We start from the raw sequence: 71084 nt of genomic DNA, 5'->3' as shown, positions 1-71084 counted from the left end.
CCCTGGCACTTATGAGCAAGGCTCCTAAGCTGACATCATCTTAGATGATCTGGGTGGGTGTGGAGCTCACATCAGCGGCTCAGGAGGCAGAGTCGATCTTTCTATGGATTCATATCCTTCCCCCGCCCCTCTAGTCCTGGGGCTTGAACTCAGGGCCTGAGCACTGTTCCTGAGATTCTTTTTTTTTTTTTTTCACTCAAGGCTAGCATTTTACCACTTGAGCCACAGCACCATTTCTGGCTTTTCTGAGTAGTTTATTGGAGGTAAGACTCTCACAGACTTTCCTGTCTGGGCTGGCTTCCAACTGTGACCCTCAGATCTCAGCCTCCTGAGTAGCTAGGATTACAGGTGTGAGCCATTCGTGCCCAGCAAAATATGTACTTCTAACATTATGTGCTAAGACTTGAACATTAATGGTGGGACATTAGGAATGGGAACCTGGCATTGTGGGAGTATTTAGGTAACTTTTCAAGTACCCTTAGAACTTAATTGTCTTGATACCTGCTCCTATGTGCCATTATCAGCCTGTGTCTAGCAGGAGAATGGGGCTGCGGATTGCCCCCTCTCAGAGTCTCAAGTACAGATTTCTTCTACTTTCTTATCTTGCCCTTCCTCTCCTTCAACATAAACTTCACAAGACTTAAAGGGAGAAATTATCCTGGGACAAGTCTTCTAGAATTTTGCTAATAACAAAGATAATACAGCAGAAACAAATATACCATGAGAATGAATTGCAATCTGATGTAACTCCAGTGACTCCTCTATCTTTATTCAACTACCCTTGGATATATAGATGATGGATGTTCGTGTGTGTGTGTGTGTGTGTGTGTGTGTGTGTGTGTGTGTGTGTGTGTCTTGCTATAAATATATTTATGTAATAAAGATTTTCCTGGGGCTGGGAATGTGGCTTAGTAATAGGGTGCTTGCCTACATGCATGAAGTCCTGGGTTTGATTCCAGTACCACATAAACAGAAAAGGCAGGAAGTGGTATTGTAGCTCACGTGGTAGAGCACTAGCCTTGAACACAAAGTATCCAGGCCCAGAGTTCAAGCTTCAGGACTGGCAAAAAAAAAATTCCTGAAGGGCAAAGTTTGTCCCCATTTATGACTATTTGGTTAAGTGGCCTGTGTTTCCAACATACACAAAGCTAAACGCATTTGCTAAAACCTGTTTTCTAGAAATATGGATGGGCACACACAAGGTTAAGAACAAGGTACTGGGTTGGGAAGGTAGCTCAGTGGTGGAGCGCTTGCCTTGCATGCCTGAGGCCCTGGGTTCGATTCCTCAGCACCACATAAGTAAAAAGAAAAAAGCCGGAAGTGGCGCTGTGGCTCAAGTGGTAGAGTGCTAGCCTTGAGCTGAAGAGCTGAGGGACAGCGCCCAAGCCCAGAGTTCAGGCCCCACGACAGGACCCCAAAAAAAAAAACCAAGAACAAGGTACTTCTTAAATATTTCAAATATTTGAAGAGAAACATCCATAAATGAAAATACTCTTCAGTGGGACAGTCCAAAAAGCAAGAGTGATTATGTTTCTAGTAGCTGATTATGGCTAAGTATAGCCTAACGTCTTGCAGCAAATCAGGTTTCCTATAAACACACACACACACACACACACACACACACACACACATACACACTTTATTCCTAAATATATCTAATATAAATCATTTCAATATTTAATGCTGATTTTGAGTTAGCATTTCCAAAATCCAAAATAATGTTCTCAATGCTTCACATTACAAAATATAGCTGGGTGTCAATGGTTCATGCTTACAATCCTTACTACTTAGGAGGATCATAGTTCAAAGTCAGCGTGGACAAGAAAGTCTGTGAGTGCAAGGGTAACATTGTCCAAATATATATATACTCTACCTAAATTATATAACTGTAACCCCTCTGTACATCACCTTTATAATAACCATTTTTTAATCTTTAAAATAAAAAAAAGAAAGAGAAGGCCAGGCATATCCTAGCTACTTACTCAAAAGGCTGAGATCTGAGGATCACAGTTCAAAGTCAGACTGGGCAGGAAAGTCCATGAGACTCTTCAAAAAACCACCAGAAAACCAGAAGTGGTGCTATGGCTCAAGTAGTAGAGTGCTAGTCTTTTTTTTTTTTTTTTTTGGTCGGTTGTGGGCCTGAATTCTGGGCCTGGGCGCTGTCTCTCAGCTCTTCAGCTTAAGGCTAGCACTCTACCACTTGAGCCACAGTGCCACTTCAGGCTTTTTCTGCTTATATGGTGCTGAGGAATTGAACTCAGGGCCTCATGCATGCAAGGCAAGCACTCTACCACTGAGCCACCTTCCCAGCCCCTAGAGTGCTAGTCTTGAGCTGAAGAGCTGAGGAACAGCTCTCAGGCCCAGAGTTCAAGCCCCACAGCCAACATGAAAGGAAGAAAGAAAGGAAGAAAGGAATAAAGAAAGAAGGAAGGAAGGAAGGAAGGAAGGAAGGAAGGAAGGAAGGAAGGAAGGAAGGAAAAAAGAAAGAAAGAAAGAAAGAAAGAAGAAAAAAAGAAAGAAAAAAAGAAAGGTCTGTGAGGCTCTAATCTCCAATTAACCAACAAAAAGCTGGAGATAGAGCTGTGGCTCAATTGGTAGTGCACCAGTCTTGAGCAAAAAGGCTAACAGTGCCAACTCTCTGAGTTTAAGCCCCAGTATCTAAAGAAAAAAAAGAAAGAAAGAAAACTCACCAAATATACACTGACAACAGTGAAATTAGTAACTAAAACGTGGCATATATACTGAAATGGAATACTATAACACACAATGTAATAAGATTCACTAATGATAATGCACAACCAAAGCACTATGAAAGAAAGCCATTGCTGAGCCCCAGTGGCTCACACCTGTAATCCTAGCTACTCAGGGGGCTAGGATCTGGAGGTTCATGGTTTAAATCCAGCCCAGGTAATAAAAGTCTGAAAGACTCCATTTCCAATTAACCAGCAAAATACTGAACTAGAGCTGTGGCTCGGTAGTAGAGCACTAGCCATGAACAAGAAAGCCAAATGAGAGCATAAGGTCCTGAGTTCAAGACTCACTATTAGAACAACAACAACAACAAAAAGAGTAACAGCTGGTTGGTCATAGAGCTTGAACTCTGGGCCTGGGCACTGTCCCTCAGCTCTTCAGCTCAAGGCTAGCACTCTACCACTTGAGCCACTGCACCACTTCTGGTTTTCTCAGTGGTTTAATGGAGATAAGAGTCTCATGGACTTTCCTGCCCTGGCTAGCTTTGAACTGTGATCCTCAGACCTCAGCCTCCTGAGTAGCTAAGATTACAGGCATGAGCCACCAGCTCAAGTATCAGCTTTTAACCAGCTTAAACAGGCTCTTCTCCATGTATCCCACTCTGAGCTTCCCAAAGAACAGCAATTTTATGTGTATTTACATGAAAGGAAGGGAATGGTACTAGTCATTCTAACATACGCTCAGGCCATGCAACAACCTTGGGATCCCTAACTAAAGAGTTGAATTAAATGGCCAAGGGATGGCTGAGTTGTCTTCAGACAGTAACAACAGTGGTATGCCTTGTGCCTGGAGCCACCTCTGGGAAGGGACCTGGTTGTCTTAAACCCGCCCATCCCCATGATGTAGTGGGACTGCTCACCTCCAAAGAAATCCTATCAGACTCCTCACATATCAGACTTTACTTGACAAGGAACCATCCATGCAGACAAAGACCTTAAATCTAGCCACTTTCCTACTAGAAGAAGGGACAAAGCCAGGAAATGGTGACTCATGCCTATAATCCTAGCTATTCAGGAGGCTGAGATCTGAGGATTAGGGTTTGAAGCCAGCCCAGGCAGGAAAGTCCATAAGACTTTTATCTCCAATAAATTACACCCTTCCCCCCAAAAGAAAAGCTGGAAGTGGAGCTGTGGCTCCAGTAGTAGAGCACTAGCAAAAAAAAAAGCTAAAGGACAGTGCCCAGGCCCTAAGTTCAAACCCCAGGACCAGCACAAAATGAAAATAAAGAAGGGATGAAAATGGAACATGATTGTGAGAAGATGATACTCCAGACCTCTCTGCCTGGAAAGATTTAAACCTTTTGGGGACCCCTGACTTTGCCTTTTTCACTGCATATCCAGCCTTTTTCACAAGGCTGGATATGCAGTGGTCACCCCAGAAGACCTCAGTCTTCAGGGAAGTTAGAAAATGCTAACAATGTCTTTCAAGAGACACCCTGGGAAGCTTCTATAGGAGATTCACCTTCCCTGGACTAAACTGCTTCCTTCCTAGAGTCTCACTAAAGACCAGAAATACTCCTCAAACTCTCAGCCTGCATCTCCACGAAATGTAGGGATGCCCGTTTCTTACCACCGACCCGTTGCTGGTCAAAGAAACATCCATCCAATTACAAAACTCAGCTGCCTTGGGTGAATTCCGACACAGCATCCCTACAACAACTGGAGCGGCCAGGGATGCACAGCTGGAGCCAATGCCGAGGGGCGGGGCGTGGGGCTGCCAGGGGGCGTGGCGTGGGGCGGGGCCCTCGGGGGCGGGGCAACCGGGGTCCTGCGGGGGGCACAAGGGTTTCTGGGAAACGCCAGCCTCCTGACGCCCCGCCCACCCAAGGAGGGCGGAGCTTGGGTGCCGTCGCCGTTGGGCAGTGGCCGTTGTGATGGAACCATGGCTTGGCCACATTCTGTGGCCATCTGTCGTGGTCGCTGAGGGCACTGAGAGCCACAGGGTGAGTGTGGGCGGGCTCCAGGCTCCAGCAGCTTCCCACCCTTCCGGCTCATCCAGAGGCTCACGTCCTAGCCACTCAGGAGGCTGCGATCTGAGGATCACAGTTCAAAGCCAGCCCTGGCAGGAAAGTGTGGGATTCTTACCTCCGATGAATCACCCAAAATGCGGCCGTGGAGCTGTGACTCAAAGGGTAGAACACTCGTCTTGAGCACAAAAGCTCAGGGACAATGCCTGGGCCCTGGGTTCCAGCCCCAGAACTGACCCAAAACAACAAGGAAAACGACTTGATGGGACACCTAACTGTGTGAGATACTGGCTTTGCATGGCCCACCTGGGGGACGTTCCCAGGCCTACAGTAAGAACATATTAAGTGCACTTCTTCGGATGCCTTTTGCAACTGAAACTCATCAAAAGCTACATGAGAATAGCTTTACCTCCAGGGCCTTTTCTTCACTCGTTCTAATTAGAAGAAATCGTTTTGTGACCAGGAGAAGGCTTCCTAGCAAAAGACGCTTTGGCTACTCAAAACAGATTCCCATCAGTGAGAGCTTTTCCAACTTGCTCAGTCCCTTCTAAGCCTTCATTTTTAGAATGGGTTTCTGTGTGGAACTGTGATCTTCTGCAAGCTGACCAAGAACTTACAGGCCACACTTGTTGCCACAGAAGGATATAGGACAAAAAAAAATGAATATGCCAACAGGACAGTGCCAGATTCTACTTCTCTGCTTTGGAGCATAACTCAGATTCAAGAAGACACAATCCTGCACAGGGGCAAGTGCCTTAATGCTATTTTATGGGCATGGCTTCCAGAGTTCCCACAAGAGACTGGCCCAGTGACGAGAGGCTCCTCACTATGCTACAGGAAACACAAAAGTCTGGCTTCTTTGTCAGCTGTTTATAGTTCTCCTTGTCCAGCTGCAATGTCTTTATCAGTCTTATTTTCATCATAAGCAGTGTGACCTGCTATTACAGTTAATGTTCTGTCTTTATCTGGTTGCCAAGAAAGCATACCTGGAAAAGTAGGCGACCATGGCTCACACCTGTAAGCCTGTCAAGAGGCAGAGATCTGAGGATTGTGGTTTAAAGCCAACCCAAGCAGGGAAGTCCATGATAATCTTATCTCTAATTAATCGTGCAAGGGCATGTGCACATGTGCACGAACACTAACAACAAAAAATCTTGGAACTGTGGCTCAAATGGTAGTGCTAGTTGAGCAAAATTTTGAAGCTCAAGAACAACACCCAGGCCCTGAGTTCAAGCCTCAGTACTGGTACACAGACACACACACACAGGTCAAATTAACTACTGGGTATCTGGCTCATACCTATAATCCTAGCTACTCAGGAGGCTGAGATCTGAGGATTTTGGTTTGAAACTAAGGAAAGTCCATGAGACTCTAAATCCAGTTAACCACTAAAATGCCACAAGTAGGGCTGTAGCTCAAGTGGTGGAGTATAAGCCTTGAGCAATAAAGCTCAGAAACAGTGCCTAGGCCCTGAGTTCAAACACCAGGACCAGCATATAAACATTTTTAAGTCATCTGCAGAATTGATAAAAGTAGTCACACACTCAGATACCTTTAGGACTCATTTATTCATTTCCCAACAAGAGAGGAGATGTGTTAGTTTGTGTCTGTATGTAAAATACATTCTATATATTTTCATATATGTGTAGAATGTAGCTATTTTATATACATAGATCTGCATATGGGAATGTGAGTGTGCATACACACACTACAAAGACAAGGATAGAGCACATTTGCACAGCATTTATTAGGCTTCTATATCTATAGGATTTACAGCAATTTCTAACATCTTCTCCTTGCTTCCTTTCTTCTCAAAGCTTCCCCATAGAGTGAATGCTACAGGTATACGCCTAATGTAGGAATTGCCCTGCTGGGAAGGCCTGATATTATCTTCCTGGGTAAGGGAACTCTGGCATGGATCCCATGGCCCAGTGCTTTGCTAGGCCATTGTCCTAGCCTCCCATAGAGCTGCTGTTCCTATCTACTGAGGGATGGGGATGAAGGCAGTTATACTCTGTACCATGGAGAACTGGTTGAATCTTACTACAGAGCTTAATATCTTACCAGGTGATATGCATTTCTCTGGAGGAATTATAGTTAATAATGACTCTTGCCTAAGAAATACCCTGAGTTTTTACAGATCTCTGGAAAACTCTGTCCAAAAGTAAAGGAGAAAAATGTTGGGTGACTCTTCTTACAGATGTAAGCCTCTGCTACTTGGCTTCTGCTTTTGTCTAGAACAGAAAATCTGTTCCCAAAACCTTATTTATCTGGGTCCTACATATCAGTGATACCAGGATTTGTCTGAGTTCTTCGAGGTTTCCAGCATTTGCCCTACCATGGTACACTTCTCCAAATCTACCTATTTTCCCCCAAGATGGAAGAATATGAGGCTTGGATGTTCAAAATTGGCCATTGTGATAAATGGAAAGTTTAAATGCCTAGGGAGTCCTCAGTAACGTCAGGAACACACATGGAGGTGACCCCACTCTACTAGCCCAACTAAGAGGGCCAAGCAGACAGGAGGGCAAAACAAAGACATTGAAGTAGTGGAAGCCTCCCAATCAAACTTCTGTCAAGACACAATATTCCCAAGCTTTCTACCCCAGTGACACAGAAATAGACCTTCAACAATCTCTCTTGGTCATTAAGCAACTATGGTACTTTCTTCTTTGGACTCTAATGAAACTAAATTCATAAACTTTCTGTTGTATTGATGGTACTGAGATGTGAATGCAGGGCCCTGCACTTGCTAGGCGGGCAGTATTTGAGTCACACCCCCAGGTCTTTTTGCTTTACTATTTCAAGACAATCTTGCTTTTATTCTCAGATTGGCCTGAATGGTAATCCTCCTATTTTCACTCCCCATGTAGCTAGGATGACAGGTGCATACCACTATATGCAGCTTTATGGGTTGAAATGGGATATCACAACTTTATGTCCAGGCTGGCTTCAAGTCATGATCTTCCTGGTTTCTAGGTGTCTAGGCAGGAATCATCATATCCTGCTCCAAGGTAATCCCTTATTTTAAAAAAATATATAGTCTGATTGTTACTATTAAGGTGTTGTACAAAGGGGTTACCATTTCATAAGACAGGTAAGGAGGGCAAGTGTTTTAGACAATGTCATCCCCTTCTTTTGCTTTCTTCCAGTACCTGTCCACAAGGTGCATAATTCATGTTCCACATAGTATATACTGAATACCATGACTACATTTGTTCACCCTTCCTCCCTCCATTCCTGTACCCCCCTTGACCATTTTTAAAAGAGACACACACACACCAAAAGTAAAAACAAGAATGCAACACCGCAATGCCACACAAAGAAAACCTTCATGTTTTCATTTCATGGAATTCATTTCAATAAATAGTATTTTAAAAGTTCCGAGGAGTTACGCTTTTGGGTTCCCCTCCCCTAAGAGTATCCTGACTGTTTGGGAATGCCTAGAGTCCTGTATAATTTATCATGCCCAGTTGTCTTTTAGATCTAGCTTCCACATATGAAAGAAAACATGAGTCATTTGTCTCTCTGAGCTTGGCTTACCTTACTTAACAGTATTTGTTCTAGGTCCCTCCATTTCCCTGCAAATGACATAAATCTTATTTTTTTCTAATGGATGAGTAAAATTCCATTGTGTAACACATTTTTTTGATCCACTCATCTATTGTGAGGCATCTGAGATATTTCCATGGCTTAGCTATTGTGAACAGTGCAGCAATGAACATGGGTGTGTAAGTGTCTTTACGGTATCCTGGCTTGTGATGTTTTGGGTAGAGGCCCAGGAGTGGTATGGCTGGGTGGTAGGGAAGATCTATGTTTCGTTTTTGGAGGAACCATTAGATTGTCATCCAGAGTGGTTGCACTAGTTTTCATTCCCACCAACAGTGCAGTAGGGTTCCTTTTCCCCACATCCTGGTCAGCATTTTTTGTTACTCAAATTCTTGTTGGAGGCCAATTGAGGTGAGATGGAATCTCAGAATGGTTTTGACTTGCATTTGCCTTTATGGCCAGGGATGTTGAGCATTTCCTCATATGTTTGCCATTGTTATTTCTTCTGAGAAGTCTCTCTTCAGCTCCTTTGCCCATTTAGCAATTGGTTTATTAGTTTGGGGGGGAGGAGAATTTATTGAGCTCCTTGTATATATTGGAAATTTGGCCATTCTCAGATGTATTCCTGGTAAAGATCGTCTCCCAGTCTGTTAGCTGGCTTCTAGTGTAGTCACTTATGTCCTTTGCTGTACAGAAACTTTATTTTGCTCTAACTCCATTTGTCAAGTTTCTCTGCTGTGCCCCTGAGACTCTTTTCAAAAAGTTCCTATGCAAAGTGATTCTTAATAGCTACAAAATACTTAACTGTGCTAATTATGGCTTTCAATTTTTAAGATTTCTCCCTACTTCTTGGCTCCAAATATGCTTAAGAATGCTAACTACAATAATAGACAGCTTGTCATTTCTTAGAATTTGGCATATTAAAAAAAATTATCATGGGGCTGGAAGGTGGCTCAGTGGTAGAGCACTTGCCTTGCATGCTTGAGGCCCTGGGTTAGATTCCTCCGCACCACATAAGCAAAAAGAAAAAATCCGGAAGTGGCACTGTGGCTCAAGTGGTAGAGCACTAGCCTTGAGCTGAAGAGCTGAGGGACAGCGCCCAGGCCCAGGGTAAATGTCCTTCCTACATAAATGACAGACCAGCCTCTAAGTCCCCATAACTGTTTCTTGTCTCTGGGAATATGGTACAGTGGTTCACAGTTTTGATTTTGCTCTGACTTTTCTAGTTACATTAGATTACATCCATACTTCCAACCCCTGCGTATAGAGGAGTAACCCTAGCCAAAATCTGGAACCCGGGCACTGTTGCTTCTCAGCAAATAAGCTATTCTGGGAGAACAAAGTAAAACAGGTTTCTGGTGAACTGCCAGATGAACTATGCATCCATGTGTTCTGAATGTTGTTTGAATTTAGGGAAAAGATCTGCCCTGTGATTACGAAAGCCATCTCCAAACTAACTCTCTCATTTGCTCTAGACATAGCTTGATTCTATGCACTCAAACCAGGGTAGAAGGGTAGAGAGGTTTGTGCTGTAAGGGCCTTCTATACCATGTCAGGGAGTTTAGACTTTATCTCTCTTCTGTGTTCTCCTTAACTTCTTCCCTCTCTGCCCTCCAGCCCAAAGCCCCCCACAAAATCCCAACCTAATCATTCTTCAGATCTCAGCTGGTTGCTGTTACTTCCCCCGGGGATGCCAGCTTTACCCGTTCTCCTCCCATGGGAACACAGCCTTCTGCTTAAAACTCTGGAGTCATTATGGCATGCTTAAGTTCTTTGTCCCATGGCAAATCCTATCACTAGGCCTAGCATGAGGCCTGGCATATAGTAGGTGTTATAGTATTTCCTGCAAGCAAGAACACAACCTGATCAGATTGCATTTGGAAAGATTAGCTTGACTTCAGAGTGTCCACTAGCAGTACACCTTTCCCATAATACTTGCCCTAGAAAAACTTCACACTCTATATAAATGCCAGTCAAATTGGCTCTTTTTCTCTCTTGTAAACTCCATTAAGGCAAAGGCCATACATATCTTGTCTTTGGTAGAAACAAAATTGGAAGCCAGGCTCACTATAGAAATTCCTGTCTTTGTCAATCAAGTCACAAAAAAGATGATAGTTCACAAGTATGGTTCCCCCATGATAAAACAGATACTGAAAATTTATTTAAAATAGTAAAAGTTCAGGGGCTGGGAAGGTAGCTCAGTGGTAGAGTGTGTGCCTTGCATGCCTGAGGCCCTGGGTTCGATTCCTCAGCACCACATAAGCAAAAAGAAAAAGCTGGAAGTGGCGCTGTGGCTCAAATGGTAGAGCGCTAGCCTTGAGCTGAAGAGCTGAGGGACAGCGCCCAGGCCGAGTTCAGGCCCCACAACTGGACCAAAAAATAATAATAAAGTTCAGTGAAATCCTTTTACTTAAAATTAATTAGCGTAGGCTTTGTGCAAGGGGGCAGACTAGGTCGGCCATTGGAAGAGAGCCAAGATAAAAATCTTCAGCCTGCAGCTTTCTCATTGGTCACACATTTTTCCTACTGAAGCTTCTTCCACCTGTCTGTCATGCTTTCTTCTACCAATCCTAAGGCCACAAGCTTTGTTCGCCCACCCCAACCCATCCCTGCTTCTGTCTAGAGCATCCAGCTGAAACCAGTTTGTCCTGTGCATAGTTGGCAAGCTATATGGCCATTCCCTTCACTGTCATGCATAGCTAAGGCGTAATAAGTATGGAATTTACTATTCATTCCCAGATGATTTTTTATTGCTGTGAAATGGGTCAAATTCCAATGTGAAATGGTTTTTTGCTTTGTTTTTGTTTTTGTTTTTGTTTTTTTGGTCAGTCATGGGGTCTGAACTCTGGGCCTGGGCACTGTTCCTCAGTTCTTCAGCTCAAGGCTAGTGCTCTACCACTTGAGCCACAGGGCCACTTCCAGCTTTTTCTGCTTATATGGTGCTGAGGAATCGAACTCAGAACCTCATGCATGCAAGGCAACCTGTGGCTCAAAGTGGTAGAACACTAGCCTTGGATAACTCAGGGACAGTATTCAGGCTCCGATTTCAAGCCCCATGACCAATAAAAATAATTAAAATAATCCAATTCCAGAACTAGGGAATTATATACTTCTTCACTCTGGTCTTTTACAAAGCGAAAAGAAGAGAAAACTCCTTTGGCAATAGAAACTGTATTGTTAAGCTAAAGTAAAAGTTTATACTTGGGGCTGGGAATGTGCTTTGCATACAGGGAACCCTGAGTTTGATTCCTCAGTACCACATAAACAGGAAAAGCCAAAGTGGCGCTGTGGCTCAAGTGGTAGAATGCTAGCCTTGAGCTGAAAAGAGCTCAGGAACAGCACCCAGGCCCAGAGTTCAGGCCCCATGACTGACAGACAAAAAAAAAAAAAAAAAAACAGGGGCTGAAGCATCACAGAGGACTTCACTGAAGTAGTGAGGCTTAGCCAGGTACTTACAATGAGACCATTTCTAGATAACCAGAGTAATCTTCATTTAAAAAACATTATCTTGAGCTACTACTATTTGCCAGGCACTGTGCTAGGTGCAAAGGCTATAAAAGTAAACAAGATAGGAACCCTGAATTCTTGACATTTATAGCTGATGGTTAAAACAGACTCATAAACACAAAAGGAGATGCAATATTCACAAGAATTAATGTTTTCTTAATTTCAATAAAACAATGATATTTTATTCAAATTCAGAATGCTAATCTCAACATCTATTTTGGAATGGTTCTGTATATTTTATTGTTCTTCCACACAGTCAAACCATTTCTCATAGTCTTTAAGATCTGGCAATAAAGAGAAACCTCTGTGCTTCCCCCCTTTCATGATAAGAGTCAAAAGTTTCAAAATGCAGGGCTGGGAAGGTGGCTCAGTGGTAGAGCTCTTGCCTTGCATGCCTGAGGCCCTGGGTTCAATTCCCCAGCACCACATAAACAAATGAAAAAAAAAACTGGAAGTGGTGCTGTGGCTCAAGTGGTAGAGCGCTAGCCTTGAGCTGAAGGCCAGCGCCCAGGCCCAGAGTTCAGGCCCCATGACCAGACCCCCCCAAAAGTTTCAAAATGGCTTTGTCCTGCCTTTAGTCACTTTATTCTGCATCCTCCTCGTCCTCCTCAGATTTCCAAAAGAAAAGTATCTTTTGCCATTACATCGTTTTCTTTTGTGTTTGAAAAATAGAGGCACAAAAGTTTCCCATTTTTTGAGGATTGTTCATGTTTAAAATCCAAATTTAAATAAGGATTCCAATTTGAAGCAAAGATTGAATTAACGATTCAATTTGGAGGCACAAGATTGACCACTTTCAAACTGTTTTTCTGTGTGAGGGGATCAAGTATTATTGCTTCAACTATGTTAAAAATATAATGAATCTCAGCTGGGGACCAGTGGCTCACACCTGTAATCCTGGTTACTTGGGAGGCTGAGATCTAAGGATCTCGATTCAAAGCCAGCCCAAGTAGGAAAGTTGGTGAGACTCTTTATCTCCAATTAACCAGCAAAAGCTAGAGTCAAGTGGTAAAGCACCGTGGCACCTTCAGCAAAAAAAATCCAAGAGCAAGAAGCCCTGAGTTCAAGCCCCAGGACTGGCATGAATCTATCTATTACCAATATATCTGACTGTCTATATATCTGTACATCTATACAGATAGTGAATATATTTATATATGTAGATTGAGATAGATATAGGTTCTCAAATATATATTGATATATTCAAATACAATGCTACCATTGAAACCTCTGTAGTCACCACCTTGTGGGTCAAAACTATGTTTTATTTTCAATGAAAAATGAATTCCTGATATTTTTCTTCTGAACCGCAAGGAATCTTGTGATGTGGTAAACAGCTCTGATATATATTGTGGATGATAAACATTGTATTAGAATGGAATTACGCAAAATGAATACAAGGACGCTGAGACATGTTTTGTCAGTGGTGGGGGACAAGGAGAAGAGGGGCACATGGATTGGAAGGAGGAAAAGCAAACAGTCATTATATGTACATTATATAAAAATGAACATCACTGAAGGTAGGGATATGATGGGGAGAATTGGGGGGGGAAATGATGGAAGGGGTGGCATTGATCAAGATATATTGTACTCATGACTAGTAGAATTGAAACCCCTTTATACAACTACTGAATTTAAAAAAGAAAAAGAAATGGAGTTATGCTGTGCATTAGATCATATAAAATATTTATTGAAATGAACCTCCAGGAAGTGGAAATGAGTATTTTTGTTTTCTTTTTGTCTTATTTGTTCATTTATCTGTCTTTTGGGGAGCAATTAGGGGGGACACAAATGGAGGGACAAAGGGGTAAACAAATGCAGCAGTGGTACTCACTAGACACTAAGCTGAAAATGAACTATACAACTTGTCGGTGGGGACTGGAGGGAAAATTAGGAGAGAGTGAGGGAAGGGGTAACACTGTCCAAAAAGAAATTACTCTTTACCTCACTAATAAAACTGTAACCCCACTGGACGCTGGTGGCTCACCTCTGTAATCCTAACTACTCAGGAGGCTGAGATCTGAGGATCGCGATTCAAAGCCAGCCTGATCAGAAAGTCTGAGAGACTCTTATCTCCAATAAACCACCAGAAAACTGGAAGTGGCACTGTGGCTCAAATGGTAGAGTGTTAGCCTTGAACTGAAGAGCTGAAGGCCAGGACCCAGGCCCAGAGTTCAAGCCCCATAGGTTAAAAAAAAAAAAAAAACCTGTACCCTCTGCATATCACCTTTATAATAAAAAATTTTAAATCAAAAAAATGATATGGAAACATGTATAATGTAATATTTCTTTGCTAGTCCTAGGGCTTGAACTCAGGGCCTGAGCACTGTCCCTGAACTTCTTTTGCTCAAGTTTAGCACACTACCATTTGAGCCATAGCATCACTTCTGGCTTCTTTTGTTTATGTGGTACTTTTTGAACCCAGGGCTTCATACATGCTAGGCAAGCACTCTACCACTAAGCTACATTCCCAGCCCCTGGCATATTTATTATCTTAAATATTTCTAACTATACAGTTCTTTAATATTAAGGACATCAATACTGTGTCTCTAGAACTTTTTCATCTTGAAAAACCGAAATCCTCTATCTAATAAACAACTGTCCACTTCCCTACTCCCTAGCACCTGACAACCAGCATTCTATTCTCTATTTTGACCAATCCAAATACCTCATAAATGTCTTTTTGTGACTGGCTTACTTTACTTAACAAAATGTCCTCAAAGCTCATCCATATTCTAGCATGGGTCAGTATTTCCTTATTGAGGCTGAATGATATTGACTCCATTATACCTACTTACATTATTGTTTACTCATTCTCTTATCATAAGTATCTGCTATGAACACAGGTGAGCAATCTTCTCTTCAGGATCCTGCTGAATGGCTGGAATGAACTGCTATTTGGCTTTAGAGTTGGTAGGTAACATGGAGGATTCAAATTCAAGCACCTAAGAGATTTCAATCAAACCTAATTCCATGAGGAACACATTCTAGGTCTAAGACTCTGTTGTTCCTTTTCTTAGATATTTTGTAAAGCCAGTAGAGATTTGTCCCAACTCTCCCCACAGTATTTGTATAAGATATATCTTAGGGGCTGGGAAGGTGGCCCAGAGGTAGAGTGCTTGCCTTGCATGTATGAGACCCTGGGTTCGATTCCTCAGCACCACATAAGCAGAAAAAAGCCATTAGTGGTGCTACAGGTCAAGCGGTAGAGCACCAGCTTTGAGCTGAAGTGCTGGGGGACAGTGCTCATGCCCAGAGTTCAGGCCCCACAACCGACAAAAAAAAAAAAATTGAGAGAGATATGCCTTAGCATTAAATTAGTTCAGCCCTTCAAAATCACCAAATTTTAGTATTGTGAGGAGTCTCCACACTGCATTCCATAGTGGCTGCATCAAGGATGAAACTTGGCAATTCTTACTAAAGTATTACCTATTATATTTAATCTGAACCAAAGATCGCTCCAGGTATAATAAAAGGAAAACAAAATCTTAATTGCCAAGGGAAAATGGTTTTTCTTGTGGCCATCTCTCTGCATTTTTGTGGAATATTTTAAATAAAGATGTATTTAACAGTCAAAACGTGATTAATAATGTGTTATATTTGCATATGTACTTCATTGTTGCCTAAAATCAAGTATTAATATTTTATGTCAGATAAAATTTTTCTCACTGGGAACTGGTGGCTCATGCATATAATCCTAGGTACTCAGGAGGCTGAGAGCCGAGGATCACCATTGAAAGCCAGGAAAGTCTGTGAAATTTTTATTTCCAATTAACCACCAAAAAGCCAGAAGTAGAACTGTGGCTCAAGTGGTAGAGTGCTAACCTTAAGCACAAAAGCTCAGGGATAGCCTCAAAGTTGGGGGAAAAAGAATTCTCTACTTAAAAATGTGTTAAGCTGGGCTGGGAAGGTGGCTTAGTGGTAGAGTGCTTGCCTGGGCAAAAGGTCTGTGTCAGTGGCCAAGCCCTGAGTTCAAGCCACGGGACTAGCAAAAGAAAAAGAATGACGTGTTACAGATGGAGGTGTATGCCCCAAGTGGTAGTATGCCTGCCTAGCAAGCATGAAGCCCTGAGTTCAAGTCCCAATATTTCATAAAGAAAAATGCATCCAAACTAACCAAGACTAATGCCTCTGATAATAATCTGGCAAAGTAACGTTGTTCTCAAGTATTAGATTGGAGCCACTTTCTTTTGGGGGGGTTTGTTTGTTTTTTAGGGGGATAAGATTTCACTATACAGCTCAGGCTTGTCTGGAAGTCATGATCCTCCTGCATCAGCATTCAAAATGGTGAGATTACAGATATCAAAACACCTAGGCCCTATGGTTTATTCACAAGCACATGAACACACACGCACACACACATACACACTCATCCCACCCCAGTTTGGGGATCCATATCAGATTGGACTCCATATTAATAAAATTTAATTTAATTTTAAGTTTTAACAAATTCACTCATCTGATCTTCCCAGTATGTCTGTTCTCAGGGTTTACTTGTTTCCTCTCAGGGGTTTCAGTAACCTCCAGTGCAGAACTCAGGTCCTCTGGCTTGGCTGGGCAAAGTGCTATGAAGCACACCTCCAGTCCACAGACTGTGGTTTTTCCTGCACTAACATGCTACAGTTGAAGCTGGGTGCTGCTGGCTCACCCCCTGTAATCCTAGCTACTCAGGAGGCTGTAATCTGAGAATCATAGTTCAAAGTCAGCCCAGGGAGTAAAGTCCATGAGACTCTTTATCTCTCATTAACTACCAAAAAAGCCAGAATTGGAGCTGTAACTCAAGTGGTAAGCACCAGCTTTGAGCAAAAAAGCTAAGAGACAGCACCTAAGCTTGGAACTCAAGCCCCAATACACACACACATACACACACACACACTGCTAGCGATGTGTGTGAATTAGGGTAAAAGGTGACATAGTTGTAAAATCAGTTCATCCACAAGATGGCACTACTGCTTTGCAGGTTAAAGTTTAAACAGGTTTCCTATTGTTCCAAAACACTGCTCAAGCATTACGTTGCAAATCCTGCCACATTACTAAAAATCACAACAAAAATTCCCTCTAGGATATATGAGTCAGAGTTACATTTTGATGTAACCTAAGAATTTTGGTGTTTCTTAAAGGGGACATTATAAACAGGTGTGTACATGTCACACCCATCCAACCTAACTGCTGGATGAAGGTCAAGTGACTTCAGATGAAGCTAATTTGGGAGATGTGTCTAAAAAAATAAATAAAAATACTGGAATCTGGGCATCAGTGGCTCACACCTATAATCCTAAAATCTGAGGATTACAGTTACCAACCAGCCCAGGCAGATAAATCAAAGAGGCTCTTATTTTCAATTAATCACCAAAAAGCCAGAAGTAGTATGGCTTTAAATTGTGAACTACCAGCCTTGAACAAAAAAGCTAAGGCACAACACTAAGGTCTTGAATTCAAGCCTCAGAACCAGTATCAAAAACAAACAAAACTGGAGTCAGAGTTTTGTATTCCATGCTAATGAATTTGAACTTTATCCTGAGGAACATAATTCACTGAAGAATTTTAAGCAAGCAGATGACTTGATCAGGCATAGCATATAGTTATTCAACTTTTATGTGTGCGTGTTGCCAATACTGGGGTTTGAACTTGGGACCTCAGTGCTGTCCCTCAGTTTTTCTGCCACATCTTCAACTTCCAGCTCTTTTCTAGTTAATTGCAGGTAAAAAGTCTCACAGATTGTTCTGCACCAAGGTGGCTTTGAACTTTTGTCCTCAAATCGTGGCCTCATGCTTAGCTATTCATTGCCGGTGTGAGCCACTGGTGCCTGGTGGTTATGATTGTGGGTTTTGTTTTTTCTCAGTCCTGGGGCATGAACTCAGGGCCTGGGTGTCCCTGAGGCTCCTTTTGCTCAAGGCTAGCACTCTAATACTTTGAGCCACAGTTCCACTTCCAGTTTTCTAGTGGTTAATTGGAGATAAGTCTCACAGACTTTACTGACCAGGCCGGCTTTGAACTGCAATCCTCAGATCTCATCTGTCCTGAGTAGCTAGAATGACAAGCATGAGCCACCAGTGTCCAGCTGTTCGTTTTTTTTTTAAACTCTGTACATCACACTTGCTAAACAGAGTACCCTAACACTTGAGCCACACCTCCAGCCCAATGTTTTGCATTTCTAGCAAATTTCCAAAAGATACTGGTGCAGATAGATTGTTACTTTCCTAAATAAAAGCAAAATATAGTCTTCTAATCCTGAAATGGGAAGGGAGCCCAAATCCTTCACCTGTAATACAGTGCCTGGCACAAGACACCTTCCTACCTAAAACTTTCCTTCTTCAGGTTATCTTCCTTACACACTCGCACTATTCAAAGAATTATTTTTTTTTCACACAAAGACTGTAGGGGTTAGCTGGACACCCGTGGCTCACACCTGGAATCCTAGCTACTGGAGGCTGAGATCTGAGGATCACGGTTCGAAGCAGCCTGAGCAGGAAAGTCTGTGAGGCTTTTCTCTCTAACCACCAAAATTCCAGAAGTAGAGGTGCGGCTCAAGTCTTGAGAAGAAAATAAAACAAAACTCAGTGACAGGGCCAGGCTGGGAGTTCAAACCCGGGACCAACACAAAACATAGCAACAACAACAATAACAACAACAATACACATAGCAACAACCACAACAATAACAACACACATAACAACAACACACACATAACAACACACACACACACACACACACACACACACACACACACACACACACACACACACACACACACACACACACACACACACACACACCCTTAGGGGCTTTCAATGTTGTGCCCATAGGCCCAGCGTAAGATGCACATTCTACATGATACTCTGGGGTCGTAGACCCACCTGTGACCCCAGCCAGCTCTGGGAGATAGGGGGGTTTGCAGGACCTCCGCTCTCAAGAAGCTAAGGATATCCTAAGAACTTTGCAGAACAAGAAGCAATCCCCGGACTTCGGAGCCAAAGACGCCCGCGAAGGACGCCGCGCTGCGGGCAAAGCCACGAGCTTCCCGGGGAACGAAAGGTCGCGGAGTCCCAGCCCTGAGCCCGAGGGGCGGAGCCTCGGGAAAGGCGCTGTTTTCATTGGACAATCCAGCTCGGAAGAGTCCAAAGCGGACGGGGGAGTTACGCTAAACTGTCACGGATCTAGACAAGGGCTGAAGACTAGGGACTCCGAACAAGAATGCCTGAAAGAGGTCACTTGGATAACCCCCTGTGCATTTAACCCATGAAATCCCGCGTGCCTCTACCCGGCGCCTCAGAGGAGTTGGACCGGTCCAACCTCCGCGGGGAGCAGTCGAGGGCGCTGCGCCGAGACACCCGCTCCAGCCAGGGGGCGTGGGAAAGATGGTTCGCAAGGGAGGCCGGGAAATCCGGGTCGTTGGCCACCATCTTCCTCTCTATTCGCGGCGGTGACAGCGGGTCACTGCGAGCCTGAGCCATGAAGCTGCTAACCAGAGCCGGCTCCTTCTCGGTGAGCACAGCCGGCAGGCTTGGGGGGAGGTTGGGAAGCAGACTGTCAGCGAGATGGTAAAGACTGAGGGTGCCTGGCCCGGGCCGGGGCTCCGGGGCTGCGGGTCGTGGCGTGCCCTTCCGCCGCACCCCGCGGGCCGAGGGGCCGAGGCGGGGCTCGGGTGGGAACTTCGGCTGGGCCTGAGGGCACCAGAGACCCGGATGGGAAGACCCGAAGGGCGGGAGGGGGCTGGAGAGCGGAGGAGAGGTTTCGGGCCGGGGAGACCTCTGAAGGTCACGGGGAGGGCGGCCGGGAGGCCGGGGCGGCGGGAGGCCGGGGCGGCCGGGGCGGCGGAGGCCGGGGCGGCGGAGGCCGGGGCGGCGGGAGGCCGGGGCGGCGGAGGCCGGGGCGGCGGGAGGCCGGGGCGGCGGAGGCCGGGGCGGCCGGGAGGCCGGGGCGGCGGGAGGCCGGGGCGGCCGGGGCGGCGGAGGCCGGGGCGGCGGGAGGCCGGGGCGGCGGAGGCCGGGGCGGCGGAGGCCGGGGCGGCGGAGGCCGGGGCGGCGGCCTCGGCCCTCGCTGCCCTCCCTTCGTCGCTGACCACGCTCTGTCCTCCCGGGTAAACGCTCCTGGCCCTGGCGGCTCACCACTGCCGTGCTTAGCTACTCCGGAGGCCAAGATCTGAGGATAGCAGTTCAAAGCCAGCCCCGGGCTAGGAAAGCCTTGAGACCTTCATCTCCAGTTAGCCACCAAAAAGCTTGAAGTGGAGCTGTGGTTCAAGTGGGAGAGCGCCAGCCTTGAGCTCCCGTGCTCAGGACGGGCGCGCGCGTACACACACACACACACACACACACACACACACACACACACACACGCACACACACACACACACACACACGCGCGCGCGCGCATATTACAGAGCCTTATCACAGTGCTTGGAACCTAATTGTGTCGATATGACGTGTGCTATTATAGGAATACTTTTGGTCTGTCTCAGAGGTACTTAACTATGTCTACCCCCCTTGAAAACCAAATAAAATAAAAGCTGCCCCTTAGGAAAAAAACAACAGTGGTTTATCACTGTGAAGCTGTGGTTATCAGGAGACGAACACCGCTTAACCTTCAGCAAAGGATAATTGGTCTCCAATGAACAGTTACCTAAAGGCAGTTTTATGAGCAACAACTAATTAGGGGAAAGGGCAAGGCACAAAAACTGCTCCCACCACACGCTCCTATAATTCTAGCTACTCAGGAGGCTGAGAATCACAGTCCCAAGCCAGCCTGAGCACAAAAGTCCATGAAACTCTTGCTGCCACAAACCACCAAAAAGCTGAGCTTGGAGGTGTGGCTCAGGTGGTAGAGTGCCAAACAGTGAAGGAAAGCCTTAGATACTGAGTTTGAATCCTAATTGTGCACAAAAAAGCCAGCTTCCCAGGCAGCCCAACAACACTGGCAAAAGTCTACCTCCACCCCTCTTGCCTCCATTCCATTCTATTAAAAAACAAAGAGCTCAAAGCTAACAATTGTTGAGGGCCAAAGGAAGAAAATTGCAGTAAGTTTTAAAGCAATTATTTATGTTTCTAATTTTACACGAGAATCAGTTTATTTCAATTTCTGTGCTCATGTGCTATTTGAGAAATCAGAGGCCCAAAGCAAACACATTATCTGATATTTAATAGAAACTTTGTAGCATACCATTGACTGCATTTTATATTCAGAATCTTCTGTGGGTAAATCTATTGTTGACCTCAGGGTGACAGAGAGCCATTTAGTCAAAGAAGGTAAGACCCTTGGTTATGTGGTCTTGCTGTGGAAATATTCTGAGGAAGTTGGTATACTTGTCCTTTTTTAAAGGTTGTCAACCTAATTAAGGCGATGAAGTCATTTCAATTGGAAAAGGCAAGACTGGTTGGGCAGTTTAGGGAAACAGAGGTACTGACATCACCAGAAGGATGTTGACATAGCAATCAGACATATTTTCAGAAATTCCAGAATCATTTGAAACTTGAATAAGAAATAGTTCAAAGGTAAAGGAAAAAGTGGAACTGTGGCTAAGTGGCAGGGCACTAGCCTTAAGTGAGAAAGCTAAGGGACAATGCCCAGGCTGAGTTCAAACACCAACCAAAAAAAAAAAAAGAGTTATTTGCTGGGAGTGGCTCACACCTATAGTTCTAGGGTACTCAGGAGGCTCAAGTCTGAGTATCGCAGTTCAAAGCCAGAAGGAAAGTCTGTGCAACTTTTTTTTTTTTTTTTTGGGGGGGGAGGCAGTCGTGGGGCCTGAACTCTGGGCCTGGGTGCTGTCCTTCAGCTTTCAGCTCAAGGCTAGCGCTCTACCACTTGAGCCACAGCGCCACTTCCAGCTTTTTTCTTTTTGCTTATGTGGTGCTGAGGAATCGAACCCAGGGCCTCAGGCATGCAAGGCAAGCGCTCTACCACTGAGCCACCTTTCCAGCCCAGTCTGTGCAATTTTTATCTCCAGTTAACCACTAAACCGCCAGAAGTGGAGCTGTTCCTCAAGTGGTAGAACACTAGCCTTGAGCACAAAAGCTCAGGCCCTGAACTCAAGCCCTAGGACTAGAAGCAAAAAATAAAACAAAAAATAAAGGAAATACAGATTCTTCAATAAAATGTGAACATGGACCATGTAGTTCAGTGGCAAAGTGCTTGCCTAGCAAGCACAACACCCTGGGTTTAATCTCCAGTACCAAAAGAGAAAAGACCCCTCCCTCTCCCCAAAAATGGTGAACCTAGAGAATAAATCACAAATAAGTAGATGTTTTAGAGTGGCTTATGCTGGGCATAGTGGCATAATCTGTAAATCCAATATATCGGCAGCTGAGTCAGGATGATTGCAGGTTTGAGTTCAGCCTGGGCTACATAGACTCAAAAAAAACCAAGGCTGGAGACTTAAGTACAGTACTTGTCTAGCAAGCACAAGACATAGAACTCAAACCTCAGTACTGAACCTCCAGCCCCAAAATGGCTTGTATTAAAACCAAGCCATTAAACCAGTGAGTTAATAAATCCATGTGTTATCAGCTCCTTGGGGGTAGTTACCCTCAAGAAGGTGGTTCTTGCTCTTTTTTACTGATGAACACAGTGTCATTGGCAAACTAAGAAACAGTGCCTTTATGTAAAGCACTATTATTGTCTAAAACATGTAACATCTCTTTTTTGTGTGTTTAGAGATTTTATTCCCTCAAAGTTGCCCCCAAAGTTAAAGCCGCAGCTGGCCCTACAGGAACACCTCTACAGCCTCAAGACCTTGAGGTAAGTCCAATTGTTTTGCTCTGGACCCCTTTAGACTTTATTCTCCATGAAAATAGAGATACCTATACTATCTCTGCTTTATCTTGACTGCAGTTCACCAAATTACCAAATGGTTTGGTGATCGCTTCTTTGGAAAACTATGCTCCTGTCTCAAGAATTGGTTTGTTCATTAAAGCCAGCAGTAGAAATGAGGACTTCAGCAACCTCGGAACCTCTCATTTGCTTCGTCTTGCATCTAATTTGGTAAGTATCCTTATTATTTCAGTGTTTGGAAATGCTGCCCTAGGGTGGCCCTATGAGAAAGGAAAACTAAAGCTTTATGTTGGCTTCCTAGAGCTGCCTGTTGAAATTGCCACAAACTGGAGAGGCTTAAACAAAAGAAATGTGTCCTGGGGCTGGGAAGGTGGCTCAGTGGTAGAGCGCTTGCCTTGCATGCATGAGGCCCTGGGTTCGATTCCCCAGCACCACATAAGCAAAAAGAAAAAAAGCCGGAAGTGGCGCTGTGGCTCAAGTGGTAGAGCGCTAGCCTTGAGCTGAAAGCTGAAGGACAGCGCCCAGGCCCAGAGTTCAGGAGTGTCTATATGAGGACATATGTCCTGTTAGATTTAAGGTCAACCCTAATCTAGTGTAAACTTCATCTTAAATGATCTGCACTGACCCTGTTTCTAGATAAAGCTGTCTTCCCAGACACTGTACAAGTCATTACTTGACTCATGTAAGTGTAATCCCTCTATATATTACCTTTATACTAACAATAAAGTAAAATTTTTTTTAAAAAGATGCCTTCCCAGATTCTGAATGGACAGGAATTTTGGAGGAACACTTCAACTCAATAACATCCTCTAATATAAAATGGGATACCCCTGCGTTAAAACTCTTGTTATTTGCTAGAGAACCAGTAAATTAATGTCCTTCTAAATGCTAGTGTTAGAACATAAGAAATCAGAAAAAATAAAATAAAAAATTTAAAGAAAGTCAAAAATTGAAAATAATTTCCTTTCCCATATACAATTCTTTCAGAATAAATTAAATGTTCTAGTAAGCTTACATACTTTATGTAAAACTCTAAGCCAAAGCTGAGCTCTGGTGGCTCACACCTTTAATCCTAGCTACTCAGAAGGCTGAGATCAGAGGATTGCCTTTTGTTGACACCCTGGGCAGAGAAGTTAGTGAGACTCTTACCTCCAATTAATCACAGAAAAAGCTGGAAGTGACACTGTGGCTCAAGTGGTAGAGTGTTAGCCTTGAGTAAAAGGAGCCTCAGGGTCAGTGCCCAAGCCCCACAACCAACAAAAAACAACAAACAAACAAACCTAAACCAGGTCTATAGTCCTGGTAGCCAGGAGGCTGAGGCAGGAGGACCTAAAGTGCCAGGTGAGCCAGAGCTACCTAGCAAATTGTAGGCCACCCTGGGCTATATAGCAAGACCCTATCACAAAGAAACAAGGGGGGGGAGGGCATGCGTGCGTGCGTGTGTGTTCGTTCCAATCCTGGGGCTTACTCTCAAGGCCTGGGCATTGTCCCTGAGTTACTGTGCTCAAGGCTAGCACTCTACCACTTAAGCCACATCTCCACTTCTGGCTTTTTTGGTAATTAATTAGAATCTGTAAGAGTCTCTGACTTTCCTGCCAGGGCTAGTTCAAACCACTATCCTCAGATCTCAGCCTTCTGAGTTGCTAGAATTACAGGCATGAGCCACCAGCACCTGGCCCACTTGTGCTTTTTGATGAACTTTGTCTGGTCATTGTTAGCTAAAATTGCTAATAACAGACAATAGATTTTAATATAATAATAAAGAATGATATATGGCAAACATAACATTGAAGATCTACTGAGAATATATTCTTTCTTTTTCAAGACTACAAAAGGAGCTTCATCTTTCAAGATAACACGTGGAATTGAAGCAGTTGGTGGTAAATTAAGGTTAGTTAAATAAGAAATAAGTAATAAAAACACCTGAAGGTGCTCAGTTTTTTTTTTTTTTTAATTTTTTTTATTGTAGAGATACTATACAGAGGGTTACAGTTACATGAGTGAGGTAATGAGTACACTTCCACTTCCTCTTGAACATTGTTACCCCCTCCATTGTTTTCCCCCTACCATCCCCTCCCTCCCTCCCTTCCCCAAGGTTCTTTTTTTTTTTTTTTTTTTTTTGATCGTGATTAAGTGATTACTTAATTTCCGGAAATTCACAGTATTGTGGAATAATGATGCTCATTTAAAGTCACAAGTTCATTCTAACTTTCCTGGAGCAAATTGTCTATCACAGTCTGTAATATATAACAGTGCTCATATGTTATATACCATATATGTGATCAGCAGCATGGGGATATTTAGTAGTGGTTCAACCAGATGAGTGGGAGTTCTTTGTTTCTTAAGTCCTGTTAGTTTTGTCATATCACCTAACATTTTGGATTCATCATCCACTTATCAGGGAGACCATGTACTGTTTGTCTTTTCGTTCTTGGCTTACCTCGCTCAACATGATTCCTTCTAGCTCCATCCATTTCCCTGCAAATGCCATTATTTTGTCATTTCTAATGGCTGCATAATATTCCATTGTGTATAGATACCACAATTTTTGGATCCATTCATCTGTGGTGGGGCATCTAGGTTGTTTCCATATCCTAGCTATTGCGAACAGTGCTGCAATAAACATGGAGGTGCACGTGTCCTTGTATATTGGTTCCTGTTGTTCAGGGTAGATGCCTAGAAGTGGTATGACTGGGTCGTAAGGGAGGTCAATCTTTAGCTTTCTAAGGACCCTCCAGACTGCTTTCCAAAGTGGTTGTATGAGTGTACATTCCCACCAGCAGTGTAATAGCGTTCCTCGTTCTCCACATCCCCTCCAGCATTTGTCGTTGGCTGATTTGTGGATGTGGGACATTCTGACTGGGGTAAGGTGGTATCTCAGGGTTGTCTTTATTTGCATTTCCTTCACCACCAGGGATGATGAACATTTCCTCATGTGTTTCTTTGCCATTTTTATTTCTTCATTTGAGAAGTCCCTCTTTAGTTCCCTTGCCCATTTAGTAATTGGTGTGTTGGGTTTGGGAGGGATTAGTTTCTTGAGTTCCCTGTATATACAGGATGTTAACCCCTTGTCTGATATATTGCTGGTAAATATTTTTTCCCAATTAGTTGGTTGTCTTTCTAGCTTGGTTGCGATAGCTTTATCTGTGCAGAAGCTTTTTATTTTAAGGTAGTCCCATTTGTCGAGTCTCTCTCCAATTTGTTGTGACCCTGGGACTCTGTTCAGGAAGTTCCTTCCTGTGCCTATTAGTTCAAGTGTCTCTCCTACTCTGTCCTGCAGTAGTTTCAGAGATTCAGGTTTAATGTTAAGGTCTTTAATCCATTTTGAGTTGATGTTGGTGCATGGTGATAGGCTGGGGTCCACTTTTAGTTTTCTGCATGTGGCTGCCCAGTTTTCCCAGCACCAGCGGTTGAAGAGGCTGTGTTTCTTCCATTGTATGTCTTTGGCTCCTTTGTCGAATATCAGCTGGCTGTAGGCCTCTGGATTTATTTCTGGATCTTCTATTCTGTTCCATTGGTCTTCCGGTCTGTTTTTGTGCCAGTACCATGCTGTCTTTGTTATTATAGCTCTGTAGTAGAGTTTGAAGTTCGGCATGGATAGCCCTCCCATATTGTCTTTATCCCCTAGAATTGTTTTGGCTATTCTAGGTCTTTTGTTGTTCCATATGAATTTTTGGACTGTTTTCTGTATTTCAGTGATGTACGTCATTGGGATTTTAATAGGAATTGCGTTGAATTTGTATATTAGTTTTGGAAGTATTACCATCTTTACTATATTAAGTCGGCCTATCCAGGAGCATGGGAGGTCTTTCCATTTCCTAGTGTCTTCTGCAATTTCTTTCTTTAACTTTTTATAGTTCTCATTAAATAGTTCTTTTACATCTTTGGTTAGGTTAATTCCTAAATATTTTATTTTTCGGGAGGTTATTGTGAATGGGGTTGCTCCCTTTATTTCCCTCTCTTCCTGTACATTATCAGTGTATAGGAAGGCAACTGATTTTTGTGGGTTTATTTTGTATCCTGCTATTTTGCCAAAGTGATTTATGATTTCTAAGAGTTTGGGGATGGAGTTTTTGGGATCGTGGAGGTATAGTATCATGTCGTCTGCAAAAAGGGATAGTTTAACTTCTTCTTTTCCTATGCGGATCCCTTTAATGTCTTTTTCTTGCCTTATTGCCCTGGCTAAGGGTTCTAGGACTATATTGAAGAGGAGTGGAGACAGTGGGCATCCTTGCCTTGTTCCTGATTTTAGGAGAATTGGTTGTAGCTTTTCCCCATTAAGTATAATATTGGCTATTGGTCTGTCATAAATGGCTTTTATTGTTTTTAGAAATGTTCCTTCTATTCCTATTTTCTCCAGAGCTTTTAGCATGAATGAATGTTGAATTTTGTCAAAGGCCTTTTCTGCATCTGTAGCGATAATCATGTGATTCTTGACCTTGGCTCTGTTGATATGTTGGATTACATTTATTGACTTACGTATGTTAAACCATCCCTGTGTCTCTGGGATGAAGCCTACCTGGTCATAGTGAATTATTTTTTTTATGTGTTTCTGGATTCTGTTAGCTAGAATCTTGTTAAGGATCTTTGCATCTGTGTTCATCAAGGAGATTGGCCTGTAATTCTCCTTTTTGGTTGGGTCTTTGCCTGGTTTGGGGATGAGTGTGATATTGGCTTCGTAGAATGAGTTTGGGATAGCTCCTTCCTTCTCTGTTTCTCTGAAGAGCTTGAGGAGTATGGGTATTAGTTCTTGTTTAAAGGTCTTATAGAATTCTGCTGTGAATCCATCTGGTCCTGGGCTTTTTTTTGTTGGAAGACTTTTGATAGCTTCCTGTATCTCATTATAGGATATTGGCTTATTTAATTGGTTAACTTCTTCTTTGCTCAGTTTGGGCAACTTGTATTTCTCTAAAAATGCATCCATTTCTGCCCGATTTTCTTCCTTTAGAGAGTATAGCTTTTGAAAGTAGTCTGTTAGAATTGTTTGGATATCTTGGGTACGTGTGGTGATGTTTCCCGTGGCATCCCTAATCCTATTAATATGGGTTTCCTCTCTTCTTTTTTTAATTAATCTAGCCAATGGGCCATCAATTTTGTTTATTTTTTCAAAGAACCAGCTTTTTGTTTGGTTTATTTTGGTTATGGTTTTCTGATTTTCTAATTGGTTAATCTCTGCTTTTAATTTGGTTATCTGGCTTCTTCTAGTAGCTTTAGGTTCCATTTTTTCCTGTTTTTCTAGCTGTTTTAATTGCAACATGAGATTATTTACTTGGTCTGTCTCCATTCTCTTGATGTGGGCACTGAGGGCAATAAATTTGCCCCTCAGGACTGCTTTTGCTGTGTCCCACAAGTTTCTTTGTGAGGTGTTTTCATTTTCATTGAGTTGTAGGAAATGCTTTATTTCTTCTCTGATCTCTTCTGTTATCCAGGCATTGTTAAGGAGTGTGCTGTTCAATTTCCATGTATTGGAGAAATTTCTGCGGTATGCTTTGTTATTGAGAGCTAGCTTGATTCCACTGTGGTCAGATAGGATACAGGGGATTATGTCGATCCCTTTGTATTTGCTTAAGTTCCTTGCATGAACTATGATATGGTCTATTTTGGAGAAAGTTCCATGAGCTCCTGAGAAGAATGTGTACTGTGTTGTTTTAGGGTGAAATATTCGGTAGATGTCAGTTAATTCCGCTTGTAGTATGGCCTCTCTTAATTCGGTAGCTTCTTTGCCAATCCTCTGGTTGGTAGACCTGTCCTTTGGTGAGAGTGGTGTGTTAAAGTCTCCTAGTATTATCGTATTGGGATCTATTTTATTCTGTAAGTTTGAGAGCATTTGTTTGACATATCTGGGTGCACCAATATTTGGGGCATATAAGTTGATGATGGTTATATCCTCCTCTTGGATTGTTCCCTTTATTAATATGTAGTGTCCGTCCTTGTCTTTCTGTACTGATTTTAATGAAAAGTTTATTTTGTCAGATATCAGGATAGCTACACCTGCTTTCTTACTGGGGGCGTTTGATTGGTAGATCCTTTTCCACCCCTTCACTCTGAGTTTGTTTGTATGTTTGGCTGAGAGGTGGGTCTCCTGAAGGCAACAGATGGATGGGTCTTGTTTTCTTATCCAGTCCTCAGTTCGTTTTCTTTTAATTGGCGAATTCAGCCCATTTATATTAAGAGAAAGTATAGAGAGATGCATTGTTGTCCCTGCCATTCCGTTTTCCTAAGTTTTTCTTTTTTCCTTTCCTCCTGTGCTTGCTCAGTTAGACTTTGAGTAATGCCTGTTTGGGGCAGGCCCCAGTTCCTGGCTGCTTTCTTCAGGTTGTGTCCCCCCTCTTAGAATTCTTTGTAATGCTGGCTTAATGTTTATGTATTCATTTAGTTTTTCTTTGCTATTAAAAGTTTTCAGTTCTCCATCAAATGTGAATGCTAGCTTTGCCGGGTAGATCAGTCTGGGTTGGCAGTTATTGGCTCTCAGGGCTCGTATGGTGCTTTCCCAGGCTTTTCTTGCATTCATTGTTTGTGTGGAGAGATCTGCAGTAATTCTTATTTTTTTCCCATTGTAGTATAGCTCCTTCTTCATTTTTGCTGCATGCAGGATTGTTTCCTTATTATTCAGATCTATCATTTTTACTATAATGTGTCTAGAAGTGTTTCTCCTGGGGTCTTGCTTGTTGGGTGTTCGATAAGCTTTTGTGATGTAGTTAGGATGGTCGTTTTTGAGGTGGGGAAAATTTTCATTGATTATCTTGTTAAATAGGTGTTGCATTCCCTTGCTCTGGAATTCCTCACCTTCGTCCACTCCAATTATGCGAAGGTTAAATTTTTTAGCATTATCTGCTTGCTCTTGAATATCCCTTTGGTTTAATTTGAGTAATTTTTCCATATCTGTCACTTTTTGGTCCAGTTGGTGTATTCTGTCTTCTGTATCTGACACTCGACCTTCCATTTCATTCACTCTGTTGACAGTGGCTTCTATTGTGGTTTGCATGGAGGAAATGGATCCCTTTATGGATTCAATGTTGGTTCTCAGAGTACTGATCTCACCTCTCAATGAGGTATGCATTACCTCTAATTTGGCGTTTATCTCACTTCTTATTGAGGTTTGTGCAGCTTCTATTTTTGCATGCATCTCTTGTTTGATACCCTGTATCTCTTTGGATAGTTCATCCTTGTGCTCTTTCAATTTCTGATAAATTTCTCGCTTTATTTCTTGAGTCATTGCCTCCAGCAACCCTTGGAAGTAGCCTTTGTCTTCCATTCCTGCTTTGCTCCCACTGGGGCTCTCCCCTGTGTGGCTGCTGGCTTTTGAGGTGAGCTTGCTGTCCTGGGTGGTAGTAAACCTTGTGATTTTTCTCTGTGATTTTCGCATGGAGGTTCAGGAGACTGCTCTTCAATTTTGTTTTGGTGTGTCTGTCTTTGCTTGGTTGCTGATTCTGTATTGGTAGAGAGAGTCTGTGCCTGATCTGGGTTCTGTTGGGAGCCTATTTCCAGCTGCTATTCTGACTTACTTAGGATTCTCAGCTCTCTGCTGTAGATTGCTGACAGTTCCCGCCTTTGGAAGGGTTGAGCAGCCTAGACTGCTTGTGTTTGCTCCTACGGGTGCTCTTGTGAAGAACAGATGCTCTGGATGCACTCTCACAAATGCTGGAGTCTGCTATGGGCTCCTGATGTGTTTTTGTTTATTTGTTTTGGGCTGGTTGTGGGCTTGAACTCTAGGTTTGGGTGCTGTCCCTCAGCTTTTCAGCTCAAGGCTGGCACCCTACCGTTTGAGCCACAGCACCACTTCTGACCCTTTTTGCTTTTGTGATGCTGAGGAATCAGATGCAGGGCCTCATACATCCAAGACTATCACTCTATTGCTGAGCCGCCTTAACAGTCTGAGCTCCTGCTTACTATCAGGTGCTGGCAGCCTGTGTTGCCCAATTCCCAGTCTAGGGTATATGGGTGGAGTTTTGGTGGGGTTTGGGCTTCTCTTGTCCTGGGCCTCCAGGTCTTTTGTTGTCACAGGCGTGCTTCCCGGGGGAGTGTTGTTTCCTGGTTTTCTCCCCTCTGTTGAGGCGTATGCTCAGCTTTTTACTTCAATTGGGAGGAGTTGGTTGTGTTGTTCAGGCGCCGGATCCCCGGGCTTGGTTCCGGCCCCAGCCTGGAGCGCGCTTGTTAGGCCTGTGCTGATGTGTATACCCCCTAGGTTATACAGCCTGGGGGACACAGTTCAAATTTCTTCTACTGTTGGTAGTCTTGACCCAGGGGCGCTGTTCCTGGCTTGGGCATTTAAGCTCCCTTCCAGGGGTGCTCTTGCTCTAGCCTGGCCAGCTGAGTGTGCTCCACGGGCTGGTGGAGCTCTCAAACAGTTCCCAGTTTTAGTGGGTCCTGTGGTCCGGGTGCTGGGGTAGGGAGTCTAGGTCAGGGTCTGGGGATTCCCTCCAGCTCTGGTCTCCCTTGAGGGATACACTTCCCCTGTGGGGTACTCACCCTGGAGCTGGTTGTTTCTGTGTGGTGTAGGTCGTCAGTTGTTGCAATCCGGGCTGGGTTGGGCGGTGGTGGCTCTGTGTGATTCTTTTCTGTCTCTGCCTCTGTCGAAGCTGTTGGGTCAAGAGTGTCCACGCTCAGGCAGCTTCTTCTCGGTACCTCTGGGGCCCAAGTGACCCCGCCGGGTTGTTGCGATCGTGATCGGGCGGGCGGGTGGTCTGCAGACAGGACCCTTTGTCGCGCCGAGCCGCTTTGGCGGGATGGAACCTCTCTGCTCGGGTGGAGAGTGCTGGATCGTTGCGATCGCGATCAGGCGGGCCGGGTGGTCTGCCGCTGGTCCTTTTGTCACTCTGCTGATGCCGAGCGGCTTTTGCGGGATGGAGCCTCTCTGCTCGGGTGGAGAGTGAGGGGTGGGGGTGGGATCCTCGTGGAGACTCCCGGCTGGTAGGTTTCTCTGTTCCTGGCGATCTGCTGTTCTGCAAAACCAGTACCTGATGTTCTGAAAGTGGCCCCCTGTGTCTCTCGAAGGTGCTCAGTTTTAAGGAAACGTTTCTATTATCAAGGTGGTAATTAAGTTCGGGCACCAGTGGCTCACGCCTGTAATCCTAGATACTCAGGAGGCTGAGATCTGAGGATCACGGTTCAAAGCCAGCCTGGACAGGAAAGTCCGTGAGACTCTTATCTCCATTAAACCACTAGAAAACTGGAAGTGGGCACTGGGAAGGTGGCTCAGTGGTAGAGTGCTTGCCTTGCATGCATGGTGCCCTCAGTTCAATTCCTCAGCACCACATAAGCAGAAAAAACCGGAAGTAGGGCTGAGGCTCAAGTGGTAGAGCGCTGGTCTATAGCTGAAGAGCTGGGGGGTCAGTGCCCGGACCCAGAGTTCAGGCCCCACAACCGACAAAAAAAAGAAAAGAAGAAGAAGAAAAAGAAAACCTGAAGTGGCGCTGTGGTTCAAGTGGTAGAGCGCTCACCTTGAGCTGAAGAGCGCAGGGACAGTGCCCAGGCCCAGAGTTCAATCCCCACAACCAAGGGGGAAAAAAATTCGGAGTAGATACTAGCAATTTATGTAACATGCAAAGAATTTCTATTTGGAAAAATGATTGTGTGAGAAAACAATGAAAGAAAAAGAACGAAGAAAAAGAAAAGGCTATTTCTAGAAATGAAAGCCCGAAACAAGTCTTTGTCATTATAGTAACAGTGAAATATAACTTCACACCCATTAGATTCTTTCTTTTAATTTGATAGAAATCAGAGAAGTAGAGAATCTTGTGTTGTGGAAATGTAAATTGGCACAACTGCTTAGAAAATAATCAGGAAATGTCTCGGACTGTTCAGATCCAACCATTATACCATTATTCATCTATATGTACAAAGTTATTGTTTATCTTTGTAAAGACTAGAAACTATTTAAGTATCCATTTCAGGGAAATGGATAACATGAAATAGTCATATGATAGGACTTCTCCATAGCTGGAAGTGAGCTAGATCTGTGAGTTTGCATGGAAGAATTTGAACACAGACATTTCTGGAGTAGAGGAGAATGAGCCTGGGAGAGATACAGAGATCTTCAACTTTCTTTGCCTCTTTTTTTTATTATTACTGCAAAGTATGGATCGCATAAATATTTACTGTTTTTTTTTTAAACTGGACATGTGACTCAGAGGCTGAGATCTGAGGATCAGAGTTCAAAGCCAGCACAAGCAGATAAATCTGAGACTCCAATTAACCAGCAGAAGGCTGTGTTCAAGCACTAGCACTGGCTAAAAAAAAAACCTTTTTTTAAATTGTCTGGCTAATTCCCATTTGTGCCTGAACCCCTGACAACTACCAATCTTGTTTTCTGTCTATAATTTTGATTATTTTAAGGTTCCTTGAATAAGTGAAATCATGCAATTTTGTAAATTATTTAGTATAAGGTTTACAGGGCTCATCCAAGTTGTAACATGGTCAGAATTGTATTCCTAGTTAAGGTTGATATGTTAGCCATTTTTAATGCAACATATTTTTTTTTAGTGGTACTGAGTTTTGAACTCAGGGCTTTGTGCTTGCCACAACAATGCTCTTCTGCTTAAGCTATGCCTCCAGCCTTTTTGCTATGGTTATTTTTGAGATGGAGGAATCTTACTTTTGCCCAGACTGGCTTGGACCACAATCCTCTTTGTGTGTGGGAGGGGGGAGGGGGGGAGAGAGTTACCAGGGTTTGACCTCAGGGGCCTAATGGTTGCTAAGCTGGCATTCTACCACTTAAGTTACACCTCCAGCCTTTTTTTTTTTTTTTTTACCAGTCCTAGGCCTAGGCACTGTCCCTGAGCTTCTTTTGCTCAAGGCAAGCACTCTACCACCTGAGCCACAATGCCACTTCTGGCTTTTTTGGGTAGTTTATTGGAGTCTCACAGAGTTTCCTGCCCAGGCTGGCTTCAAACCGTGATCCTCAGATCTTAGCCTCCTCAGTAGCTAGGATTACAGGCATGAGCCACCAGTACCTACCCTTATTTGTACTTCTTTATAATATTTCAAACTTGGCAAAGGAGTTGGTTAATAGAATAAAGAAGATCCAAGGAAAATTTTATTCTGATTCAGATAATTGACTATAATTTATTTCCAATTCAGTGTGACCGCAACCAGAGAAAATCTGGCATACCGTGTGGAGTGCTTGCGGGATGATATGTAAGTACCTTATGTGTTCATTACACCTGCTTTTAAAGTCAGAAGTCTGACTTTAAAGATTTTTAAAGTCTGACTTTGGTTTGGGTTATTATTCACAAACCTTGTCCTCATAGCACTGCTAACCACAAATACTAAAAGGTAATACAGAGAAGATTCTAGTGAAGTAGTATCTTGTATATCGGTTTTAAAAAAAAATTTTTTTTTTTTTGGGTCCGGTCGTGGGGCCTGAACTCTGGGCCTGGGCGCTGTCCCTCAGCTCTTCAGCTCAAGGCTAGCACTCTACCACTTGAGCCACAGCACCACTTCCGGCTTTTTTCTTTTTGCTTATGTGGTGCTGAGGAATCGAACCCAGGGCCTCGGGCATGCAAGGCAAGCGCTCTATCACTGAGCCACCTTCCCAGCCCTCGGTTTTAAAATTTTAACCTAGGACTCTTGCCTGGATGTCTTCTACAGTGAGATTCTAATGGAGTTCCTGCTCAATGTCACCACTGCACCTGAGTTCCGTCGTTGGGAAGTAGCAGCTCTTCAGTCTCAGTTAAAGATCGACAAAGCTGCAGCTTTTCAGAATCCACAGGCTCGTAAGTTTTTGTTTTTGTTTTTGAAATGTTCACTTGTTTCTAGATGCTAGCTTTTGTGAAGATCAGTTTGTGGAGGGGTAAAAAAACATTGCTATTGAAACTTTTTTCCTACTTAGGTTTGAAATGATCTTTTCCAAATATTTGGTAAGCTGTATAAGTACATTCTGTGTTCTTTTATTTATTTGCTTTTTAATAGTAAATAAATTGATTATAGAATACTAATTTTCATTCGGGCTGGGAAGGTAGCTCAGTGGTAGAGCGCTTGCCTTGCATGCCTGAGGCCCTGGGTTCAATTCCTCAGCACCACATAAGCAAAAAGAAAAAAGCCAGAAGTGGCGCTGTGGCTCAAGTGGTAGAGCACTAGCCTTGAGCTGAAGAGCTGAGGGACAGCGCCCAGACCCAGAGTTCAAGCCCCACGACCGGACCCAAAAAAAAAAAAGTGTGATTGTATTTATATTAAAATAATTACCTGTTTTTAAACATTTTTACTTGTTGGGAAAATGTACTAAAGACACTTTTTTTTCTTTTTTACCTTTGAATGGTTGTATAACAAGGGTTATAGTTTAGTGTGTCCATTTATGTATTCTGTGGGTTTTTTTTAATTGTTTCATTTATACCAAATCCAGCAGCAGTTTGCTTTTGCTACTCCGGTCATTATTTATTATTCTACTATTGTTCAGTTAACTTCTGTACTTGGTATTTCAGAGACTAGCAACTTGATTTTTTTTTAAATGAGAACTTATTTGTATTCATACTGAATGTTTAATTATGTAATTTTGACAGGTACATCTGTCCTAACTAAGGTAAAGCACTGCTAGTTTTTAGAAGTAAATGACTTCTGGTTGGGGCAGAATATTCAGTATATCAGCTGCAGAGCTCACCTGAACACACAGGCCTGTCACAATCCTGTGAATGTCTAGAACACAGCAAGTGTTTGGTTCACATTGCTAATAGTAACTCATGGTGATGCTTACTGTCACAGAAGCACCTACGTAGTTGTCATCCTGGAGTTTCTAACCCTCCTATTTTCTTTTCTTTTTTTTATGTTGATTCTTTTTTTTTATTATTGTGAAAATACTGTACAGAGGGGTTACAATTACATGGGCAAGATAATGAGTACATTTCTTATCAAGCATTGTAGCCTCCTCCTTTGTTATCCCTTCCCATCCTCCCCACCTGCCCAATCCTCCTCTCTCCCCCCCACCCCCAACCCTCCTATTTTCTGACAGTTACCAGGTGGTCTCCTGGAGGCTGGAGGGTCCACCTCCAGTTGTGCAACTATAATTGTCTTCCACATTCCTTGGCAATGATGGTTTTGACATGAAAACCCAGAGAAAATCCTTGTTCTTTATTTTATTTTATTTTTGTCGTTCGTGGGGCTTGAACTCTGGGCTTGGGCGCTATCCCTCAGCTCTTCAGCTCAAGGCAAGTGCTCTACCACTTGAGCCACAGCGCCACTTCTGGTTTTCGAGTGGTTGATTGGAGATCAGAGTCTCACAGACTTTCCTGCCCAGGCTGGCTTTGAACAGTGATCCTCAGATCTCAGCCTCCTGAGTAGCTAAGATTACAGACATGAGCTACTAGCGCCCAGCCCTTGTTCTTCATTTAAAGTGATACAGAAAGTGTACAGAGACAGGTGCCAGTAATTCACATCTGTAATCCTAGCTACTCAGAAGGCTTAAATCTGAGGATCAAAGTTCAAAACCAAGCCTGAGTAGACTCTTATCTCCAATTAAACACCCCATTGGGGTGAGAGATGGAGCTGTGGCTCAAGTGGTAGAGCACTAGTCTTGAGCACAAAAGCTCAGGAAAAGCACATAGGCCCCTGTTTATTCTTTAATAGCCCCATTGCCTTGAAGGTCAGTTGGCATTGTAAATACTTGTCGGTATTTCCAGCACCTAGTATAGTGCCTGGAATCAGGAGGATTGCCTAGATAATGAGAAGATGTAGGAGAAAGGAAGCAGGGATACAAGCATGGTGCCAGGGTACCAATGAAGAGTAAGTCTAGGTTGACAGTAGCCTTTAATGTATAGCTAACCTATAGCTCCCAGTACTCTGGCAGTGCCTGCATTACCTAGAGAAGGAACCTGGAAGGAATTAGAATTCAGGTTGAACAATTTGCCCAAAGACATACAGCAAGGTGGAAGTGGCACTGTGGCTCAAAGTGGTAGAGCACTAGTCTTGAGCAAAAAAGAGCTCAGAAATAGCGGCCAGGCCCTGAGTTCAAGCCCCATGACTGACCAAAAAGAAAAATAAGAAGTTCATATTAGGACTTAGTGGTACAGTGCTTCGTGCATGAAGCCCTGCGTTTGATTCCTCAGTACCACATAAACAGAAAAGGCTGGAAGTAGTGCAGTGGCTCTAGTGATAGAGAGCTAGTCTTGAGCAAAAAGAAGCTTAGGGAGTTCAAGCCTCAGGACTGGCAGGAAAAAAAAAAAGATATGTGGCAAGGTGGTAGCAAAATCATAACTAGATTCAGAACTCCTGAAACCAAGCTTTTACACTTTCCTGGTGATACTAGTATGTTCAAGTTAGAAAGTATTCAGGTAAGCTGAGCACCAGTGGCTCATGCCTGTAATCCTAGCTACTCAGGAAGCTAAGATTTGAAGATCACAGTTTGAAGCTATCCTGGGCAGGAAAGCCTATGAGATTTTTTTATCTCCAGTTAGCTGCAGAAAAGTGGTAGAGCACTAGCCTTAAGAAAATTGCTCAGGGACAGTGCCGAGGCCCTGAGTTCAAGTCCCAGGACTACTACCCCCCCAAAAAAGTGTTCTAATAGATTAGCACATCAAAGCTGCTACCATAGGTGCTTGTAATTCTCCCTGGTACATTCAAATGGCAGAATTTTAACAGTTGCTGGGGATAGACTGTTAATAAATGTTAAGTCCTCCTACTATTTAAGTCCCAAATTTATGTAGAAATACTCTGCTTTTCTGTCTCATAGGTGTCATTGAGAATTTGCATGCTATTGCTTACAAGAATGCCTTGGGTAACTCCTTGTACTGTCCTGACTATCGGATTGGAAAAGTGACATCAGAGGAGGTAATGAATAAAACATGGAGTATTTGAAAATGGGCTTGTTTTCACAGTAAATTGGACATTCAACTAGCATTTCAAGGTGTTTGCTGATTTCTCATTTTACTTCCTAATTTGAACAAATTTCAGCTTGCTTGCTTTTTTTTTCCCACATGAATATGGTTTTTAACTAAAATTCTGTCAAATTTTTTTGTATAATCTTTTTAAAAGTTTTTAAGCCTTTGTATCTTTTTATACCCTTTTCTATGTGTATGCATCTTTTTTAAGCAATTAAGTGATTAAATATCACAATAATTTACTTGACTAGATACATTTAGTCTCTCCATGTAAATATAATAATACATAGGTAGGGCTGGGAAGGTGGCTCAGTGGTAGAGAGCTTGTCTTGCATGCCTCAGGCCCTGGGTTCGATTCCACAGCACCACATAAGCAAAAAGAAAAAAGCCGGAAGTGACGCTGTGGCTCAAGTGGTAGAGTGCTAGCCTTGAGCTGAAGAGCTGAGGGACAGCGCCCAGGCCCAGAGTTCAGGCCCCAGGACCAGACCCAAAAAATAATTATACATAGGTAAAGCTGGGTGCTAGAGGTATATGCCTGTAATCATACTACTCAGGAGGCTAAAATCTGAGGATCTTGTTCAAAGCCAACCCAGGCAGGGAAGTTTGTGAGATTCTTATCTCCAATTATCCAACGAAAATTTGAAAGTAAGCTGTGGCTCAAATAGTGTAGCATGAGTAAAATACTCAGGAACAGTGCCTAGACCCTGAGTTCAAACCCGAGTACCAAAACCAAGAAAAAGAAATAAAATTACAAACACAGATGATTTGGTTATTTCGAAGTTAGTGTTTTTATTAAATGTGCCCCTAACCTAAAGGGAATACTAAAGAACTTGGTAGACTACTTAGAAAAATGGCAGCTTTGGCAGAACAACATCAATAGAAAGAATATGGCTTCATAGATATGCACCATTGCAGAGCATAGCTTCTGATAAGTTGATTAAAGCCTGAGTCAGAGTTTCTCATCAGTTACTTCCTTTTCCAGGTAGCCTTTCTCTAAACCTCTCCTGTGAATTTGTTTAACATTAGAGTACTATAAATCTACTCATGTACTAGATGCATATTTGTACTCCATGTTTAGAATGAGTGAAACGATTTTCAGCTCCTTAGAAGCAATGCCACTCTTGTTGAGAATGTTTTACTTTTGTATATCAAGCCTAAAGTAAAAGCATAATCCATAATTCCCAAATCTCACTGATCCTCAGATATGGAACTCTGAAACAAGATAGAGGCACGAGAAACAGTAATAGTCTTTGGCTTGATTTTTAAGTTCCCTAGGTAATTATTTAATAATTCATGTTGAAAATTCTAGCAACAAAATCTTCAAAAAGACAGGCTTCAAAAATGAAAGACAGGGGCTGGGAAGGTGGCTCAGTGGTAGAGCGCTTGCCTTGCATGCTCGAGGCCCTGGGTTCGATTCCTCAGCACCACATAAGCAAAAAGAAAAAAGCCGGAAGTGGCGCTGTGGCTCATAGTGGTAGAGCGCTAGCCTTGAGCTGAAGAGCTGAGGGACAGCGCCCAGGCCCAGAGTTCAGGCCCCACGACCAGACCCAAAAAAAAAAAAAAAAAATGAAAGACAGGCTGGGCACCGGTGGCTCACACCTGTAATCCTAGCTACTGAGGAAGCTGAGATCTGAGGATCCCAGGTCAAAGTCAACCCAGGCAAGAAAGTCTATGAGACTTATCTCCAATTAACCACCAGAAAACCAGAAATGGCGCTGTGGCTCAAGTGGTAGAGTGCTAGCCTTGAGCTGAAGAGCTGAGAGACAGAGCCCAGGCCTAGAGGTCAAGCCCCACAACCAACAACAACAACAAAATGAAAAACACGCCAGGTGCCAGTAGCTCACACCTGTAAATTGTAGCTACTCAGGAGGCTGAGATCTGAGGGTCACAGTTCAAAGCCAGCCCGAGCAGGAAACTGTGAGACTTTTACCTCCAATTAGCCACCAGGAAAATCGGAAGTGGTGCTGTGCGGTTCAAGTGGTAGGGCGCTAGCCTTAAGCTGAAGCACTCAGGGACAGTGCCCCAGGCCCAGAGTTCAAGTTCAAGCCCCGTGACCAACTAAAAACGTGAGACAGGTGTTATGATACAGTTATGTTAGATCCCCATGGAATGTGCTTCATCAATCCCTATACTAAACAACAAACAAAACTGTGTGTACTCCTTCAACCACATAATAATGAAAACCCAAAACTTAGTTCTGTGGTTTCAGATTCAAGCCAGTATACTCTTAATTTCTTTCTAGTCCTTTTTTTTTTTTTTTTTTTAGTAACAACCTTATTTACATGCAACTCACATACCGTACATGGTACAAAGTTGTGAAACCATGACTACAATTAAGTATTAGAGTTTTTTTGTAGAGTGGAAGGGAGAAAAGGGTTTTTATTACATAGTATAGACTGGCCTCAAACTCATGATTCTTCAGTCTTGGCTTCCTAAGCAACCTTTTTTTTTTTTGGTCTGTCTTGGGCCTGAACTCTGGGCCTGGGTGCTGTCTCTCAGCTCTTCAGCTCAAGGTGAGCGCTCTACCACTAAGCCACCATCCCAGCCCCTATAGGAGCAACATTTAATCCTGGAGATTAATTTCTGCCATACTGCACTTGTATCTTTTATAGCTTTTCATTTTTATACTATATCCTAATGAGTGTTCTTTACTTCCTCAGTTGCATTTCTTTGTTCAGAACCATTTTACCAGTGCAAGAATGGCTTTGATTGGAATTGGTAAGTTGGGAAATGCTTGCCTATCAGTTTGCTTCCCAAAGAGCAGTCCCGTAAAATGTGACTGTGTGAGCATGAGATTGAACAGAATTTGGAAATTCATATGTCAGGCCAACAATATGTAATAAATACATAAACCACTTGCTCTATAGTCTATAGCATTTGCAAAGCATGTAACAAGGGTGGATTTTTCTAAGCAAAGAGTTTTTGTAGACCTATCTTTTAAAAAGAAGTACAACTTAAACAGAAATGTACAGGCTGGGAATGTAGCTTAGTGGTAGAGTGCTTGCCTAGCATGCATGAAACCCTGGGTTCGATTCCTCAGTACCATATAAACAGAAAAAGCTGGAAGTAGCATTGTGGTTCACATGAGCACAAGAAGCTCAGGTACAGTGCCCAGGCCCTGAGTTCAAGTCCCAGGGTAGGAATATAGCTCTGTGGTAGAATACTTGCCTAACATGTATGAGGCCATAGATTTGATCTCCAGCACTGAAAAGAAAACAAAAAAGGAGTATAATTTGTCTTATCAGGTGTGCCCATCATCTCAACTACTTGGGAGGCAAAAATTGGGAAGATCACAATTTAAGGCTAGCAAGAGAGTATCATTGCAATATGATAGTTGTTAGTTGAAAATACAATTCATTAGCTTATAGTTTCTGTAAAATTAACCTTTTAGTATACCGTCTATGGGACTTTTAAAAAATAATTTCAGATTATCCATGATCTAATTTCAGAATGTTTTTCTGTCTAGATTGGACTATTCTAGGCATTTTACCTAGAGGAATCAGACATTTTTAAGTTTTTCTTGGTACACCTCTTTTAATTCTTATGAGTAGAATTGCAGGACAAACATGGGTAACCATCTTCCTGAGTGTGCCCATCATAGTGGTAGGAAGTGTCAGAGCAGCCTAATGACAGATAACAGTGATCAGCTTTTCTTGAGTTGCTTTGGCCATCTCTATAGCTTCTTTGTAGAAATAGCTGTACTAAGTCCTTTGTCCAGTATTTTCAACTAGGTTTTCTTAAATTTGTAGTTGTAAGGATCCTTTATGTATTTTTGAAGCTAACTAGACCCTTATCAGATGTGTGACTTACTTTTTTCTTTTTCTTTTTCTTTTTTTTTTCATTTCATGGTGGTTTATTTTATTCCGTTTTTGGTTTTTTCTTTTTTGGGTGGTACTAGGATTTAACTCAGGACTTTGTACTTGATAGGAAGGCACTTTACTCCTGAGCCATGCCTCCAGTACAGTCTACTCACTATTGGCAGTGTCCTTTGGTGTTTAGTACAATATTATTTTAATAGCCAACTATTTGAAACATGCAAATGTTCATCAGGAAGTTATTGATGAGTTATACATCAGTGGAATCCTAGCTTTTGGGAGGCTGAGATTGAAAGGATTGTGGTTGAAGGCCAACTCAGGCAGAGAAGATTACAAGACCCCATTCTCAACCTATAGCTGGCACAATGATGCATGCCATTATCTCAAGCTACGTGGGATATTGAGTTTGGGAAGATTGTGATTCCAGGCCAGTTAAGGAAAGGAAACTCTGAGAGACTCCCATCTCTCTGGAGGGAAGCTGTATGCAGTGCTGCACACGTTTGATACTAGCAATAACAGGAAACCTAAAATCGGCTCAGAAACACTCAGGTGGGAAGCAAGACCCTGTTCTAAAAGTAACCATCAAAAAAACAGGTTTGGAAGTCTGGGAATGTGGCTTAATGGTAGAGTCCTTACCCACCATGCATAAAGCCCTGGGTTCAATTCTTGGTACCACATTAAAAAAAAAAAAAAAGAAAAGAAAAGAAATAGTGAAAAGAAAAAAAAAAAACATTTAAAAAAACAAAATGATTTGGTGGTTGTCCATAATGCTAGCTATTCAGGAGGCTGAGATCTGAAGATTAAGGTTTTAAGTAAACCAGGACAGAAAAATCTGGAACTGTGCTGGTGGTAGCTCATACCTATAATCTTAGCTACTCAGGAGACTAAATCAGAATCACAGTTTGAAGCCAGCCCAGGCAGGAAAGTCTATGAGACTCTTATCTCCACTTAACTACCACAAAGCTAGAAGTGGAGCTGCAGCTCAAATGAGAGTACTGGCCTTGAATACAAAAGCTAGGGAGAGGGGCTGGGAAGGTGGCTCAGTGGCAGAGCGCTTGCCTTGCATGCTCAAGGCCCTGGGTTCGATTCCTCAGCACCACATAAGAAAAAAGCCGGAAGTGGCGCTGTGGCTCAAGTGGTAGAGTGCTAGCCTTGAGCTGAAGAGCTGAGGGACAGCGCCCAGGCCCAGAGTTCAGGCTCCACGACTGGACCCAAAAAAAAAAAACAAAAACAAAAGCTAGGGAGAGTGCCCAAGCCCTGAGTTCAAGCCCCAATGAAGATCATTCAGTGTTCAATATTGACCTATCACTTGGATGCAAATTAAGAAAGACAAGTTAAAATCACCAATAAAATGCCATATTAAGGACTGCAGGTGTAGTTCAGTGGCCTAGCATGTGTTCAGCCTGCTCAAGGCCCTAGGTTGAACACCCATAGTACCAAAAAAATGTGAGGCTGGATGGACTGGCTCCCTCCTGTAATCCAATTACTACAGAATGAGAATTGGAGTTCAAGGCCAACCAGATCAAAAAATTAGTAAGATCCCTGTCTCAACAACAAAAAGCCAGGCATATTAACATATATCTTCTATAATCTCAGCTACACTAGAGGCATAAGTAGATGAGGCTGGCCACAGCAAAAGCAAGACTGTATCAGAAAAAATAAAGCAGGGGCTGGGGATGTGGCTCAGTGGTAGAGCGCTTGCCTTGCATGCATGAGGCTCTGGGTTCGATTCCCCAGCACCACATAAGCAAAAAGATAAAAGCCGGAAGTGGCGCTGTGACTCAAGTGGTAGAGCGCTAGCCTTGAGCTAAAAGAGCTGAGGGACAGCGCCCAGGCCCAGAGTTCAGGCCCCAGGACCGGACCAAAAAAAAGAAAAAAGAAAGCAAAAGAGGCTGGAGGTGTAACTCAAATGGCCAAGTGCTTGCCTAGCAGGTAGAAGGCCCTAAGTTCAAACCCCAGAGCTGTCAAAAAGAAAAAGAACAATCTTAACTACATAGGAAAAAAGGTCCAAATAAAAATAATCATAGAGTGTGGCAATAGTAGACTGTGTGTTATAATCTGTAAAAATGAGGTTGCAGGACTTGAAAAGGTGTCTCAGTGGTAGTGCTTGCCTTGTACACATGAGGCCCTGGGTTCAATTCCTCAGCACCACAAAAGCAGAAAAAAGCCAGAAGTGGCACTGTGGTGCAAGTGGTAAAACACTAGCTTTGAGCTGAATAACTGAATGACAGTGCCCTGGCCCAGAAGTTCAGACCCCACATCTGACCAAAAAAAAAAATCCATAAAAGTGAGGTCACAGTGGGAGATCTTTCTTTCTTTCTTTCTTTCTTTCTTTCTTTCTTTCTTTCTTTCTTTCTTTCTTTCTTTCTTTCTTTCTTTCTCTTTCTTTCTTTCTTTCTTTCTTTCTTTCTCTTTCTTTCTTTCTTTCTTTCTTTCTTTCTTTTTTGTCGGTCATGGGGCTTGAACTCTGGGCCTGGGTGCTGTCCCTGAGCTCTTCAGCTCAAGGCAAGTGCTCTACCACTTGAGCCAGTGCCACTTCCGGTTTTCTGGTGGATAATTGGAAATAAGACTCTAATGGATGTTCCTGCCCAGACTGGCTTTGAACCAGGATCCTCAGATCTCAGCCTCCTGAGTAGCTAGAATTACAGGCATGAGCCACCAGTGCCTGGCTTCATATTTGAACTTTATAATCATACGTCTTTGGAGTTTGAGGTTTTGGTTTTGTTTTGTGCCAGTAATGAGGCCCGAGCTCAGGGCCTTGTGTTCTCATGCAGCTCTTTCACTCAAAACTGGTATTCTACCACTTGAGCCACTCCTCCACTTCCAGCTTTATGTTGGTTAGTTGGAGAGATGAATCTCTTGAATTTGTCTGCGTAGCCTGGCTTCAAACCATGATCCTCACATCTCAGCCTCCTGATTATCAAGAGTTACAAGCATGCACTACTGGTGCCCAAATTGAATCAATCAGAGCATATGTGTGTTTTAGAAAATCTGGCTCTAGCTTTTTTTCTGTTTCTTTTCACATAGGTGTGAGCCATCCCATTCTAAAGCAAGTAGCTGAACAATTTCTGAACATGCGAGGGGGGCTTGGCTTATCTATTCCCAAAGCTAAATACCTTGGAGGTAAGCATTTCCTGGCTAGAATAGTATGCTGGGGTGGTTTGATTAATTTACTATCGTTACAGAAGAAGATAATTAAATGGCTGTGGTGTTGCACATGTTCTGTGATGTATGAGGGTAGGATAGCCTGGGGAAAGCTCAGGGCAACAGGAAAGCCTAATCTGTGTCATAGGGAATACAGTGGAGTAAAACCAATGGTAACCTACCACCTCCTTCCTTCCCCTTTCCTTACTTGGCTCCAGGTGAAATTCGAGAGCAGAATGGGGACAGCCTTGTCCACGCTGCTCTTGTAGCAGAAAGTGCAGCCATAGGAAGTACGGAAGCAAATGCTTTCAGTGTTCTTCAGCATGTCCTGGGCGCTGGGCCTCATGTCAAGAGGGGCAGCAGCAGCACCGGCCTCCTCCACCAGGCCGTCGCCAAGGGAAGTCAGCAGCCCTTTGATGTGAGTGTAAGCAGTTGGCAGTTCATCTTTTGTTCTCAGTATTTCTGATGAATCCTCTTCAGCTTCTCCTAATGCTAGCCTGCTCTTAAATTTTAAGATAAATAAAAAATATGTATAAACTGGGCACTGGTGACTCATGCCTGTAATCCTAGCTACTCAGGGGGATGAGATCTGAGGATCATGATTCAAAGCCAGCCGGGCAGGAAACTCTATTGAGATTCTTTTTTTTTTTTTTTGGGTCCGGTCGTGGGGCCTGAACTCTGGGCCTGGGCACTGTCCCTCAACTCTTCAGCTCAAGGCTAGTGCTCTACCACTTGAGCCACAGTGCCACTTCCAGCTTTTTCCTTTTTGCTTATGTGGTGCTGAGGAATTGAACCCAGGGCCTCATGCATGCAAGGCAAGCGCTCTACCACTGAGCCACCTTCCCAGCCCTCTATGAGATTCTTATCTCTAATAAACCACCAGAAGTGCCACTGTGGCTCAAGTGTTAGAGCGTTAGCTTTGAGCTGAAGAGCTAAGGAACAGTGCCCAGGCCCAAAATTCAAGCCCCACAGCCAACAACAACAACAACAAAAGTATACAATTGAAAAGACAGCCAGGTTTGATTCTCCTCCCTTCGTGGATCTATTAAAAATACATTGTCAGGGGCTGGGAAGGTAGCTCAGTGGTAGAGCGCTTGCCTTGCATGCCTGAGGCCCTGGGTTCGATTCCTCAGTACCACATAAGCAAAAAGAAAAAAGCCAGAAGTGGCGCTGTGGCTCAAGTGGTAGAGTGCTAGCCTTGAGCTGAAGAGCTGAGGGACAGTGCCCAGGCCCAGAGTTCAGGCCCCACAATTGGACCAAAAAAAAAAAAATTAAAAAAAAAAAAATACATTGTCATTAGCTAGGCCTTGGTGGCTCAGGCCTGTAATCCTAGCTACTCAGGAGGCTGAGATCTAGTTCAAAGCCAGCCTGAGTTAACCCCCAAAAAGCTGGAAGTAGAGCCGTGGCTCAAGTAGTGGAGTGCTACCCTTGAACAAAAGAAGCTCAGGGACAGTGCCCAGGCCCTGAGTTAAAACCCCAGGACTGGCACAAAAAAAGAAAAAAAAAGTATTGATTTTTATATTCTTTTATAGAAAGTGGAATTAAATGCTTAGAAATCAGAGAATGTAAAGTGTTACATAAAGCAACAAAGTGTTATGATTATAAACCAACAAAGTGTTGCTTAATGAGTAGGCATTGTTGTCCAGGGTAAACTTTATAACTTTCAGCAGTGTGCCTTTAAAAGGTAATGAATTGTCTCACTTAAACTGAGAAGGAACAGGAATTGTGTATAGATAGCCTCAGGGAAATTGTGCAGTTTTACGTGGCAGAACGTCATACAATCATGTTATATTATATTGCAGGTTTCTGCTTTTAATGCCAGTTACTCGGACTCTGGACTCTTTGGGATTTACACTATCTCCCAGGCTGCAGCTGCTGGGGATGTAAGTTGGCAAACTCAACTCTCAAGTTTTCCTCCTATTAACATGTTTGTAATTAAATATGGCACCATGGTACATATCTGTCATCCCAGTTACTGGGCAGGCAGAGACAAAAGGATCACAGTTCAAGGCTGGTTAAGCAAAAAGTAAAGGGCAGACTCAGTAGCACACACCTGTGATCTCAACTACTTGGAATGCAATCTGAGTCCAGTCCAGGCAGACACTTAAGACCCTATATTGGAAGAAAAAAAAAAAAAAAGTACTAAAAGCAAAACTACTTGGGGCATAGTTCAAGTGGTAGAGCATGTAACCCAGCAAGTGTCTGAGTTCATATCTCACTACTGCAGATGTATGAAATGTTTGAATGCAATGATTTGTTAATGCCCTCTGGGCATGATGTCATTTGAAGTACATCTGCTATGGGAAAATTTTAAAGAATGTATTTATACTTTAGGAAAAGCAAGGAGTGTGTTCTAGTCAGTTAAGTGGCATACCTAAATTTCAGATCCCAAGCTGGATTCTAGTGGCTCATGCCTATAATCCTAGGTACTCAGGAGGCTGAGATCTAAGGATTCTAGTTCAGAGCCAGCCTGGGCAGGAAAAGTCCATGAGACTTACCGCCAATTAACCAGCAAAAAAAGCCAGCAACAGAGCTCTAGCCTTGAGCAAAAAAAGCTAAGGGACAACACCTAGGCCCTGAGTTCAAGCCCTAGGACCAGCACCAAAAAGCTAGACAGACAGATAGATAGATAGATAACTGTTTTGACAGGTGCTGGGAAACACCACATTTATCTGGCAAATGACTAAGGGAAATGGCTTTGAAAAGCAGAGAAATAGGTATATATGGAGGCCCAGAAAGAAATGGTTAATACTGGGTTTTGGGGTTTTTTCTTTCCAAATAGATACTGGTGTTTCTGAAAGTAACCTTCCATGCTGTATTTTGCTTTAGTAAAGGAGTTATACCACAGGAGACTCTGGTACCAAGCAAAGATAACCAACTTTTACTGTCTGTCCTAGGTTATCAAAACTGCCTACAACCAAGTAAAAGCAATTTCTCAAGGCACACTTACCAGTACAGATGTCCAAAATGCCAAGTAAGTGTCCATAGCAGCTATGTATTTCATGTTTTAGTTATTTGGAAGTTGTTTTCATACATGTTCATAAGGATTGTGTACAGCAAAGTATGAAAAGGGGAAGAGAAAGGTAGGGCTCTGATAGAGTGCTTGCCTAGCAAGGTCTTGAGCTTGATGCCCAGCATCACAAAAGTAGGTAAAAAAAAATAAACTTGATAGGATGGTAGGGGAAAAACAGAGGAGGGGGTAACAATGTTTGATAAAAAATGTACTCATTACCTTACTCATGTTACTGTAACCCCTCTGTACAGTAGCTTCACAATAAAAAATATTTAAAAATAATAAACAAGCTAGACACTGGTAGCTCATGCCTGTAATCCTACCAACTCAAGAGGCTAAGATCCAGAGGATCACATTTGGAGAAGAAAAGTCTGCAAGACTCCATCTCCAAAATAAGTAGCAAAATGCAGGGCTGGATGGGCACTGGTGACTCACATCTGTAATCCTGGCTATTCAGGAGGCTTAGGTTGGAGGATCACAGTTGAAAGCCAGCCCAGGCAGGAAAGTTCAGAAAACCAGAAGTGGTGCTGTAGCTCAAAGTGGTAGAGCGCTAGCCTCAAGCAAAAAGAGCTCAGAAACAGCACTCACCTTGAGCTGAAGACAGGCTCAGGGACAGCATCCAGGCCCAGAGTTCAAGCCCCACGGCCGACAAAATTATATGTGTAAATTCAAATCTAATTTGTTTCTTAAATAGGGCAGTATATAGAAAATTAAATTTAGTTTTAAAATGTCAAGATGTTTCTTTTCTGCTATTTCAGTAGAATTGATGGGTTTTTGTGAGATTGCTACATTTGAGGTTTAGATATTTAAATAACTCAAGGACCTTCAAGTACCATGTTTATACAGAATAGTTCCTGTGTGGGAGAACTGTGAATTGGGGGGTTTTTTTGTTTGTTTTTTTTTGTCAGTCCTGGGACTTGAAATCAAGGCCTGGGCACTGTCCTTGAACTTCTTTTGCTCAAGGCTAGCAATCTACCATTTGAGCCACATCACCACTTCTGGCTTTTTTCTTTTTGCTTATGTGGTGCTGAGGAATCGAACCCAGGGCCTCAGGCATGCAAGGCAAGCGCTCTACCACTGAGCCACCTTCCCAGCCCCTCCAGCCTTTTCTGTACTGTTCCATTTATGTTGTACTGAAGAATTAAACCCAGGGCATCATGCATGCTAGACAAGCACTCTGCCACTAAGCCACATTCCCAGACCCTTGTCATATTTTATTACAAATGAATGCTTCTGTGCCCATATTTAAGCTCTGAGGTTTAGCAGAAGACTTGTATTATCAATATTTCCACATCAAGTCCAACCCTCATTAAGACAAACTCAGCAGAGAAATAGCATTAGGTGGGGGATACGTATGTATGTTAGATAATGTATCTGTGTGCATATATATGTGTCTATGTGTGTATCTATGTATGTATGTATGTATGTAATGGACAGGCAACAGTCTCAGTGGAAAGTGACAGCCCATAGAGGTTGGGAATCACTTCAATAGAGAAAGAAGTATCACAAGGCAGGAATTGCTCCATGAAACAAAATCTCATGTTAAAATAGTTGCTCCTAACCCAGGCACTAGTGCCTCCCAGACAGGAAAATCCAATTAACCACCAAAAAAAAAGATGGACCAGGAGCTATGGCTCAAGGGGTAGAGCACCAGCCTTGAGAGGAAAAACTAAGGGACAGCACCAAGGCCCTGAGTTCAAGCCTCAGGACTAGCACAGACACATACACATATAAATCTGTTTGTACCTAGATCAAGTTCTAGTCCAAAATCAAAAGGCATTCTATTTTCAGTTTGGTGTTTCCAAATAGTGTAAATTAAAAAAATACTTTGAACTAGGCACCGGTGGCTCACACATGTAATCCTAGTGACTCAGGAGGCTGAGATCTGAGCATCATGGTTTGAAGCCATCTTGGGCAATAAAGCCCATGAGCTTCTCATTTCCAGCAAATGACTCAGAAAAAGCTGGAAGTGGGACTGTAGCTCAAAATGGTAGATCCGCTAGCCTTGAGCACAAAGAAGCTTGGGGACAGTGCCCAGGTCCTGAATTCAAGCCCCAGGACAGGAAAAAAAAAAATGTTTTGTGAACAGAAGAAATGAGAACAGAGGCCTGCAGCTTATTTACCAAAACATTGTTGCAGAATTTGAGGTACATGTTTTATAACTGCTTTGCTGCATAAGACTGACTTCTGCCTTTTATCTGCCAGGAAGAAGCTGAAAGCTGGATACCTAATGTCAGTGGAATCTTCTGAGGGTTTCCTGGATGAAGTTGGGTCCCAGTCTCTCATTGCCGGTTCCTATGTGCCACCACCTACCACCCTTCAGCAAATTGACACTGTCACCGATTCTGATGTCATAAATGTAAGCAGATGAAATCTTAAGTATAGAGAATCTGACCTTAATGATCTAGTTCCTAAGTTTCCTTAGGCTCCGTCTGCCTCTGGCGAGAGTAGAGGCAGGAGGCCCATCAAGAAATAGCTTCTGGGCTGGGAAGGTGGCTCAGTGGTAGAGCGCTTGCCTTGCATGCCTGAGGCCCTGGGTTCGATTCCTTAGCACCACATAAGCAAAAAGAAAAAAGCCAAAGTGGTGCCATGGCTCAAGTGGTAGAGTGCTAGCCTTGAGCTGAAGAGCTGAGGGACAGCGCCCAGGCCCAGAGTTCAGGCCCCACGACCGGACCCAAAAAAAAAAAAAAAAAAGAAATAGCTTCCTTGCTAACTTGCATGTAGCTTTCTCATTAAAGAAATGACCATTAGATGACTGAGCAGTCAATAAGATCTAAACACTGACAATTTCATATGATTCAACTTAAATAAATTGCTGCCTTTTCTCTTTACCCCAAATAATCGTCTTGCCAATCCTTCACCATCCAGCTTTTCAGCATTAGATAATCTCCTGCAGGCTCTTTTGTTAGTGTTTTGGGTTTTTTTTTCCACATCTGCTATTCTACCCTATAAGAACAAGTTGTTTCAGAGGCTAGGATTTCCCTTGTCTTTTTGCTCTGCCTACTAAGCATGGGGACTACAGAATAAAGAGAAATCAGTGTGTTTTCCACAGTCATTCCCACATTCAAAACACTCCTTTTCTACCACAGATGTCAAAGTTCTCTCTGCCTAGACCTGCCTTGCTATATGATGCTTAACTGGCTTTTGAATTTAAAGGTGGCATAAAGAATATTGGAACTGGGGTGGGAGTGTATCTCATATAACATAGAGGACACCTTACCAAGTAAGAGGTACTGAGTTCAAACCATGGTGCCACCACTATATATATATATATATATATAGTATGTGTATATATATATAGTATGTGTGTGTGTATATACATATATATATATATATATATATATATATATATATATATATATGCGCCTTCTGAAGGCCTGGCTCAAAAATGCCTGCCACATAAAAAGTTCTGAGTTTGCACCCCAATACCACTCTCCCATCCAAAAAAAAAAAAAAATGGACAAGGGCTAGGACTGGCTTAGTGGTAGAGTTCTTGCCTAGCATGAAACCCTGGGTTCAATTCCTCAGTATCACAAACAGAAAAGGCCAGAAGTAGTGCTGTGGCTCAAGTCGTAGAATGCCAGCCTTGAGCAAAAGAAGCTCAGGGACAGTGCCCAGGCCCTGAGTTCAAGCCCCAGGACTGGCAAAAAAAAAAAAAAAAAAAAAAAGGACCAAGACTTGTAGACATGATGGCACTCACCTAGAATCCCAGCACTTGGAAGGCCTAGGCAGGAGGGTCATGAATTTAAGGCCAGTCTTGAGGCTACATAGCAAAACCTCACCCACCCCTCCCCCCAAAAAAGACATAAAATTTGTTAACAATCAGTATATTTTTGATTCATGCAGACTAATTGCCATTATAATACAGAGTCAAGTGCAGTCTTGCCTAAACCATTGTGCCCTGACTTGGAATATGAGATTTTTATCTCACTTGGTCAGTTTCACATATGATCATATTTAAATAAAATAATGTACTAGCCATCTCATAGTAATTTTATAAGAGGCTCTTACAGAATTGCTACATTAGAATGTCCTAGCCTTAAACTGGTTGAAATGACATTTTATCTGCTTGATGATGTAAACGTATTTCTTTTAATTTTGTCTTTTTTTGTTTGTTTATTCAAAGGCTGCAAAGAAGTTTATTTCTGGCAAGAAGTCAATGTCAGCAAGTGGAAATTTGGCCACTACCCCTTTTGTCGATGAGTTGTAACCTGGAAGCTCTCAAGGCAGAGAAGTTTCTCAGGGCAGAGAAACATTTTCAGAGAAACCCTTCAGCATCAAACGTCTCTTAACATGTATCTTTTTCTCAGTGAAGTGAAATACCTAAAGCATAAATACAGGTCATTATCTCAATGACCAAGAGACAATAAAACAATCTGCTTAAGTGTTTTTCTTGCATTTTTTCTAGTTAAATACTTATTATAAGCTGATATGTTTGTTTTATATTCTGTAAAGTTCACAGTAATAGAGTGATTACATCAACTAGCATTAGTGAAGAATTACCAGAAACTATTAAAATTAAAGCTAAGTGGCTATCAGGTTGTTATTGGTGTGTTTGTAAGATTCTAAACAAGTTGAAAATCTGCCATTTGTGAGTCACAGCAGTTAAGTGATCTGGTTTTTACTACCTTTTTTGCAATAAGACTACTTCTGAAAAACAAATTCCTAATGAATCAAACCTGTTATACTATTACTTAATTTTATTTGTCACTGTGGCAATGCTTTCTCTAGTTCTCCCTCATCTCTTTCAAATAATTACTAGTGGCAAAACTTTTTTTTAAATAGTAGGGTCGCAAGAGGATTAAGGGAATTTCTAATGTGAACAACTTGCCAACAAATTTTTAAGAAAAATAAGGTATTTACCTTAAAAAGTTGGAAGTTCTCTACTATGTCCAGACATTGTGATACTGGGTTCCTCTGCTATATTTTCTAAAAGATGATAGTAAATTCTTCTTAGAAAAGAGGGTCTTGATGACCCTCTTGGTGTTGCTGTTTGAGATTTGTGAAGCCTATGAAACTTCAGGCCATCTTTTAACTGTCATATTAAAGAAGGCCTCCAAAGTGCAGTCAAGGGAGGGATTGGTCAGTCTAGACACATAGCTATAAAAATTTTTGCAAACCTGTTACAAGACACAAAACAAGAGGATTTCCAGAACAGATGCTCTTCCTTTGATACTGGTTACCCCTTGCCCTTCTCCACTTGGGCATAGTCCTCCAACCAAAAGGCATCTGAGGTAGAGGAGGCTGAGGAAGAGCTCTCTCTGTCATGCTTTACCATTGTCCAGTATGGAGATGGAGCTCTAGCTTCCCTCTGTTGATCTCTGTGCACTATCACGTCACTGTTGATATCTTTCCCAACACTAATCGCTTGACTCTTCTTTTTATATCCGTGCCATTCTCTGGAGATAGATAGTGGTCTCCTTGCAGCGTGATGCCAAACTGACCATGGATATCTATAGTACCTAAATCTCTTATCTAAAACTACATCTTCATTGTCATCACTACTTGCGGAAGAATTGTGTTTTTCCTGCTCAGGTTTCTTTGGTGTGCTGAAATGGAAAAAAGAAAAATAATTAATTGTTAATGTCTGAACATTTATTGTCTTACTTTGATTTTTTTTTTAAGACACTAAGCTGGGCACTGGTAGTTCATACCTATAATCCTAGCTACTCAGGAGGTTGAGATCTGAGGTTCATGGTTCAAAGCCAGCCCAAGCAAGAAAGGCTACAAGACTCTTACCTTCAATGAACCACCAGGAAATAACGTGGCACTGTGGCTCAAGTGCTCACCATGAGCTGAAGAGCTCAGGACAGTGCCTAGGCACTGAGTTCAGGCCTCATGACTGACCAAAAAGAACCTTTTATAAAAAAATTATCTTTCAGTAGTTGTACAAAAGAGTTGGCATTTAACAAAGCAGTTTATGAATACAGTGCCTCTTGATCAATGTTCATTCTCCCCCCCATCCCTACCAATCTTTTCTCCTTTCCTCTAAAAGTACCTTTTTCTTCTCATTTTAAGTATGTCTAAGATCCTGTCTTAAGTTATTTAATACCACTTTGTGCTAGATAACTGACCAGAATATAAACAGGCCTTACGGATGCATTAATTTCACTCAAGCTAGAGTGGCAAGGGCAATGCGGCCATCTGAGAACTGTTCTCATGAAGCACATTACAAGAATAAGAAGGATCACCCACCCAGTGCCAGTGGCTCACGCCTGTAATCCTAGCTACTCAGGAGGCTGAGATATGAGGATGTGGTTCAAAGCCAGACCAGGCAGGAAAGGCCATGAGACTCATCTCCAGTTAACCACCAGAAAACCAGAAGTGGCACTATTGTTCAAGTAGTAGAGCGCTGGTCTTGAGCTGGAGAGCTCAAGGACAGTGCCCAGGCCGAGTTCAAGTCCCATGACTGAGGAAAAAAAGAAGGAAGGATCACCAACCACTAGGAGTCAGAAGTTCAGGAGAGTCATTAGTGAATACTGGAGTTTTGTTTTCTGTGCCAGTCGGAATTCAGGGCCTGGGCACTGTCCCTGAGCTTTTTTGTTCAAGGCTAGTGCTCTACCACTTGAGCCACAGCTCTACTTCTAGCTGTTTTTTGGTGGTTATTTGGAGATAAGAGTCTCACAAACTTTTCTGTCCAGGCTGGCTCTGAACTGCAATCCTCAGATATCAGCCTCCTGAGTAGCTAGGGTTATCAACATCACTGCCCAGTGAGAGTCTTTAATTCCTGCCACATGGGGCATCATTTCTTAGCCTCTCATTGGTTCCCAGATCCAGATGTGTAGAGCATTCTTATACTTCAACCACATGTCAGCCACTCCTCAAAAGCATTAAAGGTTTTCTCTGGGGTTTTTGTTTGCTTGGGGTTTGGCTTTGTTTTTCTGTAACTTGCCTCCATTGTTGGCTTAATTATTGAAATATGCTAGTACAAATATGGCAACTATACAACCCTATGTGCTTACCAGTTCCCAGAGCAAATGCTGTCACCTGCTCTTCCTCATCCTCACTAAATCGTTCATGATTAAAATCCTCTGACCTATTCTGTCCTGCTAATGTGAAGAAAGTTTCTTCCCTGAGACCACTGCCATCCTGTCAGGCTTACTAGTGTTACTTCTATATTCCTTAGCCTGTCGTGGAGTGGGGCGGGGTGCAGGGTGCCAGGACGGCCTGGGCACTGTTTCTTAGCTTTTTCATTCTATCACTTGAGCCACAGCTCCTCTTGCAGCTTTTTTTTTTTTTTTGATGGTTAATTGGAGACAAGAATCTTGGGGGGGCTGGGAAGGTGGCTCAGTGGTAGAGTGCTTGCCTTGCATGCATGAGGTGCTGGGTTCGATTCTTCAGCACCACATAAGCAAAAAAAAAAAAAAAAAAAAAAGCCGGAAGTGGCTCTGTGGCTCTTGAGGTGAAGAGCTGAGGGACAGCGCCCAGGCCCAGAGTTCAGGCCCCACGACCGGACCCAAGAAAAAAAGTTTAAAAAAAAAAAATGAATCTTGGATTTCCCTACCTGGGCTGGCTTTCAATCATGATCATCAGATCTCAGTCTTCTGAGATCTGATGGCATTTGCCACCAGCCACCAGCTCTTTAACCTGTTTTGCTTCCTAAAATGTATCTGTTCCAGAACCATGCAGCCGAAAATGAGCCATTTTTACTGAGAGCCAGTAATCTTAAGTGGTGTGACTTTTTTTTTTTTTTCTAATCCTTGATTTAGGGTTGTAAAGGAGATTCAAATAGTCTCAGAACTACAATAGTTGTTCTGACACTCGGGTCTTCCTGAATACATAAGTGGGGGAGGGGGGAAACCCAGGGTACTTTTTTGTTTTTCCAGCAGCAAGAGGTATTAAAAAAGTGGAGCTGTGGCTCAAGTAGTAGAGCCATAGCCTTGAGGAGGAAAAAAAAAGCCCAGCAACAGTACCCAGGCCCTGAGTTCAAGCCCCAGAACATAACACCAAAAAAATTTCACTTGTTTCCTTCCTAGACCTGGTGACTCACAAATGTAATCCTAGCTACTCAGGAGTCTGAGACCTGAGGATCCCAGTTCAAAGCCAGTGTGAGCTTTGTGGCTCAAGTGGTAAAACACTAGCCTTGAGCAAAAATGACCTATCTTGTGGTTTTTAAGAGAAACCAGAAGTACAGGTTCTTTCCATGAAATCCTAGTTCTGTAAATTTAGCAACTAGTTCCAATAGTTTTCATTTTAAAATGTTTGCAGAGAATACAGCTGTGGCTCAAAGTGAGCCTCAGAGATAGCACCAAGGTCCTAAGTTAAAGCATCACAACAACAAAAAGTTTGCAGTAGAAAACTATCAAATGTATTATAAAAACCCAGATCAAAAAAATGGGAGTGGGAAGTGGTGCTGTGGCTCAGGCGGTAGAGCGCCCACCTTGAGCTGAAGAGCACAGGGACAGTGCCCAGGCCAAGAATTCAAGCCACACGACTGACAAAATTAAAAAAAAAAAAAAAAAAAAGGGAGTGTTACTGACCTCTGGATAAGGCCACCTTGTTTCTGTTTTTCTCTCCATAGCTCACTGCACTTTTGGTATAAGGGGTTTTGTTTATTGTTTTGTTCTTTGTTGGTTGTGGGGCTTGAGTTTAGGGCTTGGGCACAGTCCCTGAGCTTCTCTGTGCTCATGGCTAGCCCTCTACCACTTGAGCCACAGCGCCACTTCCGGCTTTTGAGTAGTTAGTTGGAGATAAGAGTCTCATAGAGTTCCTTGCAGGCTGGATTCGAGCCACAATTCTCAGATCTCAGCCTCCTGAGTAGCTAGGATTACAGGCATGAACCACCAGTACTTGGTGAGGAGGGGTTGTTTGTTAGCTTGGTTTGGTTTGTTGTTGGTGGGAGTTTCTTTATGCTGTGGGAGTTAAGCAAAGCACATCTGTGAGACACATTAGATGCTTGGGCCACAAGTTTGAGTCTCTGAAATATAGTTGATATATAAGATGGGTCATTTTTTACCCTTCACAAAGCCCTGAGTCATATGTTCTTGAGCCCATCTCCACAAGCAAGGCTGCATAGCTACAGCTACCAGTGTTCAGAAGTCCTAGAAGAATTGAGGGCCACTCTTGCATGAGAGCTCTGAATTTGTTACTAAAGAAAGGATCTGCTGGGTGCCTGTGGCTCATGCCTGTCATCCTAGCTACTCAAGAGGCTGAGATTTGAGAATCACAGTTCAAAGCCAGCCCAGGCAGAAAAGTCCATGAGACTCTGATCTCTAATAAACCAGTAGAAAACCGGAAGTGGCGCTCTGGCTCAAGAGGTAGAGTGCTCACCTTGAGCTGAAGAGAGCAGGGAGAGCGCCCAGGCCCAGAGTTCAAGGCCGATGACCGACCAAAAAAAAAAAAGGATCTCATATTCTACATTTCCTCCTGTTCTACAGAACAGGTACAGCTGATCCTTAGAAGAGTTCTTGTTTCAACAAAGGAGGAGGCTACAACGCTTGATAAGAAATGTACTCACTATCTTGCCCATGTAATTGTAACCCCTCTGTAGAGTATTTTCACAATAAAAAAAAAAAAGAGTTCTTGTTTCTTCTGTTACTGATAAAGAAGAAAACTCTCAGAGATTATGTAGGGGATTTGTCCAGATTCAAAGCTAGATTTCAAGTTCTCATTCATCCATTGAATAAATGAGCTTTTCACCGTATGGAAGGCTTAGAACAACAATCGTAGATTTAGAACAAAACAGATTTGGTCCCTGCTTTCATGAAGTTGACATATTCCCAGGGAGACAGAGTAAACAACTGGTTATAACTAGTTAATTAGAGTAGATATCAGCCTAATGCCAGTGGCTTACAACTGAAGCCTAGCTACTAAAGGGGCTGTGATCTGAGGATCGAGGTTTGAAGCCAGCCCAGGCAGGAAGTCCAGAAGACTCTTGTCTCCAATTAACCACAAAAAGGCCAGAATTGGAGCTGTGGCTCAAGTGGTAGAACATCAGCCTTGAGAAAGAAAAAAAAAAAAAAAAAGTAACCACATCCTGAGTTCAAGCTCCAGTACACACACACATACACACACACACATACACACACACACACACACACACACACACACACACACACACACACAATGTGATGAGAGTGAATGACAGTTTTGGGCTTTGTTTTGTTTTGTTGTTGGTTTTTGTTGTTTTTTTTTTTGTCGGTCCTGGGGCCTGAAATCTGGGTCTGGGCACTGTCCCTCAACTCTTCAGCTCAAGGTTAGTGCTCTACCATTTGAGCCACAGCACCACTTCCAGCTTTTTCTGCTTATGTGGTGCTGAGGAATTGAACCCAGGGCCTCATGCATGCAAGACAAGCACTCTACCACTGAGCCACCTTCCCAGCCCCAGTTTTGGGTTTTGACAGCAGGCCTCTACACGTTATAGACAGAAAAGCAACACATGGGATGAAGGCATGACTCCACAGTAGAGGCCCTGCCTAGCAAGAGCTATCCCCTGAGTTCAAGCCCCAGGATCACCAGAAACAAAAAAAGACAAATAAATACAAAGCAGAAAACTAAAAGCCAAATGGACTAGAGGAATGGAGAAAAGAGTCTGAGATAAAGCTAGACTATAGATCGCATAGGCTAAAAGAATATACTAAAAATTTAAGACAGAACATACCATGATCCAATTTGGAGTATAGAGCAGTCATCCCATATAAAAACTGAATAGGAGGCCAAGTGCTGGTGGTTCACGCCTGTCATCCTAGCTACTCAGGAGGCTGAGATCTGAGGATCATAGTTCAAAGCAGCCCAGGCAGAAAGTTCATGAGACTTTTGTCTCCAATTAAACACCAGAAAAATCCAGAAGCAGAGTTCTATCTCTAGCGGTAGAGCACCAGTCTTGAGAACACACGCAGGGAGACTGATCAGGCCCTGAGTTCGAGCCCCAGGACTAGCACCAAAATAAACAAAACTGAATAAGAGGTGAGAATAGATGCAGGTAGACCAAATGGTGGATTTGGGATGATTAGAGACAGGAAGAAGCACAGTGTGAGAAGACTGGAAGTTGTGAAAAAGCTTAGTGATTGATTTAGAACAATAGGGGACAATGGAAAAGTCAAACACAGCCCTAAATTGCTAGCTTATTCAACTAGGCAAACACCTCCTCCCCCAAGATCGGGCCACTGGAAGATCACTGTTAGTATGACTTGAGTACAAACTTTCTGCAGAAGTTTCATGTGGTGAATACTTGCTCCTAGCTAAATGTCACTGTTTTCTGTGGCTCTAGAAACTTCAGGAGATGCTCCATGGCTGGAGAAAAATTACACAGCCAAAACAGAAAAAAAGACAAAGAAAGAAAAGAAAAGACAGAAGTAGAAGTGTGCCTCAAGTGGTAGAGTGCCAGCTTTGAGAAGAAAAAGACAAGCAAAATCCCTGAATATAAACACCAGAACTGGCACCAATAAAAGAGGGTGCGGGGAGAGGGACTTACATGCCACTGGGAAAAATAACAGAGAGTAATAAATTGGCAATGCAAAGAGAAAGGAGAGTATAATTGCCAGCATCTAAGTTCTTTGGTTTGGGGCAGGGGTTGTATGTGGGTGTGGGTATAGCTGCTCTAGAGCCTGGGCACTGTCCCTGAGCTTTTTTTGTTCAAGTCTAACTTTAAACCATAATCCTCAGATCCCAGCCTTTTGAGTAGCTAGGATTACAGGTGTGAGCTCCCAGCACCGTCAGCGTATGTTTTAAGGGCTGATCAGATGGATACATTGCAGGTAGGTTTGGGGACAGAGTTCTTAGCAATACCTGCTGGTTGTTTTTGAACTCCGAATTACCTTTATCCTGTTTCTTCATGTGAGGGTCTGCAGAATCCTTTCCAAAAGGGTCTGAAAATTCACAGAATTATTCTGGCAGTGTCAGAATAATTTCTACAGCTCTTTAACATCTGATGAATCTGCATTAAACCAAGACCCTGTGCTCCCCAGACCCGGGGATTCTGTACTGTAACAGAGTTCCTAAATTGAATTACTTACTGTTGTTCTGGAGATTTGGCTTCTGGGATCAAATTGTATATTTCTTGCCATTCTTGGGGTATGTCGATAAAATCTCGATAAACTTTGATTTGTAGCACTGTTCCTATGGTGATATGTTGCAAAAGCTTTAAAAATTCTCGAAGAGTATATCCTAATACATTGGCGTAGCCAACACTAATCAGAACATCCCCTGGAGAAGGAAAAATAGTATGAATAAAATGAAGAGAATGGGTTGAAGAGGGCCATACTAGTTGCTGGCTTTCTTGAAAACTACTTAATTTTATGGGTTCATATTGTTGGGTTGTTTTGGATCAAGGCCAGGCTTTAGGCTCTAGTTATTAAAAAATGTTTATAGCAGCCATGCACCTGTGACTCAGGCCTGTAATCCGAGTTACTCAAGAGACTGAGATCTGAGGATCATGGTTTGAAGCCAGCCTGGCAAGAAATGCTATGAGACTCATATCTCCAATTAATCACCAGAAACTAAAAGTGGAGGTATAGCTCAAGTAGTAGAATGCCAGATTTTTTTTTTTTGTCGGTCGTGGGCTTTGAACTCTGGGCCTGAGCGCTGTCCCTCAGCTCTTCAGATCAAGGCTAGCGCTCTACCACTTAAGCTACAGTGCCACTTCTGGTTTTCTGGTGGTTTATTGGAGATAAGAGTTTCATGAAGGGGCTGGGAAGGTGGCTCAGTGGTAGAGCGCTTGCCTTGCATGCCTAAGGCCCTGGGTTCGATTCCTCAACACCACATAAGTAAAAAGAAAAAAGCCAGAAGTGGCTCTGTGGCTCAAATGGTAGAGTGCTAGCCTTTTGCTGAAGAGCTCAGAACCACAGTTCAGGCCCCACAACTGGACCCCCCAAAAAAAAGAGTTTCATGGACTTTCCTGCCCAGGCTGGCTTTGAACCACGATCCTCAGATCTCAGCCTCCTGTGTAGCTAGGATTACAGGCATGAGCCACTGGCACCTGGCTAAAATGCCAGCTTTGAGTGAAAAGCCTAAGAGACACTGTGCAGGCCCTGAGTTCAAGCATCAGTACCAACACACACACACACACACACACACACACACACACACACACACACACACACACACACGATACCATTTACTTTTTTGACAATTATTTTCTCTCTGTGTGTACACAGGGCTTGAACTTAGGGTCTGTATGCTGTTCCTTTGCTTGTATGTATGTGTGTGTATACATGCACACGCGCATGCACACACACACACACGTGAGCTTGCACTCAGATATTGGGTGCTATCCCTCTGCTTTTTCACTGGAGGCTGGCGCTCTTCCACTTAAGCCACACCTCCACTTTCAGCTTTCAGCTTTTTGCTTTCATGAGCTTCTCTGCTTGTTGGCTAGCTTCTATCCTCAAATCTCAGCCTCCTGAGTAGCAAGGATTATAGGCATGAACACCAGCACCCTGCCAACACAACTGTTCTTTGGATAATGAGGAATGTCTTGAAGGGTGAACAAATGCAGCAGTGCTACTCACTAGCCACTATGTGGAAAATGAACCACACAACTTGTGGGTGGGAGATAGGAGGGAAAAACTGGGAGAGAGTGAAGGAAGAGGTGACATTGTCCAAAAACGAAATGTACTTTCTACCTGACTTACATAACTGTAACCCCCCTGGTATATCATCTTTATAATAACACTGGTATATCATCTTTATAATAACAATTAATTTTGTGTTGTTGGTGGGTGTGGTGGTTGTGGGGCTTGAACTCGGGGCCTGGGTACTGTCCCTGGGCCACTTTGTGTTCAAGGCTAGTTCTCTACCACTTGAGCCACAGCACCCCTTCTGGCTTTTGAGGGGTTAATTGGAGATAAGAGTCTCATGGCAACTTTTCTGCCCATGCTAGCTTTGAACTGTGATCCTCAGATCTTAGCCTCCTGAGTAGCTAGGATTATAAGCATGAGCCACCGGCGCTAGCTGATAATTAAAAAATAATAATAATTTTTTAAATGTTGGGCTGGGAATGTGGCTCTGTGGTAGAGTGACATTAGTTGTAATTCTCTGCTCCCGTGCAGAATTATAGTTGGGAAAACCATTCTGGATGAAATATTGTAAGTTAGCTTGCCTTAATTGTACATAAGATGTGGAGGCAGAACATATCTTGGTTCAAAGCAATTTTATAGCTAGACCTACTTTAGGAAATCTTGGTGTGTACTGAGACTTGAACCCAGTGCCTCTCACTCTCTCTTGAATTCTTTGCTCAAGGCGAGCACTCTACCACTTGAGCCATGGTGCCATTTCCAGATTTCTAGTGGTTGCTTGGAGATAAGAGTCTCACTGACTTTCCTGCCTGGGCTGGCTTTGAACCTTGACCCTTAGATCTCAGCCTCCTTAGCAGCAAGGATTACAGGTGTGGGTCCCAGCACCCAACAGGTCTCCTATTTTAGGGCAATGTTGAACAGAAAGACAGAGGCATGGCAGCCCTGGAGCTTTTATTACAGCTTGGCAACAAAGCCCTGACCCCCAAAAGGGAGAAAACTTTAGTAATTTTTTTAAATAAAACTAAAAACAGTGAATCCTGTGTACTCATCTCCCCCACCCTAGCAGCAAAGACACTGACGGGAACAGCACCACCCAGCCACCAGGCGCTCCTATCAGGGGCAGTGAACTTAGAGCTGGAGGGCAGGAAGCGTTCCTAGGACCAGCTCCATGTGGCCCTCTTCTCTTACCTTCTTCTCCAAGCCTTGCTCGCCAGCCTTTCTGGCAAATCTATCATAGACTTGTACCCTAAATTCAGTTCCTTAACAGAACCAGTTTCTAATGCCTGCAGTGAAGAATTCTTTTTTTTTTTTTTTTTTTTTGGTCCGTTCGTGAGGCCTGAACTCTGGGCCTGGGCGCTGTCCCTCAGCTCTTCAGCTCAAGGCTAGCACTCTACCACTTGAGCCACAGCGCCACTTCTGGCTTTTTTCTTATGTGGAGTTAAGGAATCAAACCTAGGGCCTCTCATGCATGCAAGGCAAGTGTTCTACCACTAAGCCACCTTCCCAGCCCCTGCAGTGAAGAATTCTGAAGGCCACTTGCAATCAGCAAAGGCTTTGGAGAAGGAATGCAAAAGATTTGTGCTGCTGCTGCTGCTCCTTCTTCTTCCTCTTCTTCCTCTCCTTCCTTCCTTCCTTCTTCTTCTTCCTCTCCCTTCTCCTCCTCCTCCTCCTCCTCCTCCTCCTCCTCCTCCTCCTCCTCCTCCTCCTCCTCCTCCTCCTCCTCCTCCTCCTCCTCCTCCTCCTCCTCCTCCTCCTCCTCCTCCTCCTCCTCCTCCTCCTCCTCCTCCTCCTCCTCCTCCTCCTCCTCCTCCTCCTCCTCCTCCTCCTCCTCCTCCTCCTCCTCCTCCTCCTCCTCCTCCTCCTCCTCCTCCTCCTCCTTCTTCTTCTTCTTCTTCTTCTTCTATCTTTTTTGCCAGTCCTGGCCCAGGCACTGTATGAGACCCTGGGTTCGATTCCTCAGCACCACATAAGCAGAAAAAAAAGCCGGAAGTGACATTGTGGCTCAAGTGGTACAGTGCTAGCCTTGAGCTGAAGAGCTGAGGGACAGCACCCAGGCCCAGAGTTCAGGCCCACAACCGGACCCCCCCTCAAAAAAAAAAAAAGATTTGCTTCTTAAGGACAAACTCAGCAGGGTATTGGTGGCTTACACCTGTAATCCTAACTACTCAGGTGGCTGAGATCTGAGGATCCTCGTTCAAAGCCAGCCTAGGCAAGAAAGCCTATGTGACTCATCTCCAATTAACCACAAAAGCAAAAAAAAACAGAAGTGGTAGAACACTAGCCTTGATGGAAAAATCCAAATGAAAGTCCAAGGCCCTGAATTCAAATCTCAGTTCCAATACATATATATATATATATATATATATATATATATATATATAGAGAGAGAGAGAGAGAGAGAGAGAGAGAGAGAGAGAGAGAGAGAGAGAGAGAGAGAGAGAACAGATTTTTCACATTGGATAAAATTTTTGTCTTCACTAGGCACTAGTGAATCAAGCCTGTAATCCTAGCTACTCAGAAGGATGAGATCTGATGATCAAAGTTTGAAGGTAGTCTGGGCAGGGGAGTCCATGAGACTTTTATCTCCAATTAACCACCAGAAGATCGGATGTGGAGCTGTGGTTCAAATGGTACAGAGCAAAAAAGCTCTGGGAAAGGAGAGGAGAGGAGAGGAGAGGAGAGGAGAGGAGAGGAAAGGGGAAGGGAAAGGAAAGGGGAAGGGAAAGGAAAGGGAAGGGAAGGGAAGGGAAGGGAAGGGAAGGGAAGGGAAAGGAGAAGGAAAAAAGGAGGAAGGAAGGAAGGAAGGAAGGAAAGAAAAGGATTATTTATAGTCAAAAGGCAATGGCTTGTCATTCTGCTTAATTGTGTTGTAAGAGGGTGACTTTTATTAAAAGAGCAGAAAACAAACAGCTTAACTCTCTGACCATTTTGGCTGTGAAGTAAGTATGTCAGGTTGTGAATGTGATTGCTCTGATGGCAAATATTAACATTGCCCTTCATGAAGAGGCTTCAGTTTAGTATTTATGAACAACCACCTCATTACATCTCTTTTCTGTTTTAACGAGCTGTAGGAATGGCAGGCACCAGTAGCTCACACCTGTAATCCTAACTCTTTAGGAGGCTGAGCTCTCAGAATAAAGGTTCAAAGCCAGCCCAGGCAGACAAATGGAAGAGACTCATCACCAAAAAGCTGAAAGTAGAACTGTGGCTCAAGTGGTAGAGCATCAGCCTTGAGCAAACAAGCTTGACAGTACTTGGGTCCTGATTTCAAGCCCCAGGACTAGCACACACAAAAATGTCTGACTTACTGGGTCTTGGAAACTTGGTTGTACTCCCTCTTCAGTAAAGGCTCACTTCTAGTTCTTAAGTAATTGGCTTTGGGAGCTATGTTTCTAGGAATATACCAGTTTGGATCCTCAGCTCTGGCCACAGACGTGGCTGTGTATAAGTGAACAAATTACTTCATCTACATGGGTGATTAAATTTCATGATCTACATTCCGGGAGTGTCACAAAGATCAAATTCAATAATAGATGCTGGGCTGGGAAGGTGGCTCAGTGGTAGAGTGCTTGTCTTGCATGCTTGAGGCCCTGGGTTCCATTCCTCAGTACCTCAGAAACAGAAAAGGCTAGAAGTGGTGCTGTGGTTCAAGTGGTAGAGTTCTGGCCTTGGGCAAAAGAAGCTCAAGGACAGTGCCCAGACCCTGAGTTCAAGTCCCAGGACTGGAAAAAAATAATAATAGACGCAGAAACACCTCATACAATGCCTGGGACAAATAATCATTCACTGTTCATTTATTAAGCACAGACCAATAAATGTGCCAACACTATTTTCTCCCTCCCTTCCTTCCTTCCTTCCTTCTTCCTTTTTCTCTCTTTTTTTTTTTCCTTCAGTGCCAAAATTGGTAGCACCTGGGCCTGAGTTCTGAGCAGGTGCCCTGAAAAGTCTTCCACTCCCCCCTCCCCCATCCCTGTGCATCCCCTATTTCTGGGCACAGCACCAGGCCCAGGGCAGGCCCTGGGAAAACACAGATACAAAACACAGTCACTCAAAGACCTGAGAAGTAGGGTGCTATTCTTGGCAAGGCCCTTGGCCACTGCAGTCCTAGAGGGGGGTTCAAATCCCAGCTCCTTGGAATGACTGCAAGCAAGTTACTAAATACATACTTCCTGGGGCTGGGAATGTGGCCTAGTGGTAGAGTGCTTGCCTAGCATGCATGAAGCCCTGGGTTCGATTCCTCAGTACCATGTAAACAGAAAAGGCTGGAAGGGGCGCTGTAGCTCAAGTGGTAGAGTGCTAAGCCTTGAGCAAATGAAGCTCTGGGACACTGCGCAGACCCTGAGTTCCAGCCGTAGGACAGGCAAAAAAAACAAAACAAACAAACAAAAAAAACATTCTTCTTTTGTCTGTAAGGTGGATGGTGCAGAATCTACCTCTGAGGTTTTTGGTAGGGCAACGTGAAGACATGCACACAGATGCTCGCAATGAATGGTAGGGCCTATGAAAAGGAAAATTATTGTGCACAGAGGCAGGCTTTGGAATGACACTATGCTTATGAGATAAAGGTAGACCTGGACAAGGAACTCATTCTCATTGGCTTCAGTTTCTTCACCTGTAAAAGTTGGGGAGGGGAGGTGGCTTACAGTTCCCACGTAGGGTTGTCGTAAAAATTAAATGAAAACTGGCCACCGGTGGTGCATGCCACAATCCTAACTACTCAGGAGGTTGATATTTGAGGTTCACAGTTCAAAAAACTAGCTAAGCACGGGTGGCTGTTTAGACGGCAGAGATCTGAGGATCACATTTCAAAGCCAGCCAAGCAAGAAAGTCTGTGAGACTCTTCTCTCCAATAAACCACCTAAAAGCCACAAGTGGCGCTGTGGCTCAAGTGGTAGAGTGTTAGCCTTGAGTATGAAGAAGCTCAGGGACAGCACCCAGTCCCTGAGTTCAAGCCCCAGTACTGGTAGGAAACAAACAAACAAAAATCTTAATAGCACATCAACAATGAGAGCTATATAAATGTTAGCAACTGGCTGCCCTTTTGAAGGCTCCTGACTCCCTGGGGGCAGGCGGGAGGGAGGCCGGGGGAAGGCATGGTTGGGAGGCTTGGGAGACCACTCACCTGGCTTGAGTTTCCCATCCTTGGCGGCAGCACCCTTCTTGATGAGGTGCGTGATCTGAAGGTAGGGCCCGTGTTGGATGATGACGAGACCCAGCCCCAGGCTGCTCACAGTGAGTTTGGTCTTCTGAGTTCTGCTCAAGTTGTGTACAGAGGCTTTGGCCTTGAAGCTGACTCGTCTTTCTGACAGAGAGCAGGGGACATGTTTCAATCACTGATTAAAACAACACCAGGATGCCCCACCACAGATGAATGGATCCAAAAATTGTGGTATCTATACACAATGGAATATTATGCAGCCATTAGAAATGACAAAATAATGGCATTTGCAGGGAAATGGATGGAGCTAGAAGGAATCATGTTGAGCGAGGTAAGCCAAGCGCAAAGAGACAAACGGTACATGGTCTCCCTGATAAGTGGATGCTAAATCCAAAATGTTAGGTGATATGACAAAACTAACAGGACTTAAGAAACAAAGAACTCCCACTCATCTGGTCGAACCACTACTAAATATCTCCATGCTGCTGATCACATGTATGGTGTATAACATGTGTACACTGTTATATTTTATATCCAGGAAAGTTAGAATGAATTTGTGACTTTAAATGAGCATCATTATTCCACAATACTGTGAAATTTGGGAAATTATGTAATCACTTAATCACAATTAAAAAAAAAAAGAACCTCGGGGAAGGTAGGGAGGGAAGGGTTAGTAGGGAGAAAACAATGGAGGGGGTAACAATGCTCAATAGGAAGTGTACTCATTATCTTGCTCATGTAACTGTAACCCTCTGTATAGTATCTTTACAATAAAATTTTTTTAATTTTTTAAAGTATTAAATTAAAAAAAAAACAGCACCATGGCAAATTGGCTCTAGGGTTCTGAAGCTAAACTCCTGCCACAGCTACTGTGAAAGTGTTATGGGACACACGCGCGCACGCGCATGTGTGCACGATCACATCTTGAACTTCAGGACCTGGGCTATGTCTTTTAGTGTTTTACTCAAGGCTGGCACTCTACCACTTAAGCCACAGCTCCACTCCTGGCTTTTTGCTGGTTAACTGGAAATAAAAAAATTTCCTGGATTTGTCTGCCAGAGCTGGCTTTGAACCATGACCCTCAAATCTCAGGCTCCTGGGCAGTTAGGATTACAGGCATGAGCTACTGGCACTCAGCAATGTTATAGGAATTAAATAAGACCATTAAAGGGCCATTGCACAAAGCCTGGTCCACTGAGGGTGCTTAACTGGTGTTATCTATTCACTTAACATATATTTATTGATTCTAGGCAGTGTGGGTAGGCCCTGGTTTTACTGTGGTAAGCCAATGCATATTTCTGTGTGTGTGTGTGTGTGTGTGCGCGTGCGTGCGTGCACAGGTCCTGGGGCTTGAACTTAGGACCTTGGTGCTATCCCTGATTTTTTTTTTCTCAAGACTAGCTTTCTATCACTTGAACCACAATTCCACTTCCAGGTTTTGGTGATTCATTGGAGATTTCCTGCCTGGGTTGGCTTTGAGCCTCAATCTTAAGATCTCAGCCTCCTGAGTAGCTGGGATGATAGGTGTGAGCCACTGGTGACTGATTGCCTGTTTCTTATCTGTAAGGATATAACATATTACAGCTTAGCGGAGTAGACAACTGCCAGGCATTTATGCCAATGTGAATGGAGCAGCTGTAACCTGTGCAATGAAAGGAAAAGGCAACAGAGTGCCGGGTGGTAACAGGGAGCCAAGGTCCCACCTCACCTTGGGATAGTGGATTAGGCTTCCTGAAAAAAACAAAACAAAAAATGAATCAAGAGTCAAAGAACCAATAGGAAGCCAGGCACCAGTGGCTCTCGCCTGTAAATCCTACTACTCAGGAGGCTGAGATCTGATGATCACAGTTCAAAGCTTGCCCAGGCAGCAACAATCTGGGAGACCTTTATCTCCAATTAAACACCAGAAAACCCAGAAATGGCACTGTGGCTCAAGTGGTAGAGTGCTCGCCTTGAGCTGAAGAGCACCCAGGCCCAGAGTTCAAGTCCATGACCGACAAAAAAAGAAAGAAAGAAAAAAGAACCAATAGGAAATATTTCGGCAAAGGAAGATGGGAAATAGCAAACCTCCTCAAGGTTCTAAGACAGGACAGGATGAGTCCTGTTGAAACATGAGAAGACTAGTAAAAGTAGGGGGGAGGGCAGCTGGTGCTCAGGTTGATTCCAAGGAAAAAACAGATGTCATTGAAGCTGGATGTGACCAGATTTGCTTTTTTTTTTTTTTTTTCTTGGTTGACGGGCTTGATCTCAAAGCCTGGGTGCTGTCCCTGAACCTCTTTGTGGCTCCAGGAGAGCACTCTACAACTTGAGCCACAGCGCCACTTCAGTTTTTGACTGATTAATTGGAGCTAAGAGTCTCATGGGGAATTTTCTGCCTGGGCTGGCTTCAAACCATGATTCTCAGATCTCAGCCTCCTGAGTAGCAGTACCTGGCTTAGATTTGCATTAAAAAAAAAAAAAGAATCACTGTTTTGGGCATGGTGGTTCATGCCTATAATCCTAGCTACTTAGGAAGCTGAAATCTGAAGATCTCAGTTTGAAGCCAGCCCAGACAGAAAAAAAAAAAAATCCATCATTTCCAATTTTTCAGCAAAAAAGCCAGAGATGGAGCTGTGACTACAGTGGTAGTGTGCTAAGGGGAAAAAAAAAGTCAAGTAAAATTGTCCTGGTTTTAAGTTCAAGCTCCAGGATTGGCACCAAAAATATAAAGTACTACTACTACTATTAGTAATAATAGTGGCTGCTGTGTGTTTTGTGGGTTGAGGCCCAGAGTAGATTGAAAAAATATAAAAGGTATTACAGTCACTATAGTATGTCATCATTGTGACCCAGGAAATGGTTAGAAGGTGGATTCAAAGACCTTTGGGAAGAAAATCCAAAGACCTTAGGGAAAACTGGTTGTGTGTGGGAGGAACTGAAACTTATTTTCTCCAGAACCACATCTCACAAGCAAATATTAGGGCTGAGAAGGTGGCTCAGTGGTAGAGTGCTTGCCTTGCATGCCTGAGGCCCTGGGTTCGATTCCTCAGCACCACATACACAAAAAGAAAAAAGCCGGAAGTGGTGCTGTGGCTCAAGTGGTAGAGTACTCGCCTTGAGCTGAAGAGCTGAGGGACAGCGCCCAGGCCCACAGTTCAGGCCCCACGACCGGACCCAAAAAAAAAAAAAAAGCAAATATTATTTAAAACAAGGGCCTCCCCTCTGCCCATCCCAAGAAGCTTTTAGAAGGCTCCTCCTTTTCAGTGCACAGAAGATTTCTGCACAGAGCTGTTTTCAATAACCCTTTCCAACATTGCACCCCCAATTCCTGTCACAAAGACTAGCAACATGCTCCAGCTTGCCTTTGCTGAGTTCATGTGATGTTTTTCAGGGCTCCCACAGTTATTGGGAGCTCATGGGTAATCTGAACCCTTTCCTCAAAGCCCATCTCCAACCCCAGTTTGCAAATTATATGTGCTTATCATGGAATCTAGTTTCAAAAGACAACAGAGTTAAGAGCAGCCAGACTCAAGAAGCTTCATTGATGACTCCCATTTTTTTTTTTTAATTGTCATTTCCTTTTTCATGTCCAGGGGCTTGAACTCAGGGACTGGATGCTGTTCCTAAGTTTTTTTTTTTGCCTAGTGCGCTACCACTTGAGCCACATCTCTACTTCCAGGTTTTGGGTCGCACAAAGTTTCCTGCCCAGGTGGGCTTTGAACTGTGATCCTCAGATCTCAGCCTCCTGAGTAGCTAGGGTTACAGGTGTGAGCCACCGGCGCCCAGCTTGACTCCCTTTTTTAAAATGACCTTCTCCACAGAAAATGAGTGTGTATGGCCAAGGCCAAGGCTAGACGCTGGGTAATTCTGGGGGGTGGTGGGCCTGCTCCTGGCCTTGACTGTCGTGGTGATGGTTCAACGTGGGTCTATGTGAGTCAAAGCTCATAGATCTGTCCACTGAGAAGCAAGGTCCTTACTATCTGGAGATTACACCTTGCATGGGGCACAAGAGGCAAGCAGGCCAGCCACCCACATCACCACCCTGTCCCTACCCCCCCATTACCAGTTTTGCTTTTCTGGGAGGCCCTCTCCATGACCCCGGGGGGCGGGCGGCTCGGGATCGCCTCCCGGGGGCGAGGCTGGAGTCGTTCCAACTCCCAACAGTTTGGAATCCCGAAGCCCGCGCCCGGCGCCAGTCAACCGCGGGCAGAAGGCCGACTTGGGGCGCCGTCCTGAGACGGCCGGCAGGCGGCGCTGCGAGGCCGCAGCCCAGGATTTGGGCTGCTTTGTATACTGCAAGGGAAATCACCAGAGCTGCCAAGCAAAGGCCACGTGTGAAAACTTTCAGTGACAAGGAAACTTCTGCTGGACCAATCGGAGTGCAAGGCTCACACACTTGTGTTCTTCGCTTATGGTGAAACCCTGAAATGGAGACTGGGAGAAGAAGATCACAGGAGATCTCAGAATATTTAGAAGATCCTAGACACACACACACACACACACACACACACACACACACACACACACAGAAGATCCTAGACGCACACACTCACACATACACACACACAGAAGATCCTACACACATACACACACACACAGAGAAGATCCTAGACACACACACACACACACACACACATACACACACAGAGAAGATCCTAGACACACACACACATACACACACAGAGAAGATCCTAGACGCACACACTCACACACACACAAAGAAGATCCTACACACATACACATACACACAGAGAAGATCCTAGACACACACACGCACACACACACATACACACACATAGAAGATCCTAGACGCACACACTCACACACACACAGAAGATCCTACACACACACACACACACACACACACAGAGAAGATCCTACACACACACATGCGCACGCATACGCACACACACACACACACACACACAAAGCCGAGCTCCTGGATGATGGTATTTGCAATACAGTTGTATCAACAGCTCCAACTGCTTTTCCACTGTGCTTTACTTATGGATACCTTGAATGAGAAAAGGCCAAGGGTTGGCTGAAAACAATGAGTCACTATTAGGCAAGGAATGAATGCTTCCTTCTCGCTAGATCTTTTTTTTTTTCCTTTTCAAAATAATAATCCTCCCTCCCACACAGACTCGCTCATACAACAAATATTCACGGGAAGCCGC

The 71084-nt window shown here is 43.5% G+C and overlaps 2 protein-coding genes and 1 non-coding gene across 3 annotated transcripts; 2 read left to right on the top strand and 1 right to left on the bottom strand.

The window, feature by feature from the left end:
* Window positions 1-19132: 19132 nt before the first annotated feature.
* On the top strand, window positions 19133-51700 carry Uqcrc2 (ubiquinol-cytochrome c reductase core protein 2). The gene is made up of 14 exons (XM_070004367.1): window positions 19133-19258; window positions 22421-22504; window positions 22598-22747; window positions 24363-24427; window positions 33617-33673; window positions 34127-34251; window positions 37197-37294; window positions 40005-40062; window positions 44187-44282; window positions 44522-44721; window positions 46106-46186; window positions 47201-47277; window positions 49522-49675; window positions 51443-51700. Exons 1-14 carry the CDS (start codon window positions 19226-19228, stop codon window positions 51524-51526), a joined length of 1362 nt encoding a protein of 453 aa, XP_069860468.1. The 5' UTR covers window positions 19133-19225; the 3' UTR covers window positions 51527-51700.
* Window positions 42831-42904, top strand: Trnaa-ugc (transfer RNA alanine (anticodon UGC)). Its single transcript has one exon. It is a non-coding gene; the product is annotated as a tRNA-Ala (tRNA).
* A 255-nt stretch (window positions 51701-51955) lies between the features above and the next one.
* On the bottom strand, window positions 51956-70056 carry Pdzd9 (PDZ domain containing 9). Its single transcript, XM_070004368.1, has 4 exons — window positions 69971-70056; window positions 65893-66072; window positions 59271-59460; window positions 51956-52865 (listed from the first exon to the last, which is right to left on the bottom strand). The coding sequence occupies exons 1-4, from the start codon at window positions 69999-70001 to the stop codon at window positions 52496-52498; spliced, it is 771 nt and encodes a 256-aa protein (XP_069860469.1). The 5' UTR covers window positions 70002-70056; the 3' UTR covers window positions 51956-52495.
* Between the last annotated feature and the right edge of the window lie 1028 nt (window positions 70057-71084).

The sequence above is a fragment of the Dipodomys merriami genome, unplaced genomic scaffold (assembly GCF_024711535.1).
Source record: "Dipodomys merriami isolate MVZ:Mamm:240054 unplaced genomic scaffold, mDipMer1.0.p SCAF_62, whole genome shotgun sequence".
Lineage (NCBI taxonomy): Eukaryota > Metazoa > Chordata > Mammalia > Rodentia > Heteromyidae > Dipodomys > Dipodomys merriami.
Note: the sequence above shows the minus strand (reverse complement) of the source record. Positions and strands in the feature narration are given on the sequence as shown.

Coding starts and splice junctions, on each gene's coding strand:
- Pdzd9 (XM_070004368.1), bottom strand. CDS start 70,001: ATGGAGAGGGCCTCCCAGAAAAGCAAAACTG. Junction 59,461..65,892: donor GGATGGGAAACTCAAGCCAG/GTGAGTGGTCTC, acceptor TTCCTTCTCCAG/GGGATGTTCTGATTAGTGTT. Junction 52,866..59,270: donor GCCAAATCTCCAGAACAACA/GTAAGTAATTCA, acceptor TTTCCATTTCAG/CACACCAAAGAAACCTGAGC.
- Uqcrc2 (XM_070004367.1), top strand. CDS start 19,226: ATGAAGCTGCTAACCAGAGCCGGCTCCTTCTCG. Junction 22,505..22,597: donor TACAGCCTCAAGACCTTGAG/GTAAGTCCAATT, acceptor TCTTGACTGCAG/TTCACCAAATTACCAAATGG. Junction 49,676..51,442: donor CCGATTCTGATGTCATAAAT/GTAAGCAGATGA, acceptor GTTTATTCAAAG/GCTGCAAAGAAGTTTATTTC.